The sequence below is a fragment of the Aristolochia californica genome, unplaced genomic scaffold, assembly GCF_029961685.1.
Source record: "Aristolochia californica isolate CCGP_79_NKW_82.1479 unplaced genomic scaffold, dmAriCali1.0.hap1 SCAF_1, whole genome shotgun sequence".
Lineage (NCBI taxonomy): Eukaryota > Viridiplantae > Streptophyta > Magnoliopsida > Piperales > Aristolochiaceae > Aristolochia > Aristolochia californica.
In genome coordinates, this window is record NW_027181770.1 from 55159627 (window position 1) to 55212374 (window position 52748).

At 38.5% G+C, this 52748-nt stretch overlaps 5 protein-coding genes across 7 annotated transcripts; 2 read left to right on the forward strand and 3 right to left on the reverse strand.

Annotated features, from left to right (window-relative positions):
- Positions 1–7234: 7234 nt before the first annotated feature.
- On the reverse strand, positions 7235–8873 carry LOC137961443 (uncharacterized protein At4g15970-like). Its single transcript, XM_068808391.1, has 3 exons — positions 8831–8873; positions 8144–8509; positions 7235–8059 (listed from the first exon to the last, which is right to left on the reverse strand). The coding sequence occupies exons 2-3, from the start codon at positions 8462–8464 to the stop codon at positions 7562–7564; spliced, it is 819 nt and encodes a 272-aa protein (XP_068664492.1). The 5' UTR covers positions 8465–8509; positions 8831–8873; the 3' UTR covers positions 7235–7561.
- A 306-nt stretch (positions 8874–9179) lies between these two features.
- Positions 9180–16637, reverse strand: LOC137961458 (small ribosomal subunit biogenesis GTPase RsgA 1, mitochondrial). Its single transcript, XM_068808392.1, has 5 exons — positions 15868–16637; positions 15138–15359; positions 9945–10148; positions 9619–9812; positions 9180–9482 (listed from the first exon to the last, which is right to left on the reverse strand). The coding sequence occupies exons 1-5, from the start codon at positions 16552–16554 to the stop codon at positions 9323–9325; spliced, it is 1467 nt and encodes a 488-aa protein (XP_068664493.1). The 5' UTR covers positions 16555–16637; the 3' UTR covers positions 9180–9322.
- Positions 16638–22850: 6213 nt separating this feature from the next.
- On the reverse strand, positions 22851–24310 carry LOC137961474 (signal peptidase complex subunit 1-like). 2 transcript variants are annotated; one of them, XM_068808395.1, is made up of 3 exons: positions 24191–24310; positions 23972–24069; positions 22851–23489 (listed from the first exon to the last, which is right to left on the reverse strand). In XM_068808395.1, the coding sequence occupies exon 3, from the start codon at positions 23487–23489 to the stop codon at positions 23208–23210; it is 282 nt and encodes a 93-aa protein (XP_068664496.1). In that variant the 5' UTR covers positions 23972–24069; positions 24191–24310; the 3' UTR covers positions 22851–23207. The 2 variants fall into 2 exon arrangements, with proteins under 2 accessions (XP_068664496.1, XP_068664495.1); XM_068808394.1 differs by lacking the exon at positions 23972–24069 and having other exon boundaries at positions 24191–24307.
- A 1188-nt stretch (positions 24311–25498) lies between these two features.
- On the forward strand, positions 25499–48194 carry LOC137961500 (UPF0235 protein At5g63440). 2 transcript variants are annotated; one of them, XM_068808397.1, is made up of 8 exons: positions 25499–25722; positions 26323–26437; positions 28481–28634; positions 28847–28943; positions 37597–37685; positions 41387–41455; positions 47601–47651; positions 47937–48194. In XM_068808397.1, the coding sequence occupies exons 1-7, from the start codon at positions 25608–25610 to the stop codon at positions 47622–47624; spliced, it is 663 nt and encodes a 220-aa protein (XP_068664498.1). In that variant the 5' UTR covers positions 25499–25607; the 3' UTR covers positions 47625–47651; positions 47937–48194. The 2 variants fall into 2 exon arrangements, with proteins under 2 accessions (XP_068664498.1, XP_068664497.1); XM_068808396.1 differs by lacking the exon at positions 47601–47651 and having other exon boundaries at positions 25502–25722.
- A 2229-nt stretch (positions 48195–50423) lies between these two features.
- LOC137961523 (F-box/kelch-repeat protein At3g27150) lies at positions 50424–52419 on the forward strand. The gene is made up of 2 exons (XM_068808398.1): positions 50424–50599; positions 50704–52419. The coding sequence occupies exon 2, from the start codon at positions 50839–50841 to the stop codon at positions 51967–51969; it is 1131 nt and encodes a 376-aa protein (XP_068664499.1). The 5' UTR covers positions 50424–50599; positions 50704–50838; the 3' UTR covers positions 51970–52419.
- The last annotated feature ends 329 nt before the right edge of the window (positions 52420–52748 follow it).

Sequence of the window (52748 nt, forward strand, 5' to 3'; positions counted from 1 at the left end):
TGAGGGGGTAAGTTAGTATGGGAATGATAGACAGAGGGGGGTCGGTAATGGGTTAGGGTTGAGTTGGTAGACCGTTGCCCGCGGGTTGCACGGGCAGCTTGCCCTGAAAAAAGCTGGCAAGAAAAGAGAGACTTGGGATTCAGCGTAATAACCGTCGATTAGGGCCCAATTAAGCAACTAAGCCATATGTCGCAATCTTAGCCGTCCAGGGTGTGAAGTAACATTGACTAATGTCTCACCACTAACAACTTGCAATTTATGCCTACCCTTTTAATTTTAAAAATTGATTTAGATAAAAAATAATTAATTTAATATTTATATTTTATTCTTATTCGCTTAATTAATTTTCTATAATTTTTTTAAAACGTGAGACAACTCATTCCCTCCTTTCCTCCCTCCGTCGAAAAATTAAGGATCGGGAACCCTAGAAAAGAAAAAAAGAATTTGATCGTAATTATTCTAAAAATAATTAGTGAAAATAAAATAATAATTAAATTCTCATTTTTACAAACTATTTATGGAAATAATAATGATCAATTTTTTTTATTTTTTTTATTTTTTTCATGAGCGAGACCCCGAGAGATTTTTCCCTTCCTATCCCTCCCTGTGTTAGGACCAAGTAAGAAAGGCCATGCTGACAAGGGTATTTTTAGTAATAATAATTGTTAAAAAAAGGGGAAAAAAAGGAGAATTTGGCATAATTGAGTAAGGGTGTGGTTTTAATTGGTGAAATTTTATTTTTTTATTAATTTAAGTATAGTTAGTTGAGTGTTGAGTGTGGATTTTTGGAATTGGAGGTATGAGTTGGAATTTTAATTTATTTGATTTTTGGAATTTTATATCTCTATTCAATTTTGGCATAATTAATTAAGGAGTATGAAATATTAAAATTGAAGATATGTGATAGATAAGTGTGGTTTTAATTGTTGACATTTCATATATTTTTTTATCAATTTAAGTATAGTTAGTTGAGTGTTGAGTATGGATTTTTGGAATTGCGGGTCTGAGTTGGATTTTTAATTTATTTGATTTATGAAATTTCGTATTTTCGATCAATTTAAGTATAGTTAGTTGAGTGTTGAGTATGGATTTTTGGAATTGTAGACTTGAGTTGGATGTTTTATTTGTTGATTCTGGAATCTCATATCTCTATTTGATTTTATCATAATGAGTTGAGTATACAGTATGAAGCACTGAAATGAGTTGAGGATACAGTATGAAGCACTGAAGTTGATGATCCGGGATAGATGGTCTCATGTAGCTCACCTTTAGGCTCTATTTAAAACCCCATGGAAAATAAAATAAAATAAGAATTTGACCATTATTATTCCCAAAAATAGTTAGTAAAAATGATATACTGATCAAATTCTCTATTTTACTAACTATTTTTTAGAATAATAATGATCAAATTATCATTTTCTTTTCTTTTCCATGGGGTTTCAAATAGACCCTTAGTCTCCTACAATTCACCCTTAGTATCCTATAGCTCATCCTAGGCCTCTTGCAACCAACCCTCTTATCTCCTAAACTTGACTTTTGCTTAACTGGATATCTTCCTTTATTTGGGTAAGTTCTTCACCCATCCTTTTCACATTACCTGATCTGATACCCCAAGCCATGACATTGTGTTTGCAGGGCTCAATGGGTTCTCTATGCCTTTTTCACCTCCACCACCTCTCCCTTGTGTTCATGTTGAAAAATAAATTATATTTAATTTTTCTTATAAAATAAAATTTATATTAAATATATTCCAAAAACATTATACTTACATGTGTGGTTCTAGCTGACTTTCAAGCTCATGCCCTTCCCTCTCATTGATGAACATATGAAAAAAATTCAATATCATTTATGTCCTTCAACAAATGAAATAAAAATTTAGATTAATTACAAGAAATATATAATAATATAAATATTTAGTGAAAAACTTTTGATAATATATACATGTTTCAATGTGACCTCCTTCCTGCTCAACCTTTAGTCTCTCTTATGCCAATTTCTCTTTTTAGATAATTAGATTGATACAATTTTTAGTGTGCTAGAAAATGTAGAATCACAAAGATTTCCTTAAGGGCGTGTTCGGAAACCGCAAACAAAAAAAAAAAAAAAAAATCTTATTCTAGTGTTTAGCAACATAGATTTTTTAAGAAAAAAAGAAAATATGAGAGAAAATTATTTTCTTTCTTAGTGAATGGACTTTCTCTAAAAAAACACATGGAATTTTGAGAGAAAATAAAAGAAAAAGAAAAAGAGAAAAAATTTAATCATCAAAATTAATATTACCAATTTTCTTTCCTTTCTATTTTCGTGTATATCCAAACACGAGAAACGATATTTCTCTTCCATTTTCTCTCTCATTTTCCATGGGCATCCAAACAAGAAAAAAAAACTCTTTTCTTTTCTATTCTTTTCACTTTCTCATCTTCTCTTTTGTTTCTCTCTCCACTTTCTATGTTCCAAATACAACCTAAAGATATTATTTATAGTAGAAAATCATGAATTGACTATACAAAATCCAAGAAAATTCAGGTCCAATACCTTTACTACGAACTTGTTTTAAGTAGAGAGAAAATAAAGAGAGTCTCATACATTTTTAAAAGATAAATAAAAATAAGGTTTCGGTCTAAGTGAGTCCCTCCCTTCATCTTCTCTTTAATTTATCGATTACATGTCTTACATTCATAAGGATTCTTTAAAAATAAATCTTATTCCAACCCCTACTTATCTAACATTAGCTACTACTTTCATTCTAACTCTTACTTTGCTTTCGCTCCGACTCTTATACAGACTATGATGTCCCCACACCTTGTTCTATCAATTTCTAATTTACCTTTTTTTATTAATTAAGGTACCATAAAGTCTCTAATTATAATTGTAAAAAATATTTTAACTATAAGTTCCTAACAATTGCCATCAATTTAATTTATTAAAGAAGAATCCCTAATGTGTGGCTCCCCTATGGGCATGTTAAAGGCTTAAAAACAAAACAAAAAACAAAAGTGTAGGAGAAAAAGGAAAGCAACAAGAAGAGTTAAGTTCCATGAAAGAGACATGGAGATGCTCTCCCAAATGGTGGGAGACAAATAGGTGGATACCATGCAAGAGTGCTTCATTTCCACGCCCTTTGCTTTGCTGATTTTGATTGAATTTGACTCCCCATTTCATATGAACCATGAAGTGGTCATTCCTTGTTCTTATAGTGGTGATAGTTACTTGGTAAGAGGATCCAATTTCGCTTGGTTGCTTCATTTTTAAGTGGGTATGTTTTTTTCTTTTTCGATTTTCTTGTTTTGTTGTCATTTAATTCATTTTTTCCTTGTCGTTTATATCGTCTTTAATATCGGAAGAAGGCATGGAAATGAAAATATGAATTATGATGGACAAACCCAAAAAAAAAAAAACTCGAAAACTAAGAAACTTGTGGGTGGTGTTGTGGAATAAACAAGAAGTCATTTTCAAAATTGTTAAAAAATAATAAATTTTGTCAGAGATAATATTGGAAAAGAATGATTATTTTCCTATCATCCATTAATTAAATGGTATTGTTATAATTCTACAATAAGTCTATGTTGCTAATTTAGTAGTCTATTCTTTCCCATGGACTAGGGTTACAATCCTCCAACCACATAGATTGTCGAAGCTCCTTTTCAAGGTCGAACAAAACACAAGTATCTGCATTTTTTTTTCATTTCTTGTGTTATGGGCTCACAATGACCCATTTGATCCTGGGGTTACGTACTTATATCTTCCGCTCCTAACAAGCCGGTCTTTTGGGTATTATTGGTTAGGTGCTCAACATTTGGTGAACACAATGAGCGATTCTTCGATCCTAGATGAAATGTGTGCTATAATCCAGAGGTAATTTCTATACTATGCGATGATCTATGATAGATTTTAATCAATTGGCAACAGGCGCACAGAAAGAATTTCCACAATACGTGATTATTTTGCAGCAGGGCGCACAGAGGTAATTTTTGCACTATGTGATGATCTACGACAGATTTTCATTGAAATGTCGAAGAGAGGGGCCGAAATAGGGTCATAATTTGATAGGGATTCAGAGGGAAAAATCGCCGTTCCGAAAGAGGACGGTGCAGCCTCTGCCTCAGCGAATAACTTCGTCCATACCGAAGTCGTTCGACCTCAAATCTCTTCGAAAAAGCCCAATGTGGGTTTCAGGTTTCATTCGGCCAGATGCCTCTTTCGTCAACACTATTGTTGTTGTTCGTTGGTGGCAAAAGCTTCCTAAGGTCAGTATTATCAGCTAAAATGGTGCTGGGAAGAGCTCGTTGTTAAATCGATGGGGAGTGTACATAGATGAGAACAGGAAAGACCAAAAATCCAGAGACTTTAATTTCGAATTGGAAATGGTTATTGTGGCGGAAGATGAGAAACTGAAGTTCGGTGTTGGAATCATTGGTGGGAGTGATGCTCCTTCCGATGTTGGGTTCCTTTTCGACAACTTCAGAAAAGCAAATGCACCGATTGAGGTTGAGGTTCGGAACGCCATGGTTCTCACGGACAAACAATTCAAGACTACCTTAGAGCTTCGATACCTTCCCTCTGCCCTGCGTGTGAAAATTATTAAAGTGCCTACTCCGTTCTGGAATGCTATTGGGAAATACTCAGTTCCGACTAATCACTCTCTTGCTCAGTCCAAACATGTGAAACAGGAGATGAGTCCACTGTTGCAGAAGGGTCCTATTCGTGTAGTCAACAAAACTCTGGAATTAGCAGATGCTATGTAGTCTCGTTTTAGTGGGTGGGCAACACTTGTGCGTGATCTAAATTTCAAGGAGGTTCCAACTAGTTGTGGGATTGATGTAGCTTGCAAGATGTATGTCGAAATGCTAAGAAGTATTAACACAACAGCTGGGTGCAGGGTTGAACTCATGCACATTCCTATGGGAGGTGCAACTTCTGGGGATACTTCTGAGGTTTCATTATTAGTTGTTGCCTGTGAGAACATACTCAGTAGAGAAAAGGTTGTTGTTATGGGCTCCCACTGTATACTTTCTACCAACAGCAGGATGACAACAACAATGGCGAGCGCGGTTGGTAAGAAAGGGTTTCTGAATCCATCTTTCCTTCACATGAAGACAATGGGATTAGAAATAAAATGTCTGATGTGCTTAGAATTATTGAGTCATCCTCAATTGTTTCTGTGTAATCACGTAATGTGCAGTTCCAGTTTATCAAGACTAGTGGGATTAAAGTTGAAATGTCCAAATTGCAAATTTTTGTATACATCACAAGTGGTAAGGTCTGCCCCTTTTATTGAAAACATGACAAATATATACAAGAGCATGGAGTTTGTTGTTAATGCCTATCATTTTCAATTGTTATCCCTGAATCAATTGCCTGCTGGAAGTTTTGTTGGAATTTCTGGAATGTGTTGGAGGGAGTTGAATGTCGTTGATAATGGGGTCAACAAAATTGTAACTCTTATGTTTGCGAAGGGGCCGAAAAGAAAGGGGAAATATGGGGTGTCTATGCTCAAAAGTCTTATTGTTGTTGAGAACAGCACCAATGTTCTTCATTCCCGTGCCAATTGTGAAGATATTGGACCTGAGATGATAATGAACACTGAAATTACTGTTGCCGCTGCAGTCAGCATGGTGGCCTTCCTCCATCAATCCCCTCTGATTTTGGAACTTAATGACCAATGTCATCAGAAAGGGATTCAAACAGCAGTGGTAGAGACCTCGAAGAACATGGAATTGATGTCTGGTGAGGTGTTTGATGTACTTCAGGACAGTGAGCTGAAGCTTGGGATGTCTAGATTTGAAACTTCCAAAGTGAGTACCCTGCATAGTTATGATCACGTGCTGAAAGATATGTTGAAGAAGGCAAGAAATGAATTTGCACGCTGGCTGCAGTATGCTGCCCAAGTTTATTCAAACTTTGTCCAGGTGGCTTCAGATATACAGAACCATCTCAATTTCTGTGTCCACAACCCTACTGCATTGTCGCCAAAACATCATTAGCCCGGAGATTTCAGAGGCAATGGACACTTCATGTTGAACTCTGACAAGATGTCCAAGTCAACTGGTAATTTCAAGACCCTACATCGGGCACTAGAAGAGTTCTCTACATATGCACCCATATTTACTGGAATGGATGCTGCCCAGTTTGTTTTTGAGGCCTCTAATGCTGCCAATTTACTCCTCACAAAAGAAGTTGCTTGGATGGAAGAAATACTCTCTGCCGAATCATTAATCAGGCAAGAGCCACCATCTCCATATGCAGCCCGTATCGTTGCCAACGAAATAACCATCGTTGTCATGGAAAATGCAGAAATGGAGATCAGATTTCTGGGCTAGGAATCAAGTTAACTTCCATAGAGGAGCAAAATTGTAATTCTCTCTAGAACATTGTGGTCATGAGTCCTATTGAAGGGATGCCCTGCAATGCTCAACATCTTGTTTTGGTAAAGCATATAAAACAATAGAAAAAATAATCGAGTCACTCGATATTTTATGTTAAATAATTATTAAAAGAAATTGTCAAAGATGATGTCTTATGGATATGATAGTGATTAAAAATTAACCTTTTATAGTGATTTATATAAATAAACAAGGTGGAATCTAGGTAGTAATTTTTGCATCACATTTTTGGTTTCCTCCTTGTTGGTCTTCTATTCCACTTTGGACTCTTCTATTGAACAAAAATAACTTTCTAAAGACTCTTTTTTGGTACCCTAAGAAAATAAAGAGAAAAAGAAAGGAAATCAGGTTTATTTTCTCTTGTTTGTATGCATAAGGAAAATGAAAAATAAAATAAAATTAGTAATATTTTTAAATTTTCTCCCAAGTTTCAATTTCTTTTCTTTTCTCGTGGAATTCCGTCATTTTAAAATAGAAAATATTATAATTAAGAGAAAATTATATTTTTTCTCTCTCTACGATTTCTCTGCTACCAAACAACAGAAAATCACTCTATCCTTTTCTTTTCTTTTCTTTTCTTTTTCAGGGGTTCCAAACCGACCCTTAAATCACAACTCGACCCTACTAGGTTCATGTAGGGATTTGATTTTCTTATTCTCACATCTACCTCTTTGGCCACCATGGCTTCTCTTAATTGGGTAGTATAACACTAAAAATTCCCACTCTTACACAGCTAAGCAACATGGAGTGATTGAATATAATCTTAAAAGCACATTAAGCCATGAAGAAGCCATGAAGTTAAGTAATTAAATATGCAAAGATTTATGAAAAAACAAGGTTTACAGCACAGAGATTGCCTTTTGTGAGTTGCCTTGACACTGATCTTGATTCGACTCCATGTGTCTGATGGAGTTGCCTTTACCTTCCATTGGTTCTTCTCAATCCAGTTCTGAGTTCAGACTTTTCTGTAAACAAATCTCTATTGATCCACCTACTTGTTTTTTTACTAACAGTTAAGGCAGAATTTGGATTTCATTAATAATAAATACTCCTCGGCGAAAAATATTTCGCAACCTGAACTCTTCTTCTAATGGATGCCGAGACGAAATCTGTAAACCCATTTCATCTTTCGCGAATTCTTTTCAAGTTGGAGAAAAGAGTATTATCACAAGACATGTTCACTGTTGCTGAGTTTTAATGGCCTTGCAGGCACTTGGGGCTCTCCAAGTAACATTTCGTTTCTGCTCTGTAGACAGCATCTTATAATTTCTCCAGTCCTCCAGAACAAGTCTTAGATCATGAAGCTTTCTTTCTATACCAACACAGCAGTTTGCATGCATTGTGCAAACCTTGTTTAGATCTTTTGCAGGTTGACAAAACCCACCAAAGTAAGCTGTATCCAGAAACTTTAGCTTCAGCCCCATGCGAGTGACGCCGTCCCGTTTGAGTTCGTCGAAAACATCTTGATCATGGGAACCAGGGTAGAGTTTCCTCGCCATGTGCCAGTATTTGTAGAACTCGATTGTTAAGGAATTGGATCTCACGTAGTTGAAACCTCCATTTGCTAAGTTGTTCAGCAAAGAAGGGTCTCCCATGAAGATATCTGACGCCATTAACATGTCTTCAGCAGGTGGGAACTGTAAAAACGGATTTCTGAACCACAAGATATCTGCATCCTGCACCAAGAGATTAGGCAGAAGAAGAAAGCAAATCAACTGGGATCATCCGTCTGTGAAGTAAAGGAGAATCGGAAAACTTACAGTGAAAACGAAACTGTAACCCAGTTGTAGAACGGTTCTCAGAAATTCGATCCTTCTCCACATCATCTTCAAGTAGTCCGGGGACATGAATATCTTCTCCGGCGAGAAATCGACACCTTCAGTCTGTAAGGAGTAACAGTGAGGATGTATGAACTTGCATCTGTCAAATGCCTTCTGATCCATTGCAACAATCAATAGATGGTTGAGAAGAACATCTGTGCCTTCACCAATTCGAAAACTCTCTAGGAACAGATCTATGACTGAGTTTGGAGCAGACCAGGCATCGTTTAGAGTGGTTAATATCACTGTTCTGTCCGCCATTGTAGCATTCCTCAACACTTTGAGAAGCTCTCTGTCTTCTGGGTTCTGTTAAATGCAAGTCCGAAGCTCATCAATGGGATCTTTAAAAGCATTCTCACTTTAATTATTGCCAAAAAACATTCTGAACTGCACATCTATAAAATCCAAAAATTTAAAACTACAAAACTAATTTCCAGTCAAACCTTGAAGCCTCTACCAGATAATAAATTAGTATCTTCCTTCCTGTTTCAATAGAATGTTATCACCTCCAGTCATGTACAAGTAAAAACTGTCTTTCATTGTTTTTCTCAGCAGATAAGAACTGTCTCTAAAACAAAAGCAAAAAACGGAAAAAGGAAAACGTATCGAAGAACGATGTGCCCTTACAGTCCTTGTTCCCCTCGTTCCCGGTACGTCTGTCGTTCGAATTAGGCGAAGAGCGGAATGAAAGAAACAAGCAATGAGCAGCGCTGAAAGCAGCAGTGAAACAGGAGATTTGAAGCAGTTCAAGGCCTTCATTTTCTTAGACCGGAGCAATGGACCGCAACAAGAAGAGGAGAGAAGTCCGAGTGGTCGTTTATAATGGTCAGGGGGAAAGATTATGGCGAGGAAACCAATTTCGTGCTACGTTGCTAAACATCAATAAATGTAATTGCTCACGATTAGCTGTTCTTTTCTTCCGTTGTCAGATGGATTGGTTGGTCTATTGATGACGTTAAAATTTAAAAGACGAAGATAGAAAACTTTCTTAATGGAGCCATTGCCTTCTGCTACTCTTTGCTTCATTTCAGAAGACAGTTTCATATATACACCGCAAGGTTCGTCAAGAAGTGTTACTATGTACAGGTGACTGATGTTTTCAACATATTCATTGCAGCCTCAAATGGAACCTCCAAATTCTGAGGCGTCATCTTCTTCATCCAGATCATGCAAATCATCCAGAATCGATTGATTTACCCGCTTTCGAGATTGTCTTCGGTGCTTTTTTGGCTCCAGACGTGGCTCCGGTTGCTTGATCCCCATATCACCTATCTTGTACCTAAATCAAGCAAAAAGTGTGGTGAATCACGATCAGAAATCCTCAACTGTGAGTATGAAGCCATAACTCGTTCTTATACTTTTTGGTTTGAGCTGCTTCCCACATGTAAAATTCAGAAGGCACACTTTTCACTTACCTTACATCACTCTCTCTTTTAGTTCCTAACGTCCGCAGCTGGAATTGCTCTCTGATTTTAATTTCATCAAGCAGTTGAAGGTAGTACGGATACCTTTCCCAGTCTCCCTTGACCACGCAACCAGGTTCACCCAGATGCAAGCAATCATTAAATGCACATTTTGCAGATTCACTGGCACTTAACATCCTCCTCACCTGAATGAATACACACAACAGAATTCGATCAATTTTACAGAGTTAGGAAGATAGCATATGAATGGATATCTTAGGTTATGACTCATTATTTTTGTATACTTTGCATCCTGTATAAAGAATTGTGATACAAACCTCTGGAAACATATTTGCAAGAGACCTTGCAGTTACTTTCAACAGACTGGGCTGGTTAAAACCTGGAGTATCGGCTAGGTATCCTCCCCCCGACAAAGGCAGTAATGAAACATGACGTGTGGTATGTTTTCCTCGGCCACTTCTTGCAGATACCTCACCAACGCGCTGATCTTCATACCACCTGCTGATTTCTCTCTGAAAAAGCTGATTGAGGAAAGAAGTACCGTAAGGTTTTGATATTATGTTTAATTTATGTGAATTCTTGTCCACATGCCAGACACTGCACCTATGATATACAATTAGAAAGGGTTGTAGAATGGCAGCTCTACAAAGAATGAGAAACATCCCCGAGTGAAGAAAACATTTAGAACACAGATGAGGGGCTGATGCAGTACATCATGATGAAAAAAAAAATATTTACAAATATGAGTTCACTCAAAGTCACACCTGTTTATTAAAGAAGAACAACTTAAAAGCTGACTTGTTTAATGTCATTATGATTCTATTGTATTTCCTCTATTATAAACAGAAGCCCAATTTACTCAAGACACAACAATCAATAAAGATTTTCTCCTCTAGAAATTCAACATGGTATTAGAACACTTTCTATGAGTTGACCTAGTCAACCCACAGAGAGTGTTTTTTGCTACCCATAAATCTTGTCTTTTTTTAGTATCTACTTTTTTTAGTCTGATGTCCCTCCCAAATCATTCGGTTTTTATTTGTTGTGTCCCCAGTATTTAAATTTTTGGCCTTTATTTTCTCCCTGTGCTTTGTTGCCTCATTCTATATTTGCTTCTTCCTCTAACCAAGGAGGGTTTTCCGATGCCCTTTTGAGCCTCACACATAAAACATTATTTCACCCACTCAATGGAGTCTTCTTTCTCATCAACCATATTCCCAAAATTGAAAAACTACTTTGCATGGTTTTGCTCGAAGCTCCAGCCAGAAATTGTATAACTTTTCACCTTGGCGACTCAAAAAAAAAAAAAAAAATGATGAGTCAGAATAAGCGATAAGCATTTTCCCTCCAACCCCACTTTACTAGAGGCATTGACAATCTTGTCCAGCGACATACATCACACCCAACCATCAATTTGCCTGTAGGCTGATTAGCCAAAGAATTGCACATTATCCTAAGTGTTGCATGGAGGAACATGGGGTCACAGTTTTGATTTCCAATCACTCAAAACTTTAGTGACCATACTTCATCAGATTCCAGATTGCTTTAAAATTCTCAACTCTCTTTTAAGCAGAGATGTTTTCTGTTTGGTTGCAATTTTTGCAATTTCCACGATAGAGCTGCCTTTTAACCATCGGTGAACCAGATACAGCTGTGGCAGTTCCAAGTAGCTGCTGGAGTCACTTGACAGCAGTATATGTAGCTGTTGTCTTCTTTCCGCAATTCAGAAACGGCAACAGATGGCCGTCCTCTCAATTTTTCCTGACAAAACTACGGTATAGCAGAAGCCGAACTCTATGCAGTAGCAAAAAGACAATGAAAATGAGTTGTTCAATCCCTGCTTGAATTAGGAGATCGCAGAGAATACTTCGCTTGCTGCGAGAAACAACAGCCCGTGGCAAAAAAGTAGCATCATCAACCATTGGCTCCATTAGGAATCGTTTTTCTCTAAGACTCCTACCTGTTGTAGATCATCCCATGACTATAACGTCAGTTTCTATCACATCATCAAGGATGGAAGCTGACGAAACTCTCTCAGTTTCCTAGTTCTGCTAGGATTTCTGCTCTTCCTCCAACTTCTCCTACCATCAGAATCCGAGTCTGAAGCAACCACTGAAAATTGACTCGACTTCAATCACAGTGACTAAGAAGCTGAGTCCATTAGGTCTTCACCAAGCCAACACAATCCTTGCCTAGAAGAGATTACTACATCACTCTGAGTTAGGCGTAGGTCATTATGCTCAACCAGGTTCACCAAAGCTTGGACAAGAATTTTTTTCCCATCATTGAATAAGTCAATCCAAAGAGATCCAAACAGCTTCCAGATCATCCGTTCTTTCATCAGAACTCTGCTATACCAAATCTTGGATGCAACAAAAGTTTTTGAGGACTCAATAAAAGCTTGTAAATCTTCAGCAGAGAATTGAGGAACACTCTAAACAAGATCTCTTCTCAGCAACAAGGCAATTTTGGGTTAGCAAACAACCCGAGACCTGATATCACAATCGCTAAAAAATGTGCTCCACTTCAAATAAAAGAGACATGAATTGAGGCCACAAGCTTTCCAGCAGTGAACCAAATCACAAGTGCACCACAGGAGCAAGAAGTGAAGTTAAATATTTTATATTATCAGTCGACTCCAACTACGTTCCACTTCAGCACATTGACCCCTCACTCTAGATGACATAGAGAAGGATTTTGATGTTCCTTCCATACCATCAAGGGCATTGAAAGTCACCTATATCCTCAACAATGTAACTAGCAAGCTGAAGTTGAAAAGACTAGCAATGAGCAAAGATTGTGTCTCCACTTCAAACAAAACCTTCACATTGTCCATTGGAGCCACCTAACATTGGCAAAGACAGCCTCAACAATGTAACTAGCAAGCTGAAGTTGAAAAGACTAACAATGCGCAAAGATTGTGTTTCCACTTCAAACAAAACCTTCACATTGTCCATTGGAGCCACCCAACATTGGCAAAGACAGCCTCCATTAGTAGTGTGTCATGCACATTCATCTAAAGCAAGATGCACGAAAAGAAATTCTTTCAGTGAGGCCATCAAATCATAAATCATTTGCAACCTTCCTAAATTGATTGCTAACTTGTTCGGCCCACACCGTACCACTATGAAAGCGTCTCTCTTTCTTGGGTCTACACGGTTGTTGCAATCCAACCACATCACGAATGCTGCAAATGCGAGTTGGACATGGCCAAAGATCAAAGTGGTACACTAACCCATGGAAGATACATGACTTCTAATTTCCATCGGTGACACGACAAAGCCCATCAACACACTTTGAACCTTGAGACAGGTACAAGTCTAGTACACGGGAATGTTAGTGGTTAAAGTTAGTTAGGAGAGTCATAAACAAATAAGGTCATGCTGACCAGATAATTTTCAAGAGATAGCCCATGTGTGGGCCCAATAATAATAATAGAGTAGGACAGCTCGGTCAAGAAAGAAAGGAAGCCTGAGGTATTAGGAGTCTAGATTAGGACTTCTAAAATTTGTAGCTTTGATATTAGTCTATTTAGGGATCAGGGTGTAAAGCATAGTCCCCCATTGGTACACGGTAAGAAGGTTATATTGGGTGTCGGCTATACGTATATACTAATGGAATCCTTCAATCATCAATAAATAGAAAACCACACCTTGGCTTCGGCCTTTGAGGCGACTAATCGTCGATAATTGATCAATTGATGTTGTTAGTCCTCAATCAATAGGGTTAACTTTCTCCCAAGTCTATACCTTGCCTTCCATCACCAAAATCTCTTTCTAAATGCTAACACTCTCCCCCTCTCATCTCTCATCTACCCTAATCTGAATCCTTCACTATCTCTCTCTTAAATGACAAACCCTAACCCTACTCCATTCTCTCCGTGTTTCCTTGCCAAAATCCTAATTCATCCTTCCCCCTTATACCCTAAAACCCTAGCCCAAACTCTCACTCTCTTCTCCCTATAACCTCCATTCCTTTTGAACAAGCCATCTTTTTCGCCAACACATCATCTAAGCCTAGCTGAATATCATTTCCTTTTATATCCATACTCTTTTCTGTCCCTTCCAACCCCCATTGGACAACAATCTCCCCTTTGCAACTTACATTCCCTAATTCAACACCTGGGTATGTAACACACTCAACTGCCCCTAGCACATTTGTGATACTCAATGCATCATGATGGTCAAGAAAAACTAAAAAACAAATCCCCCATTAGTGAGTACAAAGATCTTGAGTTTATTAGTTGGGAAAGAGGTTTCCTAAGTTGGCTAGTCATTTTGGGATGGGCCTTGGACCCAACTTGACATGGTATCAGAGTCAGGTTCTCATATGTGGGCCTATACCTAAAAATTATCTATTTGTAGAGCCACAAAAGAGGGCCTACACCTAAAAACTATCCACTTGTAGAACCATAAAAGAGGGCCTATACCTAAACTGCCTACTCCTAAATTATCCCCTTGTAGAGCCACAAAAGATGGTCTACACGTGAGGGAAGTGTTAAGGAATAGTCCCACATGGATTAGTGAGTACAAAGATCTTGAGTTTATTAGTTGAGAAAGAAGTTTCCTAAGTTGGATAGTCATTTTGGGATGGGCCTTGGACCCAACTTAACAATATTAACTAAGAATAGGAATGTACAAGAAAGATCAGACATCTAAGATTGACCACAAAAATCAACTCTCACGCAAACGATACATATTTGAAAGGAACAAGGGACAAAATGATATGGGAGACTGTCAAATATATCATTTTTGAAGCAGAGCACACCAGGATAATACACCAAACTAACTAATAGATGAAGATTGTATGTCTTAACCACATAATCTAGAAAAAAAAAACCTTTAGCACATAACTAGTTCCTAAAGATCAAACTAACAGATAGAATGACCATCAATGAAGATGAGGATCAGCTGATTGGTCTTCCAGACATCAAGGGGGCAGCTGACATCCACTGCCATATATAATCAAATCATAATTAATCCTTGAGCAAAAGAAAACTCTTCCAGCATTTACCAAACATTAAAACTGAAACAATTTGTACAACTGAGAAAAAAGGATCTACATAAGATGGGGAACAACTAGCTACACAAAATTTATAGGACGCCCCAAAAAAACTAAAAATCCAAGGCATTTCTACTTTGCAAATGATGTTAGCAGTCCTCCAGTTCTTTGAATTCTTTAACACTTATGTTATTTGCATTTCCCAGCTTAAAAGTTTATACCCTCTCTTATCTTGTATTTCCCAGCCTAAAAGTTTATACCCGATCTTGTCTTGCATTTCCCAGCTTAAAAGTTAATAGCCTATCTTGCATTTCCCAGCCTAAGAGTTTATAGCCTATCTTATCTTCATTTCCACTAGAAAAAAGTAAGGATCATCCATAAATTGGGAGATTGAAGAAATTTAAAAAGAAAAAAAGTGCAAATTGAGATCAGCAGCCGCCAACTTACTGGCACAACATGGTTCCAGAACAATGATATGATATATATGTGCAGCGGAAGTGCACACTAACCTGCTCAACTGAGGAACCGTCATCCCCAGACTCTGAACCTATGTTGCCGTTTCTTAAGACATTGATCAAGCTTGACTTCCCCACACCACTTGGACCAACTATTACAGTCGTTTGGCCTTTAAAAGAACCAGTGAGGTTGGCCAACCCATAATTGGAATTGACACTACAAAACAGTGGTTCATAACCCCAAGCACGAAGCCTTGCCTCCCAAGCGATTAGTGTCTGCACAGAGACTTCCAGTAAGAAAGAGACAACCAAAATCAAATACACTCAAACATGAATAGGAAAATACCTTATCCTATGCAGTTATTTGGAAGAGTCATGGAGATACCGTTCAACCAAGTCAACATAGCTACCAAAGACAAAAAACTTCAACAAAGTAAAATATTGAACTTTTTGCTGTCACGTTTCTTTAAAGGGGTATCCATATTTATTTTCCTACTTGTGCATTAATTGGCATAAACTTTTCAGACGTGCAACAATAGAATGGGCCTTCAGTGACACCTAGGAGCTTGAAAGCATGTTTGATCACGCGAACTAGCAAGCAGCAGTCATTAATCTACGGCATTCAATAGTAAAAAAACCCTAATTTTATGGGTCCAGATTGTGGTGGATCAGACTATTTGAGAATCCAACATACCATGTTATTTAGGAAGAAATTTAAAGGCTTAGAAAAATTAAGTCTTGAAACAGATTTACCAAACATGGAAAATCCAAGAATTCTTCCGACCTCTTCTTCGACAAGCTCAACTTTGTTCAGAGCGAGCGTGACCGGTATCCCTGTCGATTCAGCGTCCACCAAAAACCTGGTCAGCAAGAAGGGCTCTAGTTTCGGCTGTTCCATTGAAAAAAGCACCATCAAGTGGTCCACATTCGCCACCGGCGGGTCAACAATCTCTGAATTCCTAGGGAAAACGTTTTCAATCATCCCTCGGCGATCCACCCAGTCAACAGACCCAACCAAAACCTTGTCTCCAACCAGCACTCTCCTCTTAATCTTCTTCAACACCGCTCTCACCACGCAGAGCAGCTCTGTGCCGACCCTGGAAACGGCCTGCCGTTCAAATAGTTGGTTCCCACTCCCATTCTTTAGCTCGGCATCAGAGGGTCCAGTTGACTCGACGATGACACGCATAAAATTGGCCTGCGCGGCAGCCACAAAGCCAACCGCCTGGTAAGGCAAGAGGGAGCCCTCGGAAGCGAAATTCAGTGAAAGGCCGGAAGCCTCTTTGACGGCGTCTTTGGCCTTGAGGAGGTTCTTGTCGGGTTGGTTTTTTCTGGAGACATGAGGGTTTTGAGGCGCGGAAAGGGAGAATTGGGAGATGCGGCAGGCAACATGGCGGAGGAAGTTGCAGGAGGGACGAGAAACAAAGACGGGGTAATGTTGACGGAGGAGCGAAATGGAGGAAATCGGCATGGATTATGAACGACGCTACTGGGTTTTCAAAGCCGAGTACAGTAGAGTTTTCAGTGTTCCCGAAATTTGCAAATGTTCTTGAATGCTCTCAACATGCAATGAGCAAGGTGGATTGGATTAGGACATCCCTCTTTTGAGTTTTCCGGTTGGACCGGTCTGGTTCAACCAAACCGGTCAAAGAAAGGAGAATATGGAAAATCAAAAAAAAAAAAACTGACCCATTGGTTTAATCAATGAACCAAATGGATGTTTTTTGAGTTTGGTCTATGGTTGTAGCATAAAACTAAGGAAATGATAATCTTTATTGCTAATAATCCAATGTTTTATAAAAGAATAAAATACATCGAAACCAATTGTTCGAGTGCGACAGTAACTACACATGTTCGACCTAAAGACCAATTAAAAGATTTTTCACTAAGGCTTTGCATAGTACACGGTTTTATTCTATTCGATGTTGTTGCTCTAACTAAAGAGGGAGTGTAAAAAAATACAAACCAATTGTTCTGAGTGGGATAGTAACTACACATGTTCGACCTGAAGACCGCTTTGCAAAGTACACGATTTTATTCTATTCGATGTTGTTGTTCTAGCTAAAGAGGGAGTGTAAAAAGATACAGTTATGAAAGTCACAGGGTAATGCTATGATTTGTTTTTAATGGAATATTAACAAGGGGAGACAAGCTAGTCTCCTCATGCATGACCCTAGTAGGATCTCATGTCAAACCTTCTTCTACCTTCATTCATGGCAGACTCTGATCTACTATGTACCCATTTAATCTTTCCCCCCATATATTTGTTTAGTTCAACATTCAAGTTTTAATATCATTGGATATGAATTATAATATGAATTATAAGAGAAGAGAGATGGGAGAGATTAGGTTTAAAAACCCTTTTTCCCTTTTATAATTTGAACAATATTTAAAAATTATAATTATGCTCTTATGTTCCTTAAACCTTATGAAACTATGTTTTATAATAAAATAAGTTAAACTACGACTTCTAATATTTTCCCTCAAGTTGGAACATTTAGTTTTAGATTGTTATAAAATATATCTCACTTAAAGTGAAGATGGGTGACAACAATATGAAAATTTAAATTGCAAAAAGATAATTTCAAGCTCAAATAGTGATAATAATGATCACCAGGCAAGAAAAAAAAGCAGTCATTAAAGGATAAAATAGAAAAGCCTCATAAGAGCAAGAATAAAACCTACTTAAGGGTAAGTGATAGATGTCAAATTCTGACATGAGAACTAGCCGACATATTAAATGTCACACCAGTAAGATTAAGTTACAAATGACAAAATCACCTATATATAACAAAATAAGAAAACCAACCCAAAAGATTGACACACTCAATTCCTAAAATATGAGAAAAACATTTCCGGAGATAATGTTTGAATTACACAAAGTACTTAAAAGTCCAAAACAAAGTATAAAGAGGGTATCAACAAATAATTATTTTGTAGTTTTTAACTACTTAAATCTTTAATTAGCAAAATCGATCACAAAACAATCAAGAGGTTAATTTGTATTGATAATTCAAAATCAAGATAAAATCACTTGATAACCTTGATTATGAAAATCAAATAATTGATTGCATAAATTAAGAAAATTAAAATATTTAATTATGGATTAAATTATCTCTTCATAGAGTATACATAGACATATAATTGATGTAAAACTCATTCTGATTCAATAATTTTTCTCTCTTTCCATCCCATGATTAGACTTACAGAGCCGAACGATGTAAATAATTTAATGTTTTTAACCTTTTAAAAGGACAACTTCATTTTCATTTAGGGCCAGTTTGGAACCACTAGAGAAGAAAATAAAAGAAAATGAGAATTTGACCATTATTGTTCCCAAAAATAGTTAGTAAAAATGTGATAATGATCAAGTTCGCCTTGTCACTAACTATTTTTGGGAATAATAAGGGTCAAATTCTAATTTTCTTTTCTTTTCCATGGGGTTCCAAACAGACCCTTAGTCTTTTCCAACGGTTACAAGAAGAAAAAAAAAAGAGGCTGTTAATCGAACAAAAATCAGCAGCTCTGTTTTACTGAGATTTTTCTACAGACAATGCAGAGTTTTTCTACTCGCATTCTGACATATTAAGCTTGTGTAGGTACCTCTTCTTTCAACAACATCTAGAATTGGACTTGAATAACATCAGACAAGCAAGAAGCAATGCAATTTACTCAACCAACTTCTGAAATATGTGTCAAGTGCCTAACATCCAAACCACAGGGGAGCGGATTTCCAGAAATTGGCCTCTTCTCCCTACTCTGTTTTGATATGATGAGACTACTACATTATAAAGTATCGTAGGCCCAACAAATTTGTGTAGACAATTGCCTTACCAATGAAGAACCTGTTCCTTTCTGTCAATAAGTGCGACTCGTTCTGATCAAGCTAATTCCTAAGGAAATTGGTAGAGTTGGAGAAAATCAAAATTTATTTTGAACATCCTAATCATCAAGGGGTACAACATATGCATGGTGACTCGGGCAAAATGGAGCAAACAAACACTTGTTTGTTTGGATGAGATTGTTGTGTATCAGTTTTCAGAAGTAAACCAAGAGAGAAGGATGTGTTGTGCATGAGCAATTCTTTTGCCCTGATAGTTCTTCATGGTAACTCGAGAATCTCTCTAAAGAACTGTGAAACTTTTCAATCAGGTATGATGTCAAATTTATATATTTTTACTTAAATTTGTTTAAAAGAGGAAAAAGCTGAAGTAGGAAAAGAACATTCTTAATGAGAAAAATGTAGCTTAGAGAAGAATTTTAGCTGATACAGATGTAAAGGAATCAGAATGAAATATTCCACATCATGAGAAACTTCCTAGTGTGGTTGTCCAGCCATAGTACGTAATTTCCTACTGCCAGTGCCTTGAGGATGATCATTTTTTAAATCATCGACATGCTTGCCTCTCATTTAGCTTAGCTGCATCACCATTTATCATCTCAACTTGATTTCTACCTCTCAAACTACTACTTCTACCGAATCCATATCCAAACAACAGACATATGTAAGTTTCAAGATCTTCCTCAACTTAAAACTCCACAAGAATTTGAGATATTGGAACCTTATTTCAACTTACTACTAAAACAACAAAGACATTTCCTTTATGAAGAAAACACTTCTACTTAAACTCTCACAAACATGGCCTCTTGTGTGCACACTCCAACCAGCCTCACCACAAAATTATCGAGAACAAACACTCTCAAAAGGAGATTGTGATGAAAAGGCGCTGAACTGATAGCCAGAGAACCTGCCCTTAAGTTTCAACTTAGCTTGAAATGCAAAGCATGTTACTCCAAGAATTTCCTCAGACTTTATAGCCCTACCAGCCTACAACCGAGAAGGACATATAAAGGATCCCCTGCCTACCCAGCAATAGTTTTTTTTTTTTGCTGACATAGTAAGGAGCATAGCACTAGACAGCTTTGTGGCAAATAGATTGGGTGGTGCACAACTACTCGTTCCTAGAAGTTATGCGGACGGGATAGCACTTCAAGCAGATGGATGAAGTATGCTGCATGAAACAATAGGCTTGATAGCATTCTCGAGTAATGCTTTTATTCTAGGGTATTTTGGGTATTTAGGCTTGATAAGAGTAGTTTTTATCATTTTGATATTGTAACTAGGGTTCTGTTTCCATGAATGATGTCCCCCAAGGGAGATGAAAGCAGGAATTGGTAGGTTTGGCATATTCTGGGGATATCATAAGAACAGCTTGAGAAACAGTTTAAGGGAAAGGAAGTAGAAGCTACCAGATTGTAAACCTTTAATTTCACTATAAATTAAAGTTGCATTCAATGGGAGACTCAATACTTTTGAGCCCCAATAAATCTTATTTCTCTTATATTTCTCTTGTTTCTACATACGCCAGCTCTATCCCTGTCTCATCCCTTACTTTCTCTCTAGTTCTTCCATTTTGACGCCATAACAACACCACCTTCAGCTTGGACCTTGCTTTCTCACCCAGGTTATATCAAGGCTAGACAGCCTCATAGGTTGACAGATCCAGAGGTACATGCGGGGCATCGGGGCAAGACTGCATTGCAGGCTGAATTATCCAATAGTGAACAACATAGGGCACTAGACCAGAAACCAGATGCATGAACAACTAGGCATCCAACTACAATGTGTGTTTACTCAACAGGGGAAGTCCTCGTAGATGTTTAGCACAAGTGACGCAGTTCCAACTGTTTCATAGGGCAATTTCCACAAGAGACGCCAACCTAACTGTTAAGACTCTTTCTAGCTCGAAGTGAGAAAGACAGCACAGCAAGGTGAAAGGAAGAGACTAGCTTGCAAAAGAACGAAGAAAGGCGAGATGAAGTGCTGGTGTTTGCTAGAAGACACAAAGAGAAACTAAACATGAGTTAGGATTCAATCATATCCTACTCGGCCAAATCTAAGCCTTAATCATTGCTCTAAAAAGTTTACTGTGAATAGGAAACCTCTGACTACAGCTCTAACATGAACCGGAAACTACTGCCTAGAGTCCTATTCTAATTTAACAACTCAAAACTAAAGAAGGCAAGATTTCTCTCCTACTCGGCCAAATCTAAGCCTTAATCATTGCTCTTAAAAGTTTACTGTGAATAGGAAACTTCTGACTACAGCTCTAACATGAACTGAAAACTACTGACCAGAGTCCTATTCTAATTTAACAGCTCACCACTAAAGAAGGCAATATTTCTCTCCCTTAGCTGCCACATTACTTAAATGGCAGACAAAAGTATCCCCAGGAAACACACATAAATACCCCTTTGTGTCCCTCTTATACCCAAAATGACTAAATAACCCTTATAGATTAAAATGACTAAGATATCCTCAGGATGGTTACTAACAAATGTTGCATTTTCGTTGAGTAGGGATAACCTGATTGCCTTAGGCATCCTGTGGACAAGGACAGAACCAGTTGACAAAGTAATGGACAGTTTCTCTAAGTACTACTTGGATTTGTAGGCACTAATGAGGGACACATGGTAAAGTAGCTGGCTCCAACCTGGAAATTTTACGAACTTAGGCTATAAAACCCTTGTATTGCAATAGTAAAGAAAGGAGAAGAGCGGTTTAAAAGGGAGATCCAGAGAGAGTGTTAGAAACTTGGGGTAAAATAATTTATGTAATTGTAATTAGGGACATTGGGGTATTTTAGTCTAATAAAAAGGGTAAATTAGTAATTAAAAGAGAAAGTAAGGGTTGACTTGGATGTGAGGATGTTGTAGTCCAAGTAAGATCATAGTAACAATCAAAGTTTAGAGTTAGAATGGAAGTAGGTGTTGACAGTAAAAATAGCAGTTAGAGTTAGAATATGATTTCTCTCAAAGGAATCTTTATGAATGTAAGACTTCTAATCTATAAATTGGAGAGATCACAAAAGGAGAGATATGCTTAGACCTTCATAACGTTTTGTTTTTTCTTTTATTTGTGTGTGTGAGACTTTCTCTCACTTTTTTCTCTCGAGTTAGGAGAGTTAGGAATGCCGGTGGGTGGCACCCAAGGGGCTGAAGCTCAGCCCTCAAGTGAGAGTCCTTTGTAATGGTACATAGAGGAGTATAAAAGAATAACTGTGGAGAAACCTTAAACCCCTCTTATGCCTCAAGTTGTTGGAAACAACCGCCTTTTCCTCTCTTTGCTTATTTCGATTTGTTCATTGTGTTTCATTAGTTAGTTCAAGCTGGTCATACTACTAGGTCATCATGGTAAGTTCTATAGAGAGATCACTCCCGTTACATGTAACATGATGTTTGGATGATAAAAAAGTAACAACTGGAATACGTAACAAGGCATATGCTACCCGTTTTAGCATGATGGCTTTAAACATAAAAAAGTAATGACTAGAGTACATTAGGGGCTTATCTTACCCCTTTTTTGGTGCAAGGACCTGCAGCTTGAGTTAATGTAACTAGAAGGTATAAAGAAATTCATGCCATGAACTTTGCAAAATATTGCTGGTGGGAACATCAGTAATCAGGATTTACTAACAGCTGAGGAGTTTAATAGCAGCAGTGAGTGCATTTGATCCTGACAATGACGATGCCAAATTATGCAAGAAGAAACCTCCAATTTTCAGCAAATGATTAAAAACAGTCAACAGAAAACAGTGACTTAGAAACTTAACAATCAGACAAGATATCAGCAGTAAGTAACCCCTCAAAGTTACATACGAAAATATAGCAGCTAAGGAGGAATAAACATCCAAATGTAGCAATCACTACATAACCAGAAATGAACACCTTTCAACTAACCCTAAAATATAGAACAGGCACAAGAGAAATGCTCACTTTTAATATTTTTGTTATGATATATGCAGAGACATTTACATGTAGCACTCACTTAAAAGGTCAACATCGGCACTTGAATCCTGGCTATGTTGATATCAGCGACATGAAAACTGTCTCAAACTCCTCATCATAAAGTTCTGAATGCATACAACTAAACATCCAATAAAACAAACCTGATACTTAGGTTCGAAACATTGTATGAATATGATCCAAATGCTTAGGTTAGAAACAAAGTACGAATATGATCCAACCATTAACTACATGAATCATCAGGTGACAATCACTTGTTTATAACCAAAGCAGATACTAACATTTGAAACTAAAACACATTGGCATGTTTATCAAAACCTATTTCTGGTGATGCTTAGAGGTCTTTTTTTTAGAAGTTGGAGGCTGTGGCTTTGGATTCTTTTCAACTTCAACTGGATCCAGCCAATTGAGAGGATGACGATTGAACCAGGGCCAATCAGGAACGGTTACCAATGTTGTCAGGAGAACTCCACCAGCAACGATCACAAGCATCATTTGGAAGGAACTGAATGTGTAGCCAACAACAAATGCCACAACAGCATGGACAACAAGCATGATCTGCATCAACATCTCCGACAGTTTCTGCCCTTGCCAATCCATCTAGAAAGAAGATTTTTATCGACGTAAGAATTTAAAAACAAAACTCAAATTCATTACATAAAAAATAATAAAAAGTTAGCACACAGATATTTGCTGAAGCCTAATTGAAGTGAGAAAGAGATAGGAGAAGTTCCACAAGGGTTTGACAAGTCACTATCTCCACACTAGAGAAAATAGATTAGCCAGTAAATTAAATTAGAGAAACGCATTTAAGAAAAATAGATCGAAATAAATACGATAATTTTGAAAACTTTAACACCAAAAACCTCGAGAACTTCTACGTTCTACGTAGAAACAGACACCGGAAAGAAAATGACAAAGATTTCAGTTGGATTCGGGCTGCAAAAGCCGTGCAAACGCTAATTACCGGCACGATTTCATGAATCCAACCAAACATTTTGTCCAAATCTCGATACTTCATCAGGTTAAGACCATAACCCTAAAAGAGCAGGAATGAAATAGATAAATAAACAAACAAATACCCGAACAAATAACAAGCCCTGCGGCAACTCACACAGAATTAGAAAAGGAAAAACGTCAGATCTTGATTGCTTTGAATGCAATCTCGAAGCAAAGCAAACTGCACAGAGAAATCCCTCAACAACAGTCTCAAAACAAGATTAACATAAGCGTCCACAACAAATGCGAAGACGAGCCAACGACCATGAAAGAAAATCGGAAACGACTAGATGCCGACTTACTTTAGCTGTGCGAAGATGGATTGACCGGAGAGAGCAGGGATTCAGGAAGCAGAACAGGTCCGTTTCGCTCAGCCGTTAAAGGAATAGATCAAATTCTTGCGTTGGGACTCTGAATATATGGGCCCACAGGCGTTATTCTGCAAAGAACTTGAATTGAATTAAATAATTGAATTAAACTTAAATGAATTGATTCAACTTCAACTCATCTTTTGGGTGTTAAGCAACCGGGGAAACAGTAGAAGGAATTTTACCGAGTCTATATTAATTGAAGCTAAAAGTCCAAACCCAAGACATCTCAAATTGTTCCCTACTACTTAACATAGTTTTAGTGCATGACATTGTAGTTTTAAACCTTGTGGGGTGTTTCTTCAAGAGTTGTTCTTCAATTTTACTTGAGTTTTTTATTTTGATTTTGAAGCTTTAACCCTTTAGATGCACCAGAAGGTTAAGTATCTGAAATACTAGATTTACAAGTTATTAGCTCAAGTTATAAACAAGTTATTATCAGTGTGGGAGTCAACCTCCGGTCAACAATCTTTTTCCGTTATGTCTAAGAGGGAAGGGGTCGATTAGTCTACTTTAACTGATTCTTCGAATGAGGTAAGTCGATAAAGAGTTGGATTAAATATCCTAAGCATGAGCAAGAGTTAACAAGCATACGATAGATTTGTTTTCAAAAAAAAAAAAAAAGAAAGAAGAGAAAACAATTCAATAGATTGAGTAAGACTAAAAACTTATCTAATTTCAATGAGGTTATCGATTGCCTATGTTCTAATGCCTAAGGCACAATGCCTTGGGGAAAAAAATTGAAGACATGTTTCAATAAGCCAAGCAAAGAGGTTATAGAACTGTTTGGAACCCACATAAAAGAAGAGAAGTGGAGAGAAAGTTATTTTCTATTGTTTGGCAGTAGAAAATCATTCGAAGAAAAGAAAATAAGAGAAAAAATCACTTTATCTCCTTGTTAATAATTTTTTTCTCATAGAATAATAAAATTTTGGGAGAAAATAAAAAAAATAAAAAAATTGAGAGAAAATTTTACACATAAAAAAATTAAAATTTATTAATTTCCCTTTATTTTTCCTTTTCACATGTATCCAAACGAGAAAAAGTTTATTTTTCTTCTATTTTATCTCTCATTTTTTATGGGCATACAAGAGAAAATAAACATTTTTTATTTCTTTTTCTTTTCTCCTTATCTTGAAAAAATATTTTCTCTTGTTTTTTTTTCTTTTCTTATATTTTCATCCAGTGGTTTTCGGAGATGGTGGCCCGCGGGACTGTGGGTAACGTATTGCAGAGTTTCGTTTTAGACATGAAGAGAGAACGCCGTTATAGGTCAAATTTCCAATCAAAACGTTGTTCATTTATTTGAGTTTTGCATCCACAACGGGAACGGACCTTCTCGTTAGTAGCGATGCCGAAGAGAACAACACACACGTACTCCAGTGAAGATGCAGCTCCGGACGGGCCGGAATCGGACCTCTTCGTCTATTACTGCAAGCACTGTGGTTCCCACGTTCTCATCACAGGTTTAATCATTTTCGCTCTCTTATTGCATTTGATATTTCGATTTGAATTTCTTCAGTTTTCAAAACCTGATTAGAAGCTCAAGTGTGCTTTCCCATGGATAGAGAACTGAGATGGAGGTCGTTCTTTTTGGACGTGTTGCTTATGACAACCAATTAGATGCAGAATAATTGAGGGAACTGCCCACTCTTTGTCTTTTGTCTTTTGATTGACGAGCGTCGACTGGCGAGGCGTAATTCTGGTTTCAGTCTTTTTTTTTTTCATCTTTGGAAAAACATTTGGGTTGAACCCACTCATATGCGGATGGTTGTTTGGTTTTTTCTTTTTCAAATTCTGCTTTTTTTTTCGTTTTCTTGTTAAGAGAAATGTGTTAGTTGTGACTTTTTTTCTTGTATTAAAGTTTACTTTATCGAGGACGAGGGGTTTGAAATGGGACTAGTTATTGTTGGAAGAGAAGTTAAAGGGGAAAGTAGAGAATAAAGACATTGGGTAGATTAAGTATAATATGAATGTGATACTTCATAGGGTCTGTAGACTATAGCTTTCTCTGTGTTTCAGCTGGTTTTTCTGGGCGCATGCTTATTCATGTGTTCATATTGAAGATACTCAGTTGCAGAAAATGCCAAAAAGAAAAACCGATAAAGCTCATGTACTGGACAAGAAGAAACATCTTGCAAGGCTGAATGTTTCAGAAGGCGGAAAAGTTCTCTTAAAACGGTAATTTTTCTGCTATTAAGTGAAACATTTTCTGCTCATTGCTGTTCTATCTGTCCATTTGAGATTAATTTTTCCCGCCTTTTGCCCATGCTCCAATAAATTATGTGGTCGATATTGTTAGAATGCAAAAAACATAGTGGAAATAGGAGAAAAAGAGAAGCGAAATGATTGATTAATAGCTGTTCAACTACTCGTACTTTATTTATAATAGTAAATACAAAGATTTCCTTGTGTAAGTAGAAATTTGAAAATTTAATTCAAACAGAAATTTCATGAAGTTTGTATGTAATAGGACTCTTATTTCACATAGTATACTACAACACTCCCCCTCAAATTGAGACATATAGACCATACCTGCCCAGGTTGGCACAGGTAGATGCTCATCTTATCACTAATGGTTAACTTGTAGATGGTTTGTCATAAACATGTTGCATACAGTTGACTGTCTTGCATCTCCTCTCACAAAAATTCTTCACATAAATTCTTGGCTGTGAATACCTTCCTGAGCAATTGTAAGATGGATTCTTGTGCTGAACTTCATCAAGCTAGGGAGCACTTGGCATGAAGGGCCAACTGGAACGAAATATGAGTAAGTAATAAAATAGAAACTCTAGATTCCTCTCAGTATTTAACTTTTTCATTCTCCCCTTGAATAACACACCATCTGAAGAAGTCCCATTGGAAATATTCGTTAACTGATTTATAGGTAATAAAATGAGATGGAGACTCTCACAACCCCAATTATTATTTTCTTTTTTGAAGAAGGAAGTATAAAAAAAAGGAAGGAAAAGATGAATGACACAAGGAATTAAAATCGAAATCAACACATGCAATATATGATTTTAAACACAAACTAGTGATAACACCCACTAAGTAGAAAAACTTAAATTAGGCAGTAGATGAACAATTTTACCTCACTCATAGCCTGCCAAGTATGGAATAATCACCCTATATACTTCACTATAATGAGACCAATCCAGGAAACTCAAAACAAAGGATTTACTTAAACTCCTACAACAAAATGTAGTTGTATTGTCCAAAACAAAGTTTGAACCAGAGAAAATGAATGGCTTCAAACAAGAAATAGAAGTTTTGAATTCAAAACCATCAAATGAATGAGTTCCAAAACAAAAAAAAAAGTTTGATCTCACAGAATAACAAAGGGCAATCATCAAGTCATATTCTTTTTTCTCTTTTTTCTTGAGATGGAAATGGAAAATGATAGTAGTTTATGTTATTTTATTTTTCTCCTTAAGTGGTCAAGGGGCACTCTTGTAATTTTATGAGAGGAGCTAACCCTAATTAGAACCTAAGGGGGAAAGCTCTCTCTCTCAAGTTCGAGTTCTCTCTCTCTCTCTCTCTCTTTCCCTCTCTACTCGTCTACTCTCTTTTCTTCTTTCTCTCTTCTTCTCTCTTCTTCTTCTTCTTCTTCTCTCTTCTCCTCTTACCACTAGCTTCTACAATGGATTTAGCCTTAGAATCTAACACACTGGTAGAGCTTGTATTTGGCATTCTTTTGAACTTTTCATGGTCTTAGTGTATTTCAGTCAGTGCTTCAGCTTGCCTCATACTTTTGTTTTAGTTCAGGCAACAATATTTCGTTCTTTAACAGTTACTACATTTGCACCCAGTTTCATAGATGAGATTTTTTTTTAGTTTGATGGGAATTTTCATTGGAAGAGGAAAGAAGAGAGTATAAATTATTAAAAAAAAATAGTTCTCTTAAAAACATAAGCTCTAATAATACTTTTATCAATTATAACTCATTACATAGAGTTGTGTTTTTTGAGAGAGTGAACGAAAGTCCTTTTTTAATGGAAATCAGATGTTCTCAACTGATTTTGGCAATTAGACTGATGTAGTCTGCTTTAGTTATCCTCTTATTCTTTTCGTTTTATCACTGGTGGACTATCAGGCTTTTTTATCTGAAAAAATTGTGGTTTCAAGCAAGGTATTTTTTTCCATCTCTCAGTCAGAACTTTTTTGAAATAAATATGTAGTAGCATTTGGAGCTCATGTAAACAAACTATGGTCTTTATCCAGTGGTGAGGGAAAACTTGAAAAGCAATTCCGTATGATCTGTTTGGGCTGTGGACTTTGTGTATGTTACCGTTCGGAAGAGGATTTGCAAGTTGCTCCATTCATTTATGTTGTTGATGGTGCATTAAGTTCTGTTGCAGCTGAAACCAACCCACAGGTATCTTGTCTGACTTTCAAATAATTGTTAAGTTCTGAGCCATATACGGGTCTTTTTGTCTGGTAATTTCTTACCTTGTGTTAGAGGATAACCTCAGGGTTATGCTTGTGCCAGTTGTACTGGAACCAATCCTATTGTTCAAGGCATATGTGGAGAAAATTTGTTGATATTTATGTCTAACAGATAAATTGAACAGTTCGATGTTGTTTCAGGATGCTCCTGTGCCACCCTGCATATCACCATTAGAAGGTGGCCTTGTTCAAGTGGCAATTGAAGTAGAGGACCGTGCTCAGCGTTCAGCAATTACAAGTATCATTAATATTTTTCATTAATTTATCTTTATTATGTTTCTTATTTGTGTTTTTTCTCTCAGTCACATTTGGTTGTAAGAGATCATATCCCATTAGATGATCCCACATGATTTATTTTCCTTGTTCTTTGCTTTAGTTATTATTGCTAGCTTTGTGTGCTCATCTTGTATGTTCTTTCTCTTTTCAAAGAAACTCTCACTGTTTTTAGAAAAAAATATGAATTATATTTTCATCTTCTGTTTGCCATTGTGGATGAGGATTCCGACCATTTTTTACCTTTTCAAATTTTGTTGCATTTCTTTCAGTTGCTTCAATTGGCACTTCTGAACATGCATTACCTTCTTGTTTCGATGGAGGTTTTCCAATTGAAAAGGCTCAATCGTGTTGAGATGCATTCATATCCCCAGAGATATTTCTTTCATTTCTATTATTTAGTGATCTATTTTAAGTAGTTGATGGGTGTGTATAGACATATGAAGTATTATTTCTTATAGTATTTTGGAACTTAGGTGAGACTTGATGTGGGTAGCTTAGGGTCGTGCTCTAATTCTATCCTCTCTTTCTCTATTTCGACACAAGTTGACTGGGTGCGGTTCTTCCCTTTTTGTCTAACCTCAGTTTTTACTTGGTATCAAAGCAGGAGTAGCTCATCTAGGTGAGGCCTTCTCAACTTTTCTTTTTTCTTTCCTATTTCTCGACTTGCACAGGACGTATTCTGTGTAAAAATCCCATATTTTTTGTTGAATTTTTGGAAAAGTGAAAAACTTCATTGACTTGATGTAATTTGAGTACAATGAACCCCTATTTATAATAGAGGAAACAAGTATAATCCAATTACAGTTAAACTACCCTTACCCTAGTTGCTCCCAAAGTTAAACAATAAAAGATAGATCCTAGAAAAATTGAATAACTGAACATAAATAGAAGACTAACATAACTAGAACACCTTTAATTGCGACTTTTTTGTGAGATCTCCTCCTGTGAGACTCCTGTACGACTCCACCATATCAATGCTGTCTCATCCCGCATTGTTGCCCACCTTGGCCTTAATATCTTTCCACATCCTAGACCTTATTGAGTTTTGTGGGTCGATGATACTTCCATTTCAGTTGAGGGTAGATGTCTTGTCCCCATTCAATTCCTTGAATACAAGGAGGACATCTGGTGTGATGTAATTACTATGGATGTGGGTCATATCATTTTGGGCAGGCTCTGGTTGTATGATCGAGATATTACCATTTCCGGGTGCTCTAATATTTGCTCCTTGTTCAAAGGAAAGACCATCCACCTTAAACCACTACCACCAAAACTTGTTACACAAGGTAAAGCACAATCAAGTTCTCAAAAGAAAACCAAACATTTCATTAATCCCAAAGATTGGGAAATGAAATATTGCATGAGTCTATAGTTTTTGCAGTGGTAGCCTGCGAAGTACACGTGAATTCCCTAGTCGACTCCCCACCAGAGGTGGAGTTTATTTTATAGAAATTCCAAGATGTCTTTGTTAGTGTGTCAATGCCCACCTCTCACAAGTTACTGTTAATGTAATGTATTCACTGACCCCCAATTTTGAGGAGTGCCAATGTCGATAGTGAGTAAATTAGTTAGCGGTTCCGGCTTAGACGTTGATGAGGTCAAATTGTGACCGTAATGGTGATTTGTGAAGAAACTGTAAAATGAAGACGAGGGTCCAAGGGGGCTGGCCCCCTTGGCGGCGGGGTCCGGGGACGCAGCGAAAAACAGAGGGGCACTCAGTACTGACCGTCCCAGCGGATAGAGGCCTCCATCGGCGCCGGAAGAGAAAGGAAGCTTCCTACCATCATTTCCGTAGCTGTCTCCCAGTTGTCTTCCTCGATTGAGTGCTGCAAAACACCTATAAATAGAGGTGTTCTTCAGCAACAATCGGAATCCAGAATCATACATCTTCCTTGTTCATTTTATTTTTAGTTTCTTCTTCTGTAAATTCAGAAGCCATTGAAGCTCTTCTAAGAGCGTGTGGTGGGACGAAATCAGTTTGTATTTCAATAAAGATCAGTGTTGACTTTCTTCTTGATTGTTGTTTAGACGTTCCTGGGTTGAGTTTACTCTGTTTTATAGTCTTTCCCAAGGAGTTTCCAGATACATTGCCGCTTATGCGTGACATCCAACATGCCATAGATTTGGTGCTGGGAGCTAGTATGGATAAACTTATCGCACTATCGGATGAATCCCGCCGAGTATGGAGAATTACAAAGACAAGTGAATGAGTTCCTCCAAAAGGGATTCATTAGGGAGAGCTTAAATCATTGTGTAGTACCGACCCTCCTCACACCAAAGAAGGATGACTCTTAGCGAATGTGTGTGGACAATAGGGCCATCAATAAAATCACCGTGAAATATCAGTTCCCAATTCCTTAGATGGATGACATGATAAATATGTTGATGGGTGCCACTATATTTTCAAAGATAGCTCAAAAGTGGTTACCATCAGATTTGGATTTGTCCGGGAGACGAATGGAAGACAACCTTCAAAACAACAGATGGGCTCTATGAATGGATAGTCATGCCATTCGGACTATTGAATGCACCTAACACTTTTATGTGCATGATAACATAGGTGTTTTGACCATTCATTGGCAAGTTCTTGGTGGTCTATTTTGATTATATCCTCATTTACAGCCAAACCAAAGACCAATACCTTGACCATCTCCGCCAAGTTTGCCACATCCTCCTAAAGGAAAAGCTTTATGCCAATTTCCAGAAATGTTTCTTCTTAACTGATCAAGTGGTTTTCTTGGGTTTTGTGGTAACTTCTGTTGGCATCATTTTTTTTTTTTTTAAAAAGGTGTGAATTTATTACTGAGAGAGAAAAAAAATACAAACCATTCTAAACAACACCTTCCTCCACAACAAGCTGTTGGAGAAAAACACCTGTTTTAGCCTAATTATCCGCCAAGTGATTTGCAGATCTAGGAATATAATTCCACTTGCATCGTATTTGGGAAATTAAAGTACATATATCATCAAAAAGATCCCAATGCCGCCATGGGGGTATGCATGTCTTCTTACACCAATTGATAACAACTTGTGAATTGCCTTCGACAAATAAAGGTCCTTCCATTCTCTGATTAAACAACTTCAGCCCATTGAACAACCCAGATAACTCGGCTGTTGTTGAGTCTGATATGCCGAGTGGCCGCAAAAAGAGAGGAGCAATTTTCCTTGGTCGTCATGGATAACCCCCCCATATCCAGCTAACCCCGGATAACCTTACGCACTTCCATCAAAGTTTAGTTTAAAAAATCCAGCCGGAGGAAGAGACCAAGTCTCCATAGTCGGAGGGTGGGGGGGATAGGAAAATTTTTGCAACAAGATCCCAATTCTCACGAAGAATGATCCCTCCAAGACTTTTGAATTCTTTTCTCATCCGAATCCAAGAGGTGACTAGCCCCACAATCTGATTGCAGAGAATGTAGTCAGGAAGGGATTTGTTATTAAACTTTCTGTTATTCCGTTCTTTCCAAAGGCACAAGATAATGTGACCGACGCTGCAGGAGATTAATAACTTTCCAATTTTAGGGAGATTAACTTTTGTAATCGTGTAGATTGTAGAAACGAGATTTTGGGATGAGCAATAGTGCAAGCCAATTTTGTTGATGAGATTTGTCCATACCGAGTGTGCATAATTGCAATGCAGAAGTACATGATCCGCAGTTTTAGTGGAGGACATGCAGAATGGGCAAAGAGGATCCAAAACGTGCGTTCCCCGACGAATTAGCGCATCCGATGTTAGGATTTTGTTTTGGCACGCAGTCCAGATAAAGAATTTTGCTCTCGGGGGTACGTGTAGGGACCACGCAATGGCTGATGGGTGACAAGATTGAGCATGGGAGGGGGGGTAGAAGAGCTTTATAGGCAGATGAAGCAGAAAACGTACCTTTGGGACAAAGTGTCCATATCAGGGTGTCTGGGCCATTTTTGACACTAGCCGAAGATAGACTCGTAATGAGTTCGGCGGCTTCCATAGTTTCTGCTTCTGTTAGCCCTCTACGGAGATTTAGGTTCCAATCACAACAATTTTGTCCAACAATAGAAATATTAGCTTCCTTGTTTCTGGCAAGAGAGTAGATTTGACCATAGCAAGAGTTTAGACTAGCCTGACCTATCCACCAATCTGTCCAAAACCTTGTCCTACTTCTAGATCCAATATAACACTTGACAACGTTTTGAAGACAGGCAACAACTTAGCTATTTTTTTCCAGATAGGAGATAATTTGTTATACCTTCCTCCTTCAGTCCACCATCCCAAGAACTTATCTGCTTTACTTGCCACCATGTTTCGCCAAACCAGAGACGGGGTCATGTTGAATTTCCAGATCCACTTCAAAAGCAGAGCCGAGTTTGTTGCTGCAGTGTCGCGAATTCCAAGGCCACCCTCAGCAAAAGGTTTACATATGTCAACCCATTTTACAAGACTATTTTTTTTCACCATTTTGCCCACCCCATAAAAATCTTCTTTTTAAAAACTCTATTCTCTTCCTTACAAAGGCTGGGCAACGATACAATGATAAAAAGTAAGATGGAATTCCATGTAAACATGACTTAATCAGAGTGAGTTTACCAGCTTTAGACAAAAACTTCCCTCTCCAGTAAGCAAGCCTACCTTCAAGCTGTTCAATGACTGGGTGCCAAGAAGATTTTGTGGGTAATACAGGAGAAAGGGGGAGACCCAAATACGTACCCGGAGAGGAGGCAACTTCTGTTTTCATCATTGCCGACTCCTAGAAGGTGAAAGACATTGTTGAGTGGCTAGAACCATCTACTTTTCACGAGGTTAGTTTTCATGGTCTTGCCATTTTCTTTGACGATTTATTAGGGGACTCAACACCGTCATGTCCCCGATCACCGATTGCATGAAGAAAGGGGAGTTCTTATGGTCGGAAGCTATCTCTCGTGCTTTTCAAGAAATAAAAAAAGTATGAGAGAGACACATGTTATGAGATTACTTGACTTCTCTAAGGTCTTTGAGGTAGAATGCGACATGTTAGGTATATGCATAGGAGTACTTAGTCAGGAGTAACGTCTAGTTGTATATTTTAGTGAAAAAACTTAATGCTGCCAAACAAAAGTACTCAACCTATGATAAGGAATTCTACGGTCGTTCAAGCATTACATGCTTGGCATCATCATCTACTCCTGCAAGAATTCGTCTTGTACTCCGACCACGAGACCCTTCACTATCTCAATTCCCAAAAGACACTCAATCATGGGCATGGTCAGTGGGTCGAGTACCTACAAGAGTATTCGTTTGTCCTGAAGTATAAATCAGGCGGCCCTCAGACGTAGAATTAGCCTGTTGTCCACCATGAGCATTGAGGTTATTGGCTTTGAAAAGCTATGGACGAGTACCCTTCATGTACCGGCTTTGATAACACTTATACTGAACTGTAGGAGGGACCACATCGCACAATTGGTTATCTATTTTGGTCCAACAAGTTATGCGTTTGCCGCACGTCAATACAAGACTTCTTAATTTGGGAAACTTATGTAGGGGGACTTGGTGGACATTTTGGGCGCAATAAGACCATCACGGAGGTAGAGTGTTGATTTTACTGGCCTACTTTAAAAAGAGATGTTGCTAAGTTGGTAGGAGAGTATAGGATATGTCAATTGGCCAAACACAGTAAACAAAACACAGGATTGTATATTCCCCTACCAGTCCCCACATACTCTTGGCAAGACCTCAACATAGATTTCGTCTTATGCCTTCCCCGTACCTTTCAAAAACATGACTCTATCTTCATTGTGGTGGACCGTTTTTCCAAGATAGCTCATTTTATCCCTTGTACTAAATTTTTTGACACCTCCAAGGTCGCTCGCCTTTTCTTGGATGAGATCATCAAGTTATATGGCCTACCTTAGACCATTGTTTCGGATAGGGATGTCTGCTTTATGAGCTATTTCTAGAAAACTTTTTGGCATTTGATAGGTACCAAATTGAAATTCTCTACCGTTTACCGCCCCCCAAACTAATGGTCAAACTGAAGTCATTAATCGGAGCTTGGGGAACCTCCTTCGCTGCCTTGTAGGAGATCACAATTGCACTTGGGATTTGATTCTCCCAACAACCCAATTTGCCTACAATAACTCGGTCAATAGGTCCATAGGCATGAACTTGTTTCAAGTTGTCTATGTATATCGGCCTAGGAAGCCTTTGGATATCATACCCATGTTACCTCATGCAAGGGTTTAGAGTTTGCTACAACATTTGCACATAGGGTTCAATGATCTACATGTCGAAATCACTAAACGAATCCAAGCAAGTAATGCCCAATATAAATTTTAGGCCGATGTGTATAAACACGATAAACAATTTAATGTGGGTGACTATGTCATAGTTCGGATTAGGCATGAGCGGTTTCCTATGGGATTTGCTTGAAAATTGCAAGCTAGTAGTGCATGACCTTTTCAAGTGCTATAAAGGGTAGGTCAAAATGCCTATGTTGTTGATTTGCTATCAAATTCAGCCATTAGTTCCGCTTTTAACGTTGAAGACAATGGCATATAGGGACCACCCTTCTATTCCTGACGACCCCTTTTTATCACCTTTTGACTTCGCCTCATCGCCGGATACACCCCCTCCTTCCTTGCATGATGCCTCTTTGGATCTTGTTCCCTTACCTATAGCACCAACACATAAAGAACATATTAATGCTATTTTGGATGAACAAAATGTTTTTACCAGAAGTGGCGCAATTCAACGTTTCCTAGTGCGATCGACAGGGTGACTAGATTCCGACTGCACATGGATTACAAGAGACACATTACAACAGCTGGATCCTGATTTGTTGGAGTACTATCAAAGTCAATAGGTGTCCTACTCGACAGAGTCGAGTTTTTCGCAGACCGGGAGAGTTGGTGAGGACACCCTCGTGTACCGCCGATTACACAAGTCTATACTCGAAGACACTGGACTACGACAAGACCCACTGCATTGTGGTTGGAGATTGAGGCATTTAAGATAGATTAGTTGTTATTTTATTTATTTATATTTTGTATTATCCTTAGAAGTAATTGTTTTATTTGTCTAGGGGCATTTTGGTCTTTAGGGACATTTTTATCATCAAAGGTATTTTGGTTATTTTGTCGTTAGAGGTATTTTGGTCATGTTGAAATGTCCCTAGGGTTTTGGGTATCTATTTAAATTCATGATCGCTGGCTTTGGGGGGTGATTTCAGATCCATCTAGCAATCAGTGTTTCTCTTATGCTGGTCTATTTGGCATCTCCGATTCAACGTCGCAGAGCTAAATGGCCTTCTTAATGGGCTCTGCATGTTCAGAGACAACTGCAGTGGTCCATTTCACATTGAAGGGGACTCCAAAGTGGTCATTGGATGGTGCCAACGGTGCCGGCATTGGGACATCTTTCAAGAGATCTTAGATATTACCTCACTATTTTCTTGTATTTGGTCTCACATTCCGAGATCTGCAAATTCGGCAGTAGATGTGCTTGCCAAGCAGGGAGCTTCCCTTCAATCTCTTGTTGTTAGGGATCTGCTCCCTCTTCCTTCGTAAATTTTCTCTTGTTAATATAATACATTTTTATAAAAAAAAAAGATGTTTGGAAATCATTTTTATTGATTTTTTTTAAATGACTTTTATTGAATGAAGATTAAATTTTCCTCCCCTGACTTTTCTCTTCTTTCTTCCCTCCTTGCTCTCAGCTCCTTACTTGCCTTCTTCTTCTTCCTCTCTTCCTCCTTTCTTCCTCTTCTCCGTCTACTTTCTCTCTTTTCCCTCACGGCAGTAGTACACTAACATTGTCCCACATCAAAGAAGAAGCTCTCATGGAAGGAAAGTGGAAGACACGTCAAGGAAGCATGAGAGTAATGGAGAAGAGTTGTTTCAACAAGCAAGTGGATATCTCTGTATAAAAGTTGTTGTTATAGTTATTACTATGTTTTTCTACTCTTTTTTTGAGAACATGTTTTACGATTTCTTAATGTCTTATTTAGGCTGCATCTGGTCCCCTCTTCTATAGAGGCCTTCTTGAGAATGCCTTTATTATAGAGTTCTTCTCGATGGATTCCTCTTTAGAAGAGAAGTGTTTTTTGGCTTCAACTATTGTAAAAGACTGCATTACATTAAAAAAGTTATGTATTAGGTTTAATTATGACTATGACATAATTTTAAAGAAAAAATATTACAATACCTTGAGTTGTACCTTAAGTTTCATAATAAAATAAATACAATAGAATAACAGTTTTAAATATAAATTACTAAATGCTCTTATTTGTACCTTAATTTTCATTATAAAAATAAATGCTGTATAATGTATAACCTATTTGAATGCTATATTATGAGCCCATCCAATTTGTAGGATTAGTGGCTCCCATGTCACAGACTCATATTAGATTAGCCTATTTGGTGTATGATATGTTTGGTGGGTTCTCACATAGATGTATGGGCCCATGTTAAACGTTAAGCTATATGGTGCTAAACTACGTGAGGCAACAATGACCATTACCCTCACATTTTTTATGAATTTTTTCTTGCATTTTCTTCATATGCAGAATAAAATTTCCCTGCACTTGATGAGTATACAGTTAGTTGTCCTTGCATTTCTTATATATGAAGAATAATTTCTGTACTGCTGCCCTGATGTATGTCAGGAGTCAATGCTGATGATGTTCGAGTAACAATAGCAGCATCTGCTGCCCGTGGTGAAGCTAACAATGAGTTACTGGAATTTATGGGAAAGGTGAACATTTTTTCCCTTTTCTCCTCTGTTTTCAATCATTGTCATCTCTTCTAGTATGTATTGGACAAGAGGCTGCCCATGATTTATAGCACATATCCACTTCATCCTCATTGTCAAACACTTGGCATGGACATTGAATGGACTAAATAAAACGGCTAATTACTTCTTTTATTTGACTAGGATGTGATGCTTGCCTAACTTAACCCATGAAAATATGCAGAACCAAAAAGTGTTAGAGAGGTTAGACTTCAGAGATTCCTCTCCCCTTTTTAGTACTTGAACAATATTCAAAAATTATATTCATGTCCATGCAACCTGTAAACCCTAAGGAACTACTTTTCATATTAAGCAACTTTTCTTGAACCTAAGTAAACCTACATAAACACTAAATTATAACCTTCTGATACGCCCCCTCGCCCCCCCCCCCCCCCCCCCCCCCCCCCCCCCCTAGGAAGCTTGAGCTGGCTGTGAAGGATGTCTGGAAGAATAAGGTAGGGCAGCCCTTACATGGGCCCTGTAGGATCCAGTCTAATAGTGTACTTCAGCATGTGTCTTTTATTAGGAGATTTCTTCCCAGGAAAGGCACGCAAGATGAGAGAGTAGAAGAGTTAAGAAGTGTCTACATTTATTGTATCTTGGAGCTTGCTTGGAGTTTAAGTGAGTAGGTGTGGGAACTATTAGTCTCACATAGGATTTAGGGAAGAGATGCTCAGTAGTTGAGCACTATATAATGTAAACTCTTCAAAGCCTTAGAATCAATCAATTCAATACTTCTCTCTTAACTAGTATCGGCTAACCCAATGTGTCAGATCAACGATATAAAGGTCAATAGGTGGCCTACATTCAATCAATAAGATGTCTATCGGTGTAAGTCTCTCTAGCTAATCCGTTCCCTCGAGGAGGATTGTGCCTGACAAGGGTACGAGTCTTCGTTTCTATTTCATCCATTTCATTCCATTTATTGCCTAGTTCCCTTGGTAGCCTGACCACCCATCTCCATTGTTGAGTGGCAAAAGGTCCCACATTGAGAAGTGTTAAAAAAATGGTTTAGTTATAAGGTTGAGCAATAGGCTTCTTGAGTGGCTAGTCATCCTTGATGTGGCTATCAAACTTGTGAAGGAGACCTAATGTTATGGCTGAATTGTCTCCACCTCGTGAAAGAGCTATCGAACTTGATTTTGATGGTTCCTCTCTTAGTAATCCTTGGCCTTTTGGTTTTGGAGGTGTGTTCCATGATTCTACTAGTGCTGTCTTTGCCACCTTTGCTGAGCTGCTAGGCACCTACCACTGTTGCACTTCAAGTTGTTTGTCATGGGCTGATTTTTAGAGATCATTTTGATCAATTTGATGGTCATTTGTATGTGCAAGGAGACTCTTTAGTTGTCATCTGTTGGTGCTTCCGCAAGAAGGATTCTCCTTGGTGCCTATGGAATTGCTTTTTTGAAATTCAAGATCTTTGTTCCTTTGCTTGTTCTTTTTTTTTTTTTTTTTGAAAAAAAGATGTATTTATATTGACAAGAGAAATTACAGAAGAGGGAGCATGTCCCTGACAACCAGCGATTGTAGGGTAGCTCCCTGCTTAGCAAGCACATCGGTTGCCGAATTTCCGCATCTCGGAATGTGAGACCATATACAAGATAAAACTGAGGTAATTTCAAGAATCTCCCGAAAAGTGTCCTAATGGCACCACGGGGGAGGGGATGCACACTCGCACCATCCAATGACCACCTTCGAGTCCCCTTCAATATGAAGGGGGCCGATGCACTTATCTCTGAAAACACGGAGCTCGTTGAGAAGGCCATGAAGCTCCGCAGACATAGAATCGGCGATTCCTAAAGGGTCGGCATATGAGAAAAGCTGGTTGCCTGAATGGTCCGATATAACCCCTCCGAATCCAAAGATCCCGGGATTACCAAGAGAAGAACCATCAAAATTCAACTTAAGGTAACCAGGTTCGGGAGAGATCCATTCTTGCATAATTGGGACCCTTGTCCCAGAGTGCATCGTAGCCAAATTACTCCTCAATCCGTCCCAGAGTGCCCCATCCATAGATCATCCCAAAATTTGAGGGATCTACTGTTTCCAACATAGAATCTACTGGCAGAAGAAATTTTTGGAAGAAGTAGGTATAGTGCTCTCCAAATTGAAGATAAACCTCTCCGATTACCCCTTGACATCCACCATGAGCGATACCACCAAGTTTGGAAAAAACCATTTCCTTCCAAAGATTTGAAGAGTGAGTATTGATTTTCCATAACCATTTAAGGAGCAATGTTTGGTTCATATCCTTAGATTTCTGAATCCCCAGGCCACCCATATTTTTGGGCAAACAGACATCATCCCATCTGACCAGATGATATTTAAAAGCATCACTCGATCCTCTCCATATAAATCTTCTTTTGAGCGTATCCATAGTCTTACATATGGATGAAGGACAGGCCATAAAAGATAGTGCATAATTTGGAATACCTGCAATACAAGACATGAGAAGGATGAACCTCCCTGCCTTACTGAGTAAACGCCCTTTCCAGGTTGCTAGCCGGGATTCAATTTTATCAATTGATTCCAAAGACCTTTGCAGATGCGACCGTTGAATAATGGCAGGCCAAGATAGGTTGTCGGTAAGTAGCTTGTTATACAACCGAATATACTTACCATCTCTGCAAGGAGCTCAGGGCTAACATTAAAACCCATGAGAGAGGTATTTTCCCAGTTGACTTTCTGACCAGATGCTAACTCGAAGAGACCCAAAACCGCTTTGATCTTTCTGACACCCTCAATGTTACCGATTCCAAATATGATAGTATCATCTGCATATTGAAGGATGTGAATATTAAAAGCTTCTTGTGTACTAGTAGGAGGAAGCCACCCAAGATTGACTGCCGAGTAAAACATAGTAGAGAGAAATTCACCAACCGTATTGAAAAAAAGTGGGGAGAGCGGATCACCTTGTCTAATTCCTCTAGTCCCTTTGACACCCTCTAGTTCCCTTGCTTGTTCTTGGTCTATTGTACTTCATTCAACTAATTTTTTAGCTGATTCCTTAGCCAAAAGAGAGGGTACCCTCCAATCCCTTATTGTAATGGGCACTCCTCTTAGGTTTGTGTTTTGTCGTAATAAAGCACTGTTTCAGAAAAAAAGAAAAAAGAAAAAAGAAGTTGAGTCATTAATTTTGTTCTTTCCTATATTACACTTTATGACAGAACATTATCCACTTATCTTTATAAGATATCTTCAGGACACATATCAATTGTTCTCTGCTGTTACATATGTGAATATTGTGTCTAAGATTGCATAAGGTATTTTATGTCTGTTTGTATTAGCTGAGATTGGTCAAATCTATAATCAGCTAACAAAACTAAAGCAATTATAATAGATCAAAAAAGGAGCATGGCCGTAAGTCTATATGAGTTTAGGTGTACCTACTTTTCAATTTAACCATCCAGAGTGAATTGAATGACTTAAAAATTGATTAATTTTTATTTTATATTTATTTACTATCTTATGCATCTATGTTGGCGTTCATTTGATATTATTTTCTGATGTCTATCAACTTCTAATTATAAAATGGAGATAATTGCATTGTTGCAAATACAATGAAGTAAATGGCTTTTCTTGTTTTTAATGGTACTTTTTTTGAAAGGTATATTAGATTGAAGAGGTCAGTATCTGTTGTATTTAGCTATTTGTTATTGATGCAGGTTTTAGATCTCAGACTCAGTCAAATGACACTTCAGAGAGGATGGAATAACAAATCAAAGCTTCTTGTGGTGAGTTTAGGATTTAAAAGATCTATCTTATTTCACATACTTACATAGTTTATACTGTTTGTCAATGTTCTTCTGAATGCAATCCACTATTTCTTGAGAGATGTTAGGATGAACTAGAAGGCTCATTACTTATGCTTCATTTGGGAGAGTGTAATCCTCAACTATCATGGGAGGAGACCATGTGAATAAGGGACTATGATCATTTAAAGGTGTTGGAAAAATATCTGTAAAAAGGTATTTAGGTCATTTACCATGTTCATATGGCCCTCATAGGATAACTGTTAGCTTATCATTATGCTAGAATTGTATGGTCAGTTTTTTTTTTTTTTTTCATTCTGAGATGTAATTAGTGAGATATAAGGGTTTATATGTAGAGGGGCATATATGTTATTTTTGTAACCCTAATCTTTATTGAGTTTATAAGGTCTAGGGTCGTTCTCCAGACCCAACAGCTGCTGCTCTATTCAACAGCCTTCTCTAGTTCTTCTTTTCTCCTTTTCCTTTTCTTCCCTCTTCTATTTTTCCTTATTTCTGATATTTTATATGGTATTGTTGAAGTTGTAAGTGTCAAGGGTATTTTGGGTACACACTTGGTTTTTTTTCTCTAAGATTAGGAGAGTATTTATCTAGTTTTTATTAAAAGAAACGGAGAAAGAAAGGAGCTAACCCCTAACAACAAGAGATTGCAAGGAAGCTCCCTGCATGGCCAAACAATCGGCCACATAATTTGCTGATCTCGATATGTGAGACCAAAAACAATCAAACAAACTAAAAATTTCCATAATTTCAAAATAACTGTCCGAATGACGCCACAGGGGCCCTGAGGAATGTTTGCACCAGCAGATCACCAGTGAATGGGCCTAGCACATTGATCGCAGAAAACACGAAGCCCATTAAGAAGACCGTGTAGCTCAGCCATCGTAGAATCCGCAATACTGGGAGGGCCAGCGAAAGAAACGATTTGGTTCCCAAAAGAATCACGAACTACTCCGTCATAACCAGCTATACCAGGGTTGCCGAGGGAGGAGCCATCAAAGTTGAATTTAAGGGCTCCAGCAGCCAGCGGGGTCCACTCAGAAACAACCGGGGATTGAGTATTCATCTAGCTATGATGTACATTGAGTTCAATTTTCAGGTTTATATGATGTATATACTAGGAGATATGCCATTGAGTCAAGAGTGGCATTTATGTGATTGTACTAAGTTTTCACTTAAATGACCTTTTAATATAGAGGGATGTCAAATTTTGACCTTTGAGAAGAGTGCCGTACACCGCAGCACTCCTGAATTCTCTTCTTCCTTTTCTCTCTTTCTTATTTCATCTCTCTTCTATGTCTTCCACTCAATCTTACATAGAATCAGAGCTCAAGATCCATCTGAAGTAAAGTTCATGTCAAGTTTCCTTCCCCTTCTCAACCTCTGTCCACTCTAGGAAGGGGGTTTCTCCAATTCTCTACTGATTGGAGCTATTACTAATTTTGTACTATAAAGGGTTAATAACCTAAGGCCGTTTGGTCTAGTGGTATTCTCTTTACATCAGGTGCGTCAGGTCGCGAGTTCAAATCGCACCATGCCTCTCTCAAAAAAAAAAAAAAAACCCTAGGGTTAATAGCTTATTGTGCTAGTAGAGCAAGTATCTATGTTTTTTGTGCCCCTAGAGGTTTGTTTGCAGCTGCCTCCCTATTTCTATGCATGTGCAGACCCAAACTAGTTCCTGGAACTGTGTTATCTCCTATTTTGCATGGAGTTGTGTGTATTGAAGTGATTTCATGTTATTAGACCCCTATTGTGCCTTGTTGTGGTTGACAAGTTGATACCCTAAATTTTCCACTTCTGTATGGGGCCCACATCATTTGCATGGGAAATTTGGCGTGTTTGTGTGATTCTGGTTGGAATCATGTAGCTGTATTGCAGTTTCTCAGATTGTTTGAAGTATTTTAAGTGGTTATGTCTGATATGGGGGAAATTATTTCTTTGGTAAAAGATAGTTTGAATTTGGAAGGGAAGGATGCAATTGTTATTACTACTGAAAGGTTAAGTGGTTCAAATTCTTTGAGTTGGGCCAGATCTGTCAAAATTTACTTCAAGGCTAATAGAAAAGCAAAATATTTGAGAGAATACCCTCTCCAACAACTTTAGACGATTAGGAGGCTGAAGATAGTCAGGTTATGACTTGGCTATTCAATAGTATGGAAATAAGCTTTAAGCGACAGGTCATAAATTGTGAAACTTCAAAACAAATTTCGCCTATTCTCGAGTCATTATTATTATTATTATTATTATTATTATTATTATTATTTTAGGCAAAGTGTGAATTTATTAAGAAACAAAAAGATACAACCTAAGAAGAGGGGTCTCCCACCACAACAAGGGTTTGAAGGGATGTGCCCCATCTAGCTTGGGAGTCCGCAAGGTGATTAGCAGATATAGACACATGAACCCAAGTACATTCTAGGGAGAAGAGATGCTGCAAATATCTAAAAAGATGTTCCAATGTCGTCAAGGGGGAGTCTTGGATTTGTTGCACCAATCTATGGTCATTTTGGAGTCACACTCAATGATGAGGGGACAGGAAAACTGGTCTTGGTAAGCCCGAAGGCCATTGAGCAATCCGGTAAGCTCAGCCGAAGTAGAATTTGAGATGCCCAAGGGGCCAACAAAGGAGAGAAGGCTGCCATTATTATCGTGAATAACTCCAAATCTTATAGGGCTGCCATCAAAGTTCAACTTGAGGTAACCGGGAGGGGGAGGCAGCCAAACTGCCATAGTGGGAGGACGAGAGGACCCGACCATTGCAGCAACTAGATGCCAGTTTCCCCGGAGATGAGATCTGCTGAGGTGGAAAAATTCTTTCTTTATGAGGAGTCGAGTGGAAACTTGGCCAGCAATGGACTCAGCAAGCTCAGAGACAGAGAAAGACTTGAATTGATTTTTTTTTTTTGTTCCTGTCCTTCCATAGTGCCCAAGGGATATGATCCGCACAACTGGGGATTAACATTTTGCCAAGTTTATGAAGCTGAGAGCTAGTGAGGGATTGAATCATGGATGGGAGGTCGTGTGATTCTGGCCATTGCAGCAAGCTCGTATCATTATCTTCTCAAGAGAGCAACCTATCTAGAGTGTATCAGCTTTATGCTTAGTTGTTTGCCTTAAAAAAGGGGAGATAGAATTGTGAGAGATTACTTTGGTGAGCTATAGGGATTTTATAGGAGATTGAGATGAATTACCCATTTTTTTTTTAAAATGTTGATCTTTATTAAGCAAAGAGAATAAGCTACAAAACATTCTGGGATGGGATCCCAAAACAACAAGAGATTGAAGGGGAATCCCACTCCTAGCAAGAGCGTCAACCAAAGAATTGGCCGAACGTGGTACATATACAAGAAAGACAAGAGGAGGCATCCTTGACGTTATGAAAGGTAGACCAAAGGTGCCCAAGTGGCTCAGAGAATGAGGATGAGCACCAAGAAATCATCGCCTTGGAATCTCTTTCAATGATAAGCAGCTTTGATAGATGATCATGGAAGAGAATGAGGCCCTAGCGAAGGGCTATGAGCTCTGCAGTAGTTGAGTCCGATGTCCCCACAGGTCCCGAGAATGTGAGGCAGGTGGTAGCATTCGAGTTATGGAAGGCTCCCCCGAGATCAATAGAACTTGGGTTGCCAAGCGAACTCCCATCAAAGTTGAGTTTGAGAAAACCCAGTGGTGGAGGGGGGACGCCAGTTGTTGTGGATGATGATGTTACCCAGATGACCGAACTCCTTTCGAGTGAGGACCCAAGAGACCTGCCCAATGATTTTTTATTTTTTTTGAAAAGGTGATGATTTTATTGCAAACAAAGAGGCCAAAGATAACATTAAGGGAGACCGCTCCTGACGACAAGAGATTGTTGGGAAGTTCCAAGCTTAGCACAAGAGTAAGCAATAGAATTAGCTGATCAGGGGACATGAAATATATAGAGGAAATAAGGTCCAAAATATCCAAAAAAGTATCCCAATGGCACCAAGGGGGTGTTGAGGGAGTAGAGCACCAAACGATCACCACTTTGGAGTCTCCTTTGATGATGAGGGGTTGCTGACCCGATCGTGATAAATGAGAAAGCCATGGAGTAGGGCAGAAAACTCAGTACCGGTAGAATCTGCAATACCCAGAGGTCCAAAATATGAATGAGGGGAGTACCATCAGAATCATGGAACACTCCCAAAACCCACAACTCCCGGATTGTCAATGGCACTTCCACAACAAGGTGTTGGAGTGAAACACCTAATTTAGCTCGAGTGTCAGCTAAATGGTTAGCTGACCTAGGAAAGTGCTTCCAATTGTAGTTCATAAGAGAAATTAAATTACATATATCAAAAACCATATTCCAGTGCAGCCAGGGGGGAGGAATTGACTTTGCACACCAGTTAATGACAATTTTAGAATCATCTTCAATACAGAGGGCCCCCACAAGATGGCGTTTGAAAATCTGTAGCCCATTAAGCAAACTGGAGAGCTCAGCAGTGGTGGAATCAGAGATTTCAATTGGCCCAACAAAGGTAAAAAGTAGACAACCATTACCATCATGGATAACTTCACCAAAGCCCGCAGGACCGGGGCATCCACAAGCGCCACCATCGAAATTTAATTTGTAGTGGCCCATTGGAGGGGGAGACCAAATTTCCATAGTCGGGAGACGGGAAGGATTAGTCATGCCAGCTTTCAGCAGCCAGTTCCAACAGTCTATTATCTATCTCTTTTCCCATAAGGTATTACTTCCATCAATCTCCAAACCCTGAATCTCTCTCCTCTCTCTCTCTCTCTCTCTACATATATAAATCTATCTTTGTCATGCTAGAATTCCTCAACCTCTCTTCTGTCCACTACCTCTCCATTCTTCACTTGCTCAATCCACGAGTCTCACGTCCTTAAATCCACTTAATCCTCCATTACAGACTCCTGCATGCCTTTACTGATGTCAAACTCCCCCCTTTGGGTGAACCAAGAACTACTTCAGCACTTGGGTATGCAGCAGTCTACACAAGCAGGGAACCCATCTATGTGAAAAATGAGGCCATCTGTCCAAGCAGTGGCAGCTTGACTGGTTTTGTTGTGGTTCATCTGAGATCTATTTGTTGGTGATAGGGACAATACTAGAGGGTGGAGTTGTTTCATCAAATAGACGAGTCTCCTCTAGTTATTCATAAGGGTAATTTCAACAGATTCTGGATGTGGATGAGTTGCCTCAAATAGTTCTCAAGAGTAGATGTTGGGTTTTGGACAGCGTGAAGTGGCCTTGAGCTTTCCCAAGGGCAATAGTGCTTTTGAAGGAAGTAATTTGCCTTGTTAAGGGGCAATGACCTCCAGTTCTCGAATTGTTGCAGAAAAAGACTCTTTTGGATGAGTATAATTGCCTTGCCGTAGGGATGAGCAACCTTGAGCTCTGGGTGAGATCAGAAGTATGTCTTCGACTTCGATCAAACTTTCTGTATGCCAACAGCAGCGATTGACTTCTGACGTTTGGAATGCTAGAGGGATGACTCACTCTTTCTAAGCATAGAAAAAGCTTCATCGGCTCGCTGGAGTGGTTTGGCTAGAGTTCCAACCTCACTCCAAAAAGAATGTGTATAATAAAAATCACATTTTTTTCATCTTTAATCTCCACGTCAATCACCTGAAGTGTTAGCGCTGGGATCAAACGGTTCTAATACTAATTTCTTACCAACTTATGCTAGTAAGAGCTTGAATTGTAGTTTTGCAAGCGTTCTGGCAAAGGGCAGTTAAAGGTGATTGGGTTTTGGCATTAGAACCAAGAAGCACAGAAAAAATCGTACAAGGATCTATGAAAATGTTCCCCTCTGATTTCTTTCTTTTCTTTTGTTGAGAAAGGCTAGATTTTCTTCTAATTTCTAATTTACCCTTTGAATATACCTTAAGTCCTTAATTACTATAATTACGATAAGAAAGACCACTTTACCCCCAAATACTAAAAGTTCTTAACACCAGTTGAACATGGTATTCTCAAATTAAGATTTTGTGTGCTTGTTATAAAAAATTGGGAGAAGATGAAATATTTCTGGGTAGTAAATCTTTGAAACCGAAGATCTTTTTGCTCTTAACTGTATGCACTTCTAGCAAGCTTATGGTTTGCTTCTTTCATTTGCAGAGTAATTGTATGCTACTGTCATGAATACAGAGCCTTTACATTTATGTTAAGGTTGGCAGAGTCCATCATATTTGGCATTCAATTTTTTGAACTTGTACTTGTTTGTATTTCAATCAGCACCCTTTAGGTAAAATGTTATTTCTTTTTCAAAAAAAAAAAAAGGTAAAAAGTTATTTGGCAGTCTACGATGTCTCTGCAACTTACCACAGATTAATCTGACTTATTTGAATAGTTCTGAGAAACTGTGTATAAGAAAAAGAAAAAAAGAGCTTGTGGGTAGAGTTAAGATATGAGTTTCATAAAGTAGTATTTAATATTTGTGTTTTCTGTTATTAGGTGGAGGATTTATCTGCAAGGCAGGTGTATGAGAAGCTTTTAGAGGCAGTGCAACCCTAAAAGCTGCTGTGGTGTGTGATGGAGCCTATCTCTTTTGGTAATATATTTCTTGGAGATCCATTTTATGTCATATTGGGATTCAGTTGTAAGAATGTATGCCTCTGGAATCGTTCAAAGGTAGTATTGTATAACAGATAGCTTCTTTTTTCGCCAAAGACAGCTGGAGGCATATTCAAAAGAGGCCTAGAACTAAAATCATTTAATGGCATTCTCTTATTGTAAATGTCATGGACTGATTTAGATAGTCACGGAAACAGTCAATGCTCATAACCAAATATAGGTTATCCCTTCTGGTGTAGGTGCTGTTTAAAAAATTTAAAACCATCCATGCTGTCTCGTGTAGGAACTGTTTTGGTTGCGGACATAACAGAAGATCATATCTCGTGTTGGAACTGTTCCGTTGAACTGGGAACATAACGGAAGATCATGTCTGTGCACAGGTTTTCTTCTACTAAGTTTTCCTATTTGGAAAGGAGAGAAGAAATGAGATTGTGCAAGAAGCTATGTTGGGTGCACATCCATAGGGGAAGCATGAGCATTAGCATAAAGAGAAATAGCTGATGCCTTAAGGATAGGTTACTTTAGCTAGCACTACTCTCAGCACTCAATTCAGGGATAAACTGAACAGGTTGATCACATCTAGGATGCATATTTTGCGGGTTGTTTTACACCTTTTTTGGCTGGAAAAAAAGAAGAAAAAAGACCCTTTCTTTACAAAACTGGAGTATTATAATGGCTGCATAGAGAGGATGTTCCTTTAGTGGAGGTTCACAATGTTCGGTTGATAGGTGTTTGCCACATCAACTCAATCCTCTAACACCACTCACTAGTTGCATTATGTGATTACTTTACACAGATGTTGTCATTTGAGGAGATGAACTAGAAGCTCAATTTGAAGTGCCGATACAGTTGCATAAGATAGGATTGATCTAGGTCTCATTGGCTGGCTGCAGAAAACCCTAACCCAGATCGGCTATAAGCTGATGGATCTGTGGACTGGTTTAAATAATCCAATCTCTAGCCTGGAAAAGTTAAAGTTTCAAACAAAGAAAAAGAAAAAGGTCCGTGACAGTGAAACCTGGGTTGAAGCATTAAAGTAAGGGAAAGAAATGCCACCACCTTGATGAGTGGAGAGACAACCACCTATTTAAAATTCAGCTTCCTCTACTGATGTCCACTGGGGTTTGAGAATCCTCCCACTTCCATCCACGAGAGCCTATCGTTGAGTAACACTGGAAAAGTCGCTTTCTGTTCTTCTATTTTTTTTTTTCTTTTTGTAAGATTTGCTATCTCTGAGTACTATCATAGTGTCCAACTAATCGCAGAAGCTGTAGATCTCCGAATCACTACTTCAGAGGAAAATGTTAGAATGCAGAAAGGTTTTGAGCTTGGTTGTGACAGCTGACAACCTCCTCAGGCAAGAGACATTTTAGACGTTTTCTTGTTACCCAGGATGTCAGGGGTGGAGTAAACACAGAACTGCTCTGACCTCAGTTCCTTACCCAACCGAACAGGTATGTTTTCTTTATCATGACTAAGGTCTTTTTTTATCATATTAAAATCTAAGCCTATTAGCAATATAGTGAGGTGACAAGGTCAAGAATCCAAGTCAGCTAAGTTGACTCAGGATGATCTCATATGATAAAAATTTAGATATGGGGTAGCCCCTCCCTATTCATTATGTAGAAGTTTTTGATATGGTAGAGAGGAGGGTGGGTGATCCCCACTTCCCCGACTTACTCACATACATACACACACATACCACTCAAAGTCCATAAACCGGTTCCAATCCTATTCCCACTGTGGAGAGAACTCAATTGACCAGACTGGTTTATTGGTTGAACTAACCACTTTTTGACATATCCCTTAGAGACTTGGCAAAGGGACCAAAACTTGTTCAACTAGCTGATCAAGTCCAAGTTGAGTTATCCGATTTTCCTCTCCCTCTCTTTCTTATTTATACATGCCTAGTTATTAAAAGGTAAAAGAGTAAATATTAAACATTGCATAATAAATATCGATATAGTATCGTTGGGGGGGGGTCCCCCTCCCTCTCCTCTCAAATCTTCTCTCAAACCCCCCCCCAAATCTCCTCTCAAAGAGGAGAGTGAGAGGCCTTCCTTGTGACCTGGGATGAGCTCAATAGGTGAACTTGGCCTGGTCGACTAGGTTTTCTATTGTCTCAGGGTCTTACAAACCTAAACCCGGATCGGATAGTGAACCAAGTTTAAATAACTGGGCCAGGCCAGACCGGGTTTTATTACAATGTTGCGGTCATATTTACGTTTTACTTAAAAGGGGAAATGATGGGAAGAAGTTTCTACTTCTGAGGTGATTCTCGCTGTAAGTACTCGTCACTCTTGTCTGTGCCCGCGATTTGTTAAATATGCGTAACAGACAGATTGTCTCCCACCTTTTGCCAAACTGTCGATGTCGTCTCTCGTCAAATTCTCTGTATTTTAGTATGCACAAATGGCGACTAATATTTGCTTAAATTCTCGGACGATGGCCAAAGCACACATCGCTGCGTCTTTATATGGATTTCTCTCTGGGTTTTCCGAAACCCTAACCCCAATATGTGACCATCCGCCATGGCTTCTCCTGTACGTTTTCTGTTTCCCTTGCCTTTCACTAGATTCCCTTCACCGAAATAGTCATCTTGCTTTCGGTGAAGCATCCTGACATCTCGTCCGTTTTTTTTTTGTAGATTACCGTTCTAGTGAAATTAAGTCTAGGGTGCCGATGGGTTAGGTTGAATTTCTTTTTCCGTTGATGTTGAAGTGGTTTTGATTAGTGCTCCCACTTTGAGAAATCTGTTGTTGTAGGAGGATTTTTGAGTCCAATGAGAGATGACCAAGTGATGTTGGAGAAGTTGCTGAAAATGAGTGTTTTGGATGGAGACCGACGACCTCAGGATGCAGATTACTCTTATATTCCGTCGCTCAACGATGAGCTTGCACTTCTGATCTTGGCCAGAGTTCCTAGGTCTGAGTACGCGAAGCTTTCTGCGGTGAATAAACGTTACTTGGATCTCTTGAGGAGTCAATACCTCTATGAGATTCGGCGGGAGATTGGAATCGGAGAGCCTCTAGTTTTCATGTTGGCAGATGGAGAGCCTATCTGGAGGGCACTCGATCCTAGGCAGGGAAGTTGTAGGCAGCTCCCAGTTTTGCCCTCTGACCCATGCTTTATGTCCGGGGATAAGGAGTCGTTTTGTGCCGGGGCAGACCTACTTGTCTCCGGTCGGGAAATAGATGGTCTGGTTATTTGGAGATATGAATTGGATGCGGATACATGGTTCAAGGGTCCTCCAATGATTTCTCCCCGCTGCTTGTTTGCCTCTGCGAGTTCTGGCAGTGTTGCTTATGTAGCTGGAGGGTTTGGGGTAGGACATGTTAGAGGCATCTTGGACACGGCAGAGAGATATGATTCAAAGAATAAATCATGGAATCCACTTCCAAAGATGAAGAAAGCCAGAAAGCTGTGCTCGGGATGTTTTATGGATAATAAATTCTATGCCCTCGGTGGAAAAGGTGAAGATGGTGCCCTTGTTTGCGGGGAATTTTATGATGTAGAGAAGAGGACATGGGAGCTGATTCCTGATATGATGAAGGACACTTCATCCACATCTTCACCTCCTCTTATTGCTGTTGTGAATAATGAACTATATTCACTTGATGCTGCATCTAATAAAGTGAAGATATATTTGAAGAAGACTAATTCCTGGAAAGATATGGGTGAGGTCCCTGTCAGAGCTGATCGTAGCAAAGGATGGGGGGTTGCATTCAAATCCTTGGGAAGTGAGCTACTTGTAATAGGTGGAGCATCAACCAGTGTCCTGGGTCATGGGATATTGACAATATGTATGTGCCAACCAGATCCGGATGGAAGTAGTTTAAATTGGAGGTTCCTTGAAAGTAAACATAATCATCTGAGCTCATTTGTTTTCAACTGTTCTGTAATGGTAACTTGAATTTTGCAATCTACCCTGTCATTGTTGTCAGTTTTAATTCAATGCTTGGAAATAAGAGCATATTAGATGAAGCTATTACATATGGCTACTAGGAAGCTAGCAGGGTTATTCGAGTCTTGAATGGTAGGAAAGCTTAAATGCTGTCTTTCATTGAGATGCATAATTTGTTATGCCACAGTTTACTTAGTTTGTGTTTTTGTATTTCATAGTTATAATCTGGCGAAATGCTTTTGTCATTTTAGGAGTGCTGGTTGTTCTAGTGTTTGTGTGCAAATATAATATTAGTTGGGTGTGTCCCCAATGATAAGATCTTTTATTATGCTTTCAAAAAAAGAAAAGAGAAAGGATCTTTTAGTAGTGCTGAACATGAAGTGTAAATCCTCTTTGAAGGTATTGCAATTCTGAGAAGTCTATTGTAATTCACACTTGCATTGTCCTTTCGATGATTTCATTTGGAAAGTGGTGCCAATCCTCTTTGAAGGTATTGCAATCTGAGGAGTCTATTGTCTATTGCAATCTGAGGAGTCTATTGTCATTTACACTTGCATTGTTCTTTCTATGATTTCATTTGGAAAGTGGCGTCAATCCTCTTTGAAGGTATTGCAATCTGAGATTCTATTGCCATTCACACTTGCATTGTCCTTTCATGATTTTCATTTGGAAAGTGGTGCAAATCCTCTCGAATGTATGCAATCTGAGAAGTCTATTGTGATTCACACTTGCATTGTCCTTCCGATGATTTCATTTGGATCTTGTTTTGAAGGTGTAAGCTATTTCTT

Bases quoted from the DNA above. Each gene is read 5' to 3' on its own strand.
- LOC137961443 (XM_068808391.1), bottom strand. From the start codon at position 8,464: ATGGCGGACAGAACAGTGATATTAACCACTCTAAACGATGCCTGGTCT. The intron at 8,060-8,143 runs GTAAGTTTTCCG...CTCTTGGTGCAG, and splicing joins GTTACAGTTTCGTTTTCACT to GATGCAGATATCTTGTGGTT.
- LOC137961458 (XM_068808392.1), bottom strand. From the start codon at position 16,554: ATGCCGATTTCCTCCATTTCGCTCCTCCGTCAACATTACCCCGTCTTT. The intron at 15,360-15,867 runs GTCGGAAGAATT...GTCTCTGTGCAG, and splicing joins TTGAGCTTGTCGAAGAAGAG to ACACTAATCGCTTGGGAGGC. The intron at 10,149-15,137 runs GTTAGTGTGCAC...TTCCTCAATCAG, and splicing joins ACGGTTCCTCAGTTGAGCAG to CTTTTTCAGAGAGAAATCAG.
- LOC137961474 (XM_068808395.1), bottom strand. From the start codon at position 23,489: ATGGATTGGCAAGGGCAGAAACTGTCGGAGATGTTGATGCAGATCATG.
- LOC137961500 (XM_068808396.1), top strand. From the start codon at position 25,608: ATGCCGAAGAGAACAACACACACGTACTCCAGTGAAGATGCAGCTCCG. The intron at 25,723-26,322 runs GTTTAATCATTT...TTCATATTGAAG, and splicing joins TTCCCACGTTCTCATCACAG to ATACTCAGTTGCAGAAAATG. The intron at 37,686-41,386 runs GTGAACATTTTT...TTATTGATGCAG, and splicing joins TACTGGAATTTATGGGAAAG to GTTTTAGATCTCAGACTCAG.
- LOC137961523 (XM_068808398.1), top strand. From the start codon at position 50,839: ATGAGAGATGACCAAGTGATGTTGGAGAAGTTGCTGAAAATGAGTGTT.